Raw genomic sequence first — 57,893 nt, 5'->3', positions numbered from 1 at the left:
AAAAAAAATATGCCTGAAGGTATAGGCAACTACTGAGTTCTTTTGTTTGCTGGTTTTTAAGCTAGTTTTTTAATATGGCAGTAACACTAGTCTCAGCAAGATGTGTTATAAAAAACCCCAGCCTGTATGAAATGCAACCACACTAAATCAGTGTAGTTATAAAACAGCAGTACAGCTCTTTACATTCTGCAGTATAATGTTTGATGTTATAAAAAGACCATGCTCTTATGAAGCCCAGGCAGCCAGTTTCTTCATTTCATCTTCATCCTCTGCTCTTTTCCTGGTCGATGCTGCAGATAAAGAGACAATAGCCATCAACTAATGCAAGAGTCAGAAGCACTCTATCTGTTAGCATGAGGACTTGCATAATGCTTTACTGTTTGAGGATCTCACACAAATTTACTGAGTAGCAAGCTGAACATGAGTAATGCAGGACAGATGCTCATGAGAGATGTGATTATTTTGCCCTATCCTTATTTCCCACAGAACTCTAAAGTTCACAACATAGGTCTGATGTCATTCCTACTGAAAGACTCACACAGAAAAAATATTTAATTTCTAAAGGTTGTCACAGCCAGAAAAGGCCCACAAGAATGCTGTCAGCTCTCTCACCACCATATAAATGACCAGAAGTGACCTATTCTGGGCAGCTGCACATCCTACTACCTTTCCAAATAGTGCTGAGAGGTTATGCACATGCAAGTCTCTGAATAAACTCTCCCCATTGTAATGGGTGGTGCCATTTATTAAATGGAGAAGGATATTCCTGAACTTGCTTTGCTCAGGTGACATCAGTTAACTGCTGTGTTCACAGCAACAACAATTCCCAGCTCTGTATCAGATCCCATACACACTTTGTACCAAATCTCCTATCACACATCATCTGCATTCACTCAACTAAAACCTCACCCAAACTGTCTTCATTTGCTAACCTGCAAACTAGATGCCCAAGAGCCCAGGTTCAAGTTCAGGATGCCTCCTCCATCTGTGGGCTGTGCACCTTAGGACTGGCATTTCTCCAGCCACCAGTGCAACACTGTTACTGGGTCCAACACCTGCGTGTTCCCCTCTACAGCAGCCTGCTGCCTCCTGCCTGAGGCAGCCACAGGGCCAGGAGCCACCAACCATCCTGAAAGGAACTACAACCATCACCTTCAGGGATTAAGGGTGGTAGAAGCACATGGGGGACCACAGGTTCAGTCCCTGTTCTGCAAGTGTCACAGCTCACTGTGTCACTGGGGAAGGTCACTATGCCTTGCTCCATTGCAGTTTTGTCATCTTCAAAATCAGCAGGACAACAGGCACCTCCAATTAGAAGCATTATAGATCCATCAGCTGGTCTGACTTTGCTGTTGCTGTGTAACAGCAAGCAGAGAGTTTCAGAAAACATAAGCCAGTTTTCACAGCCTTGAACTATATAATTGCAACCAGCTCATCTTGCCTGAAGCAACCATACAGATGGATGAAGTAGAAAACTAAAATAGTGAGAAGCACATGGAGATGGTCTGGGTTTAATAAAAATATCAAGTGGCACAGCCAGATATGGATTTGGAAGACAATATATGAACAAATCATAAATGGCCAGACTGAAATTTTCACTGTTTTTCTGAATATTTTTTTTTCCTAGCTGTTCTGCAATTGAGTTCAGTAGATGAGGCCACAGCCTCAGCTTGAACATTTTAAACTGCTTCTCAGGATGAAAGTGTCATCTGCCAAAACACATATAGTATCTGAGCTGAGCTGATCTAGGAAACCTGTTCTGCAGCAGAAACCATAAACAACCTGTGTCACATGTGTGCTGTCCTTACCATCCAGTATTTATATTCTTTTACTAATGGCAATACACAGCAAGTCTTTCAGTGAAAAGTGTAGTAAAAGTTGACTGCCTCTGGCTGAATTCAAAGCGAACAGGGCTGAACTACAGAAAAATGAAACTACAGCTTAATATCAGGAACAAGCCTATTCAGTAGAAAGAAAGCAAAGGAATGAAAAACACGTCTTTAAATATGTACTTCCCAACACCTCCTTCATTTATAATTAAAATACCAGTGGAAAATATCAAACCACTATCCTGCAAAGCTGGATCTTTATGACATAAACATTTGGAATCTAGGTCAGTCTCTAACTGAAAGAAACTAAGGACTTAATTGCCAAAAAGAAGGGGGAAAAGACAGAAAAAGATAATTCCTCCCCAAGGATCTTACTACATTTCAGTAGGAGATTCATCAGGATATGTGCAAGGTCCAGTTCCCCAAGTTTGTCACCCCAAATCTACAGAGAATTTGGTCCTAAATGCTTTCACAGAGCAAAACAGAATCCCACTCTGCTTTTTCTGTTAAGCAGATACAAAAATAAGAAAAGGAATTTTTAACATTTTAAAAGTTATAGCAGAGTTAAATGCACCTCTGAAACACTCTCCTCCTCTCCCCTTTCTCACAGCATGGCTTAATCATGAGAAATGTAAAATGGCAAGGTAGCATTTTACCAGGGCGAGAAGGCAGCGATGTGGACGGAACACTTGGCAACCTGACATCTCTCATTCCCTTGTTCAGTTCTTCTTGCTCCAGTTCTTCTAATTCTGCCATCAACTCATCCTAAATTGAAGGAAAACATTATTTACAAACACTGAGAGTGACCACACGCAAGGGCACATTTAACCACTGTGAAGCAAAGTAGTACTGAAAAAAGTTTACACCTGAAGGGACATATCAAGAAACAGCATATTAAAAGTGTAATTTTTAGTAAGTATGGGGAGTTAGGTAAACCTTAATTGAACATTGAAAATAGGACAATGAAAGTTAGAAACAGGACAAGGAATAAAATTAGAAACAAAACTAACAGCAGTATACAATACATGCCAAAAAGGCAAATATGGGAGTGAAAGGCCTCTGCTGTCCTCAGATTTGTTCCAAATGTAAATCCTGTACTCCTCAATGGATTCTAACTTTAATGTGCCACTTTCTCCCATTTCAAAAGGCAAACACCTTCCAATGGTTATAAGGCAGACTGTCATTAAACATTGTGCTTCAGCCCTATCATTTAAGTCCAGGATTATATGTGATTCAAAGCAGCAGTGGAATCAGAACTGTCCTCCTGGGTCCTGTTATTCACTCTTGAAGCATACAGCACTCGTGGGCTTTTAGGTGCAGAGGCTGAATTGGACAGATGATCTAATCCACTCGTACAGTGCTAAAAATAAAAAGACTGTATCCTTCATAAAAAAACAAGGAACTTATTCCTCAGCTGAAGCTTCCCAAAGGAAGCTAAATGTTACATATCCGTAGAGAAATGGACCTTTGCCACATTGATAAAATGCTTTAAAAGAAACAATGGGCAAAAATTGGAGAGGGGCAGAGGAAATGTCAAAAAAATAGTAAAGTAGGAGCTATTAGGTACTGAAATGGGCTCTGCCTATACATTTATATTTGTTTTTCACAAATGTAGAAGTTAAAATGATAGTTGCATAGCCACCACAGGAATTTATACCTGGATTTACTTTCTCATGGTTTTACAGCTTAAGGCAAACATATACTGTGCCAACCCAGGGAGAAGGAACTCTGTGTTTCTGTGCCTGCCTGGAGCAGGAGAAATCACATGCTTCCATGGTCTCCTTACAGCCACAGCACACGTGCTAAGAGAAAATGCATCCAAGTGCATGGAAAAAACATCCTTCAAAAAAAAAATTAAATATTATCCTCCAACACAAGCCACCTTATATCCCAGCAATTCAGTAATTGATTCTAGCACTCTTAAGGTGCAGTAGCCTGCTCTGGGTTACTGCAGTAACCAGGCTTCCCAGTTACTGCCAAGTGCTGTAAGTACTGGGCTCCTATGCAAAAGCTGGTACAATTATGCTCCAAGTGACAGGGGCTTATTTCCCAAACAGGAACAGTGCACAATCAGCTTCAACTGCTATCCCTTAGGAACTTTCAGTTAAATCTGCAACATGCTTACTAAGCCCAGACTCCAAAAAGTTAAGCACTATCGAAAAGTAAGACACTGGACAGCTGTGGGGTAACAAGATGCTTTTCAGTTGTTTGAAGCTCAGGCCAAATCCCCTTCCTTGAGCCAGTAATGACTAAATGCATCTTGGAAAGTCTATTTACATTCAAAAAGGAAATACAGGAAAGCAAGTAATGAGAACAAAGTACAAAAAAATCATTCTTATTTTCAAATTAGAACAGTTGAATGAAACTTCCTCTTCCTCCCAATCAAGCAAATATGTGTGATATAGCATTTATATTTGTCTTTGTTGTCTATTTGAGAACATAGGAACAAATTAGTTGGGAATAGAGTGAATGGTTTGAGTATTCAGGACATTCTTCAAATGATTCTTAGTGCTCAGCCATTTTGAAACAAAATTGAAAAACAAAACAAAACTGATTGTGATACTGAGCTTGATATTCATCTCTGCATTCCACAGATTACAAGAATTTTGAGTAACCTTGACCCTTGAGTCCTCAGCCATGGTTGGACCAGAAATAAGTTATATCCTGTTTAGATGTAAAAAATCAAATCTGGGGGCACTAGATGAAAGCTACTGCAACAAATTTTGAGAAGATCCTAAATGCCTTGTGGGGGTTTCAAAAGAAAAGAGCTCTACTATGAAACCTTATTGCCTCCAACAGGTATTACTTCTACCCATGAGATCCACTTCTGTGGGCTAAGCAACAGAGAAAGGATCTGCATCTCCAAGTACCAAAAATTACCTTAAAAATGGTCCAAATACTCAGAACTATGAACAGCAGCCTGTCCATAACACAGGGGCATGCACTTAAGTCAAGTGGATGTCTACTTGGAGCAACAAAAAATTATGCTTCAGTGCCCACTTGGAGTAGCACAAATTACATGTTTTACTGACCTTCTTCCAAGGGTCAAATGAGAACAATAACTACAGGAGTGCAGTTAAAAATGCTTTTCTTAAAATTTATCCAAAAAAAAATTATTTTTCTATTTTTACATTTCCAGCTTTTTACTTAGCACATTATATATTTTGTATATAACAGTTTCATTCAATTTTTATATTTATATTAAAATTATGCAATAGTACTAGATAGGGTAAGCTAGAACTAAGGAATTTCACATCCACACTTCTTAAGAAACAAACCACTGCACAGCAAAATAACTATGGAGTTAAAACTCACAGGCCTGAAGTACTAACCTCATCAAACTCATCACCAAAGGTGGCTCGGTTTGAGATAGCATCTGAAATTTCCTGGGCAACATCTTGCTGTTCAGTGATATCTTGCATCAAATCATCAATTTTGTTCAAATCCCTGGCAAGGTAACATGGAAACATTTTTTTAAAGATCTATCATTCAAATCCTACAGAACACACTCACTTGAACAGACCCTTTTTTGTTTTTATACCCACGACTCTATAAACAGTAGAATTAACAGAGAATAATTTTCCTCACCTACACCCAGTCCAGCTACTTCCATATGGGGATTGTAACAAAAGTCAAACTGCAGCAGAGTGTGTCTCTCCCTCTCTGTGCTCCTCATACCTCTGCCAACCAGTCACAGCCATGGGCAGATCCCCAAGGTCTGCACCTTTACAGTCCTTTTGATACTTAAAGGGGGCTTAGAAGAAAGATGGGGATAAACATTTACATGGCTTGTTGTGAAGGGCAGAGGGTAACAGTTTTAATCCAAAAGAGGGTCAATGTAGATTTGATTCAAGAAAGAAGTTTTGTTTTTTTTTTACAGTAAGGGTGGTGAAGCACCAGCACAGGTTGCTCAGAAATGGTGGATGCCCCATCACTAGAAACATCCAAGGTCAAGGTTGGATGGACTCTGAGCCACCTGATCTAGTTGAAGATGTTCCTATTCACCATAGGGTGTTTGGACAGGATTATGTTTAGAAGTCCCTTTGAACCCAAAATATTCTATGATTTTTTGGATCTTTTTTGATGTTAAGCTTTCACCAGAACTTAGGGGAACTTAACAGAATTGCACCCCATTTAAAGCTTTCCCCTTATTGTTAACTTTGCTATTGTTTCAATTCCTGTTTATTTCTCCCAGAAGAACTCTTCTGATTTAACTCTGTTTATTCAGGCAGAAAAACACCCTTTGAAACAATATAGGACATATAAAAAAAAATAATTATTTTTTATGGAGGGGACATGGAGGGGGGGAAAGGAGGTGGATCTAATTAGTACTTTGAATCCCACACTTACAGATTTCAAGGAAAAGAGTCCACCTAGTTTCTATGACTAGATTTTCTTCTAGACAAACCAAGGGCAGAGGCCACTCTCCACTGCCAAGACAGACTTAAGAAAACAGATTTCACTAGTTAAGTGAACTTCCTTCTAGATTTATGATTAGGAAAAGAATTATTATTTTTCTGCCAAAAATAAAACTGTAGCACTAATAGTATTCCTGACATTCAATGCCCAAAACAAAAATGGAGTCAAAACTATCTAACTTGTTACAACAGTCTGTAGTAATGGAATAATTTGAAAGTTGTTAGTAAATTCAACTTGAAAGCTACTAGAAAACACTTACATATTTTCATGTACTTTTTTCATAGCCTGTGCAGCATAACCCATATTCTTGAGCACTTCTGTGTTGGTATGGGAATTTTCCAATGCCTCTCTCTGGAACTCAATGGTTGAAAGTGTCCCATCAATTTGATTCAACTGTTTCTCATATCTCTTTTTTCTCTTCAGTGCTTGTAAGGCAGCTGGAATGGGAAGAGGCAAAGTGCAATGTGTGTTTTCATAGCAAATGCAAGGACAAGTAGTTCAGCACCAAGCTGACCTGCAGAATTTATAATTCTCACCCTCCTACCTTACTATGAGGAAGACAAACTTTGACCACACCAGATTGGCAGCCTGGTAATCACCAACAGGCTGTTGCATGAACATGCTGGGAAGCCTCTTTTAGATTAACTCCTTATAGCGCCCCAAGGAAAAACAGCTTCTTCCTCCACTGTGGGAGATCTTGAACTCCATCCTGTACAGAGGCAAACCAGGGAAGATGGGAAGGAAAAACATCAGAGAGAAAGCAGAAGGGAGGAAACAGAAGAGAGAAGAAAAGAAGCTGCAAAATATAAGTAAAACCTAAGGAAGACAGTGTAAGAAGATCGGCCGTGACAACCACAACTCCGCCAATGGCACTTTCTAAATTTTGTCTCAGCAGCAGTAACTGTGCAGTGCAACAGAGGGCCCAAATGGCCCAGCCAGGCAGATGGGTTAGAGCAGAGGATTTGCATTTCTCCAGCTTTTAGCTCATCTATTTCTTACCATCACTTAGGAACGTGATCTTTAAACCTTAGAATTTGAATACTTAAAGAACTTTGTAGACACAGGCACAGTCAAATCCAGCTTTTTATCTTTTATCACAGACTATTATCTTTGAAAATTGTAAAGATTAGTCTTTTATATTCACTGAGTTATGAGCAGCATACTCTGCCCAGAGTAAATCATTACCAGAATAAATGCACGTGACAAGCAGGAGGAAAACTTTCTCCTAGCCTAAGGGTGTGGAGTACACACAGTTTTGCCACAAGTATTTCCTGATGACAGTTCCTTTCTAAACTACACATGTACCAGGCAAAAAAATCTCACCAAATGAAACCAAGAGACTGAGTTAACCCATTGTTTGGTTTCTTCCAATGCTATTAGCACCCACATTCCTTCCCTTGTCTCCTACATTTAATTTTTTACCTGCAAGCCCCATCAGCCCTGCGGCCCCCAAACTCAACCAACAGCAGCAACCACTGTTGCAATCCTGTTAAAACTGCCCATGTGCAATAACACTGAGCCTTGACACTGTGGTACACAACTTTTTAAATTAAACTAGGATTCCCCCAAGGAGGGCACGAAGATTTATGGGGTGTGTAACAGCACACTAAAAAAATAATGCTTTGTTGACAAGTGCCTGAATCAACATGGTTCAAATTGCTCATTGTGAGCTGCACAAGGACAGGCGTTCACATAGGCTAAGATGCCTACCTGCAGTGAGGTATTTCAGGACAGCAAATCACCATACCAACAGATTAATCATGGTATTCAAATCCAAGATTTTCCCAGGTTTTGGGGGATAATTCAAAGATCATGCATATGCTGAAGAAGTTGCACAAACACTGGATGATGTCATACACACGGTAAATATAAGAATTATAAAATTCTCATTGACAATTCTAAAATACTTATTTTTTATTTAATCCCAAACAATGCTTACCTACTTATTATTTCCCTACTTCTTTATGTTTAGTACTGGTAGAGTTAAGACACCAGCCATTTCCTTTCTTAGCTTCCATTGGATTAAATTTGATCCGGATTCATAGGTTAGGAAGCTAGAGGTTCCAGACAAATGTAACATGTAAATGAAATTGTGTGTAACACCAGCTGGGCCAGAGAGGACTCTGAGGCCCTGTGGACAGAGAAGCAATAAGGAGGTGCTGCAGAAACACTTCAGATGGAGTAAACCATGTCTACCATGGGGCAGTCTTTCAAGTCAATGTTCTTCAGAAATGGGACTCTGCAATGGTGCTGTTATTACTGGCTGCTCACAGAGAAAATGTATTTCCTCAGTTACACACAAAACAGTTTTCAAAATCCTTAAGATAATTTAATTAAACCACACCCGAATAAGAAAAAAACACAAGAGAAGCTAAACTCTGAGACTTTTGCTATTCATAAACAGCTTTTCCTAATTATTGTGGCACAACATATTATCTTCCTTCTCTCTAGTTTTACCAGTGACTTACAGAATAAAGCACTTCATAGGAAATAAATTCATACTCCTTCCTTATCAACTGAAGCATTATAAATTCTCACACCATGCTATATGATTTTCCTGATTTGTGTCAAATGAACACCCTTTATTGCAGGATATTTTGCTACAGTAGCTCCTATCACTAATTTATGAGAATTTCCTTGTTATTTGAAATCTATTTTTCTGTGTTTTACAAAGTACCTAGAACTTTTATACTTTTCTACTGCATATTACAAGCATCTTCAAATTTGTGTGCAAGTCTTACAGGACTGAAATGCTTCTGCTTTATAAGGACACCACAGTTACCAAACTGGAGAATAATGTATGTATTAAAATATAATGGAATTGAGCAGAGAACACAAACTCACTTCACTGAAAGTCTAAGAATGGCACTGAAAAATGTTGTTCCTCATTCCAAAGATCTCAAAGAAGGACAACAGCCCAGGGAGGATGAGTTTGAGCAGAGGTAGAGTCTGAGGAAGCAAGTGTAATTAACACCAATTCACTCAGGAAGAGGTGGAGGGCTTCTCCAAGGAAAAAAAAAAATAAAAAAGAAGAAAATAAAAGCAGTCTCATATACTTTTTCTTTTGTGCTCCTAAGAAGCCAATTCAATTCCTGAATTTTATAATCGTCAGCAGTTGGCTGGGCTTCAGTACATTTCCTATACTCTTGAATCCAGTAAGCAGGATACAGCTCATAGACTAGGAACCACTGCTTTTAATATGAGTTTTTATTTTGTAGTCAAGGTGTCTGGAACAGAAGAAGATTTTGATGTCAGCTTGAGTTTGCATATTAATGAACTCTTGTTATAAATATACAGAGGGGGGCTTTTCCAATATTGCTATAATGCTGGCACTTTATTAAGGAAGCAGAAATGACCAGCTGGGCAGTAAGAATCCTGGCCATACTGAATATCCAGATTTCAAAAGGAAAAACAGAAGTAATGACACAGGAAGAGTTGTGGCACCCTTCTCATGGTTTCATGACAGATCAGACTGAAAAGCAACAGTGCAGTAATACCACCTTTACCTGTCAAGCCCACTGCCAACACCCATCAGTAGAGAAAGCACCAACAATCTCATCATCTTCTGAAGCAGAAAAAAAAATTGTCTAATAGTCCTCATAATTCCCATGAGGAAACTACTGAAGTAGGAAAAGAGTGGTTCTTCTGAAGATGTAATACCACTGTGAAAATATCAGGACTCATTCTTGAATACAGTTCACAAACCTCCACCTCAGGCCTGCAAGGGATTCATGGGGTGCAGCTTCAGATCTCCCTCACTCCTGGGAAAACTGAAGACAATGATGCTGAGGCCATAAAAATCATAGGGCCCTAATTTGGCTCATTATCAGCACTCATAGTCCTTAAAGCCTTGTGGAGGAAGCCACATGCAATTACAACTGAGGAGCTAAATCAAGAACAGCAATAAACTGGTCCAGTTATAAGTATTCCAGTTCATGGCAAGACATTTGAAATGTGATCATAAAAGTCAGAACAATCACTGTAACTCACAGAGCAAAGACACACTAAGGGCTTTCCTTTATGTCCTTGCCAGAAACCCTCACTCCCAATCTGTCCCACAGCCTGTCATAGGCATGACTGTGCTGTCCATCACAACACACAACTACCACTTCGCTGTTTGGCTTCTCACAGCCTCCTGGTCACACCTAACTCATTGAACAGGAATGCTGCACGCCTACGTAAGCCCAGCCCAAACATAACACACAACATATTTAGCAGCATCTACTTGTGAAACCCTCCCTGTTACTCCCACTTTTTTCATAGTTTTTGCCCTCAGCAGTACTATGTGGTCCTTTACATTACAGTTTAATCCTATTCTGGATGGCTTATCTTAATTTTATTCTTTTTATTACTTTTTTTTAAATATTTTTAGAATCTGTGAAAGATGCCAGGCTGAAACAACTAATTTGTGCATATGTTGTTTTCACAATTACAGACATGCCTTAGAAAACATGTTTCCTTTCAATCAATGCTCAAATATTCAGTATCACTTCCTGTTCTTTAAATTTTCTTCTACGTCCTTCAAATAACGGAGAAGAAAAGCCAGTCTGTAGACAGAGGTAGCAGCTATGCACTGGCTGAAACTGAGAAACTCCCAAAGAGTACAGCAAGAGATATTAAAAAAAAAGTTTCTTCCTGGAATGGAGAGACAACAGAAGTCAGTGGTAACTGAAAAAAAATACTGCTTCTCATGAAACAACCACTTCAGGAGGAATTTCAGGAAACAAAAAACCCTGAAGTGGTCTAGCTGCAACCAGATATTGTGTAATGCTGGAAATGTATCACCTCAAAAGTATAGCTAATTTCAGATCAGGTACAAGAACTGCAGAGGTACTTAATAAAGGAAAAGCCAGGAGTATTTCAGTAATGTTTCACATCTCTTGCATAGCTACAGCATTACAGCTGTTAGATGAAGTTAATCCTACTGATGTCACATGAAACCCATTCAAGAGTCATATGAAGTCATGAGAAATTGCTGATGCTTGAATCTGCTCTCTCTTGTGTTGGTGCAACTGACTCAGATTCATGCACCTAAAAATCAAGCGAGATCATGCTAATCTGGTGCATTTTCTATCCCTGGATACATCTTACTCCAGTTGCAGACAGCCCCATTTTAGTTTCTATAGGCTTCTATACAGATGCAATTGAGAAAAAAAAAATCCACATTAAAAATCACCAGTGATGTCCCTCTGAAACATTCACTTCAATAAGGCAACGTAGATTAAAAGCTTTATTCTCTCATTTGTGTGTATGTTTACATAATGGTGCAATAGATGTTGGTTAGCACAGATTTTCTTTGAGCTATACAGTACTGTACACTAACTAAAATGCTGTCATATCTAAATCAACAGTAATTAAACTGCAAAGCAACTGACATATCAAATGAAGACAAACTCCTGGGGATTTATATTCTCTGACAATCCTGCTGAACTGAAGAACTTTGGCACAGCAAGGTTATATTTTAAACAATATATGGCTCATACTGTTTCTTCTCTGACTGTACTTACGTTATCCCATTTTGGTTTTAGAACTATTTTTGACATGAATAAAAACTGCCGCACTGCACTTTTAGCCCTACTCTTTCCTCTTTACTGTTCTTAACTGTTGGTCCCTGAGCAAATGACAAAATAAAAGGCAGTTATTTTAACCATGATCAGTTGAACAGTACAGTTTGCAATACAACTCCATGAACAATTTCATAGATAAAAAAACTAGGGTAACTGCATATTGAGCACTGCAGTGGAAACAACAATTCTAGAGAAAAGCTTCAGATATCAAATGCTGCACACCTGAAGCAAAAGGCCAACAGACACCTGAAACCACCATCAACCAGCTGAGTTAAAGAAGAAGCCACCTTTTCCCAAAAAATTCTCATTCCTGCCTGTGCCCCGCTCTCTCCTTCATAGGTGTACAAGCATTCATGTAGCTATCGCGTCAACTGGATCAGCAGAACTTAAAAAATAACCCAGACGAAGAAAAACACAGTATTTTACAATATTCAGCTTTCTGAAACACACCCCTCAGGGAGCTCTGCTAAGAGAAAGGAATGGAGCAGCACAAGGGAAAGAGTAAAGCAGGAAATGCTTCTCCTTACTGCAAATGTGCCATCTTATAGTTCAGGTTTGGGATGAAGTTCCAGAGGAGCATGTCTGGATTTAACCAAATTGCTACAGTCATAGGAATCAATCTATCTTCTTGCACCAGCCCCACAGCTCAGGCTTTTGCACAATGAATTCAGCCCCAGGAGCCACCTGGTCACTTTGTCCCATAGCAAATTAGGTTCCAGCTGGATCCCCTTCCTGAACTAGCTGACTGTGACAGTACAAAGGTGCCAGTACTTGGACAAGGGATCGAGAGACACTCTAGCTGAATCCAGGGCAGTAGAAAGTGTGAGACTGGGACAACTCTGACAGCTCCCATCCTCTTGAGCAGCTGGCTCAGTTGAGCACTCAACTGACTTTACTCCCCCAACTGTGCCTTCAAATCTGTCCCATTTTGACTAAGAGTTAGTTTAGTTAAAACTGCCTTTTGCTAATAATTACTAAATGCTAAAGTACTACAAATACATTAGAGGGCTAGCCAGGATACCTCTAACACACAGCTCTTCACAAGTTCAAAGTTACAGAGCATTATTTCTTAAATTACTGAGTAACAGAACGAGCAGGCAAAAGACCTACTTTCTTGTTACATCACAGATCTTTAATTCAAAATGTTCTTCTGTTTTTAAGCATTTAAATTAAAATACAGCTCAGAGAAGACAAACAGGCCTCCATGTGACTACAGGAAGTAATTAACTTGTTTCTCTGAGGCCTCTATATCCCCAAGACGCTGACTACCATCTTTTGCTTCCCAGGGATGACAACATCAGTATACACAGGAGACAGACCTTCTGATCCCTCAGCATCCTCTCTTTAGTAGCTAACAGCGTCCCAGAGCAGTAGTCATTAATGCTCTAAGCTATCATTCTTTTTGTTGCATATATACTTTTACATTATTTGGACAGAGCATTGCATTGCTTCGTTCCTCAGTTGTCAGCAATGGGGATAGTGTGCATTGATTCGTGAATATACAGGAGATCCGCACATCCTTCATCTCGTTCGCCCCCAAACAGCGATTCCCTCCCCTCGCTGAGCAGCAGTACTTTGCCCTCCATGTGTCCAGCCCGTACCTGCATCGCCTTGCGGTGCATAGCACGAACAGAAGAATCGCACAGAAAACCACAGGCAGTAAATTTGTGAGAAGTAACAAATTCCCATCCCGCTATATGACTCCACAGTCCATTAATCACTAATACATGCCAAAGACCAAAACGACCATCCCACCGCCGCGTGTGGCGATACTTGCTGGGAGCCCACAGCCGAAGCACACTGCGGAGCCAGCTGCCCCGGCCCAGCCCCGGCGAGACCCGAGTGCCCCCCGTACCCAGGGCACTCCAGCCCCGGGATTTAATCGCTCGGGGCACTCACCTCGCTTGTTCTTGGTGCCGTGCTGCCGGGCTACCGCCAGCTCCCGCTCGATCCGCGTCTCCAGGTACTCCTGCTTCTTGCTGAGCATCTCCTCTGTCTCTCGCAGCCGGGCCAGTGCCTCCTGCGGCGAGGGACCCCCGCGGCCCTTGGAGGAGGCCGAGCCGCTCCCCTTGAAGAACCTGGAGATCTTACTCATGGCGGCGATCCCGGCTCGGCACCCGCCGACGGAAAGCTCTGGCCAGCCCGGTCCTCAGGAGCCTCCCCGCCCGGCACACGCCGTGACAGCACTTCCTGAGCCCACGGGCGGCGGCACCGCACCTGGCGGCGGGGCGGGCCCGGGGGCGGCTCCGCGGAGCCCGAGCTGCCGCTGCCCTCAGCCAGCGCCGGGCAGAGCGGCGGGAGGGGCCGGCGAGCTCCGCGGGGCCACCCCAGGGTCCCGCGCTGGGCCAGCGCTGCGGAAGCGGCTGCCGAGTTTGTGCTTCCCTCCAACTTTTATCCCGTGTCGTGGAATCGCAGAATGTTCAGTGGGTCATCTGCTCCAACCTCCCTGCTCACGCAGCGTCGTCTTAGAGCACACGGCACAGGACTGCATCCAGGCGGCTCTGTATCTCCAAGGAGGGCCATTGCACAACCTTTCTGGGCAAGCTGTTCGATTGCGTGGTCACCCACACAATAAAAAAACTTCCTCATATTCAGGTGGAAATTCCTGTGCATCAGTTTCTGCCTGTTGCCTCGTCCTATTGCTTGGCACCACGCAGAAGAGCCTGCCCACAGGCTCTTGGCACCCTCCCGGTAAGATGCTTGTAGACATTGCTGAGGACCCCTCTCAGTCGCTTCTTAGGGCTGAAGAGGTTCAACTCTGTCTTTCCTCCGAAGGGAGATGTTCCAGTCCCTTGATCAATTTTGTAGCTGTTGGTCCTCTCCATGGGCTCCATGTGTCTCTCTCGGAGCAATTGGAGACATGGCGCAGGAAGGTGTTTCAGGAGGGCATCACCCTCGGGCACAGGCCTGCACGCGGGTCAGGGCTGGGAAAACACTGAATTCTGAAGGAATGTGCTTTTTTACAAAGTGGTGGGTGCGCCGCTAAGGAAACTTGAGAGGCACCAACAGGTTACGGGGTGCATGAAGTGTTTCGGGATGCCGGGTACCTCCGCTCTGCCTCCGAACAGCCTCTTCGCCAAGGGACGGCACAAATAGGAATACAGATAAGACACAAAATATGTTTGGGTTTGGTTTTTTGTTTGTTTGGTTGGTTTTTGGTTTTGTTTTGTTTTTTTTTTTTCTCTGGAACTGCCCAAGGATCACCGGCCCCGGCTCCGGGCCCATTGAAGTCTGACACAGGAGCTGTTCAGAGCAGAGTGCCCTGAACCCAGGGACGCACCGCTCCCGCCCGCAGCGCCGAGCCGGTGGCGGTGGTGGCGGTGGTGGCGGTGGTGGCGGTGGTGGCGGTGGTGGCGGTGGTGGCGGTGGTGGCGGTGGTGGCGGTGGTGGCGGTGGTGGCGGTGGTGGCGGGGGCTCGGGCTCGGGCTCGGGCTCGGGCTCGGGCTCGGGCTCGGGCTCGGGCTCGGGCTCGGGCTCGGGCTCGGGCTCGGGCTCGGGCTCGGGCTCGGGCTCGGGCTCGGGCTCGGGCTCGGGCTCGGGCTCGGGCTCGGGCTCGGGCTCGGGGGGGTCCCCAGCGCCCCCGGCCCCGCCTCTGCCCCGCCCGGCCCGGGGCGGGTCCCGCCGCTTCTCCACCTCCTGCGTGCCGCGGACATGGCGGAGCTGGAGGTGGGGCAGCACTGCGGGGTGCCGGATTGCCGCCAGCTCGGTAAGGGAGAGCGCGGCGGGTCCCGGCGGAGACGGGGATGGTGGGCCGGGTCCGGTGCGGGGGTGCCCCCCGCTCGGGGACTCCTCGGTGCTGCTGCAGCCCTGCACGCTCCAGTGCCGGCGCCTGTCATCTCGGTTGTGTCGCTGGGTGGTTAATAACCTGCTTGCCCCTTCCGCACACTTGCTTGCCTTCAGTGATTTGGAGAGTGTGACTGGAAATGTAGCTTTTCAGAAAGAAGCAGCAGAACCGCCTATACCGAAAGCTTCCTGGAGGAGCACTCAGAAATGATCGTGACCTGAGCAGTTGGGTGGTAGTCTGTCAGCATAAAATCCGAAGGATGGAGAAGCAGAGTAGTGGGCTGGACCTGGTATTTGCTGCCATTAATGATGTGTTCGGCAGACAGTGAAGTGATTTTTAACTATAAGAATTCATGGGGTAGGCAGCGGATGTGTAGAGAGGCTTAGGAAGTGTGTGCAATTTTGATCACCCAAGGACAGTATGTATGATATTATGTAAAGAAGGGGCAGGATCATTTTGACTGTCCAGTGCAGGAGATGCTCTCCCTTCCAACGAGAAAAAAAATGTAAACTGTCCGCTGCCAGTGAATAGTGTTCTGAGTGGTCTCGCAATAAATTCAGTTTTTAACATAACTAGTAATTTTTATGGCTAACCATCTGTTCCAGTGTCATAGCTTGATATTGAAAAAAAAATTAATTAAGAGCCTAATTCCAACTTCTGGAATGTATATATGTATTATTTACCTGCCCATATGTTTTTCTGTAATACTAATTAGGGGAGTTAACAAAAACCACTTTTACTAAAGTGTAGATACAGTTGCTAAGTATTCTTATAAATATACATACCCTGTGATGTTGGTAAGCAAAAGTTAATCATGTGAAATTTAAGCTAGAAACTACTAGCAAAACAACAACCATGTTGTCTTTGTTTCAGATCTTTGTTTCAGAAAATCTCTTTGTTTCAGATTTTCTTCCCTTTGTTTGTGATGGCTGTTCAGGTATCTTTTGGTAAGTTCATAGAATCACAGAGTATCTCAAATTGAAAGGGTCCCACAAGGATCAACAAGTCCAACTCCCTACTCCTCACAGGACTAAGTGTTACTCGGACAATCCTTGAGCTCCAACAAGCTTGGTGCCATGACCACTTCCTTGGGGAGCCCATTCCAGTACCCAACCGCCCTAAGAACTTTTCCTAGTGTTCAGCCTGAACTTCCTGTGACACAGCTGCTTTCCATTTCCTCATGTTTTATGCCAGTCACCAGGATTTCCTCATCCCAGGTGAAGAATCCTGAACTTGCTTTCATTATATTTCATACACTTGGTGCCTGCCCAGCTCTCTAGTCTGTCCAAAATCTCTGTGTGACTTCTCCACCCTCAAGGGAGTTCACAGCTTCTCAGGGTTTAGTATGGTTGGCAACTGTAACATGTATCCAGATCATTTATAAAAATATTGAAGAGCACTGGCACTAAAACTGAGTTCTGGGAAACTGCACTGGCCACCAGATTGAAGCAGTTGCATTAACTGTGACTCTCTGAGCCCAACCATCAGCCAGTTGCTCACCCATCATACTATAGACTTGTCTAGCTGTGTGCTGGACCTTTTGTCCAGGATACTGTGAGAGACTGGGTCAAAAGCTTTGCTAAAATGTAAAACACCACATCTGCTGGCTTCCCAATGTCAGTTAAGTGGGTGACCTTGTCACAAAAGGAGATGGCAGATTATGTTTTCTTCTTGAAAAAAAATTTGAGGTTTCTTGCAAGGTTGAAATGAGGGCCTGCACTTTGATTTACACTTCAGATCAGCAGAGGGCAGCTGAGAGAAACTCCAAGATTGGGGGCAGATTTCACTTCTAATATATCGGAAGCCTTCAAAGGATTTCTGCTGTATGGAAGGTGATTGAAAATCCATTAAAACAAACTCTGGTTACTTTGAACTGAGCTCTTAAGCACACTAATGGCTTCATTCTCTTGAGATGATTTATCTTGAGGCAGTCGTTCAAAAAGCTAAATGTTTTACAGTCTAAGAAAGAACATGATCAATCCATTCAGTAAGTGAAAAGCATAGGATAGAACAAACTATGGAGAAGATTCTAATTATCTAATTGAAGTTTTCCCATGATAAAACTTGTCAGATTACTCTTTAAACGCTTAAATGTTTTCACGTGCAGGCTTTTTTTTCTGGGATGTTGATAACAGTGTGATATTTTCTTTTTCCACAAAGCCTTCAGCACAGGAGCCGGGATGCTCATGGGTGTTCTGAGGTAATCTAATAATATATGACAGCCTTAAATGAAAATTCCATGCAAGTTAGCTGTGTGTTTTCAGATTAGATGAATGCACATGGTATATGAATGGTGTATGAATTATTTAACTGAGAATGTGAAAAGCTTTTAGAAATTAATCTACTCTTTTTCTTCCTCTCAGAAGTAAATTGACTTTGAGTAGGATGATAGTTCTTTTTCTACCTCTGAGCTAAACATAACCAGGGCAGAAGTAGGAGAGAATAGCTGGACCAGGTTTGCCCATAGAATGGAGAGCTAGCACATATCTTTGGGATAGCTGGGATGGTAACTTATATCTGTAGTATCTGTTTATTTACACAGAATATTTTGTACTTACTCCTAGGTGAATATAAGAAACAGTTCTGTGAAACATGATCAGCACAAATCTTACCCATGCTCATACAAGGACTGCAATGGAAAGGAGCTTTTGCCAGTGTTATGTCCCTACTGTGAAAAACATTTTTGTCTCAAGTGAGTGGAACAGAATGTTTAAACATCGACATTCATTCATTAATGTATGGAAAATAGAAGCTTTACTTTGTTGTTTACAGACATCGTCATCAATCAGACCATGAATGTGAGAAGCTGGACACACCGAAACCTCGAATGGCTGCCACCCAGCAGCTTGTTCAACAAATTATAGGCAAGTACAGAGGGATATATATTCTTCTTCCTGTTTTTTTTTCCCAAAAACATTATTTGAGCTTCTTATCTCCTTTGAAGGGCCAGGTTTGACCAAAAAGAAGAAAGGATGGGACTTCCTTGGTTAAACAGCTGTAAACTTACATGTCAGCATTTAATACTGTTAATCTAAACTGAACCAAAACAACAGTACAAGGAGAATCTCTAAGGAATAAATAAGGCACAGGTTTCTTTCAGAATTTTTGTCTTGTTGTCATTTGACAAGTACTATAATGTAATGAATTGTACCTAGCCATTATTATTTACATATTAATTCACGCATAAATAATGCACTTGTGTTGGATGTGCATGTCAATCTGCTGGGATCACACCTACAGACTCAGGATGGCAAGAAGAGTCTGATTCTACTATGTAAAGTTTTGCAGATTTTAAACAAGCTTTAGGATGGAAAAGAGAATAAACAGCACTGCCCAGCTGGACAGTGGTTATGTGTAGAAAGGAGGACCTGAAATGTTGCCATATGAATGCTGTGATGGACACAGGTGTAGAAACTTAAAAATTTATATCTATTTGGCTTTTGCAGCCTGTGTTTACATGGTGATAATGTTCATCTACCTTTCAGTGTAAAGGAATTCTGCTAGAACTAAAAATTCCAGTACATGACTTTGGGAGAATATGAGGAGACACAAAAAGGGAAGGGATCCTTAGCAATACAATGAGACCCAACAGACTAAGTGGGTCGATGTCGTATAATATGCTCAGGAAACTGTCAGAATGATCACACTAACAGGAATAATGCTGTTCCCAGATTCTAAAAAAAGTGATGAAGTGAAAAGCAAAAAACGTAAAGGAGCAAAAAGCAGTGAGACAGCAGCAAAAGTGGCTTTAATGAAACTGAAAATGCATGCGTGTGGGGACAAGTCCTTGCCTCAGGTCAGTGATGTTTGTTTTCAATAACTGAATTCGCAAAGGAACTGGAAAGTTTTCTAAATTGCTAGATCTTCATTAAGTTCCTTCAGCTTAGTTTTGGATTTAATTTTTCAAGATCACAATCTCCTAAATGCATATTTCAGCCTGGTACCCAAAAGCAACCTCACAAATCTTACAGTCTGTTATGTCTGTGTGGGGTTTGGTGCAGTGGAGTCATTCTATTATTTTATAGCAGAAATGTATTTGCCTGCCACATGGCTGTCATGTAGCAGTGCAGGGATAAATGGGTTCTTTTGAGGATTCTTGGCAGAAAGATAACATCACTAAGTTGTACTAAAGGTTATTATTTTAGCAGAATTTGATGATCAGCAGAGCACAGAATTTTACTATTACAGTAGAACAGGATTTCTAGAATTGCTGTAGCACAGTTTTGTAAGTAGTGCAGCACAGAATTTTACAGCATATCTTAACTTCTGGTTCCTTATCACCTGGACCCTTTGCAGATAGTGTCAAATCTCAGTACTTGGCTATTAATTTCAATATTTCAGATCATCTTGCCCTGAAACATGTAATTGCTTGCCTGAATTAATATGTTGGGGCACAGCAGTGGACAGTGTAGTCTTATCATAAGAATGTGCCTTAAAAGGTCGAGTTTGCTAATTTTGAGTGTAGAGGGATGAGTAGATTGGTACCAAGATGTTTCAGGTGCAGATTCAGCTACTCACCCAGAGTTAGCATCTGAAGATTGAGGGTGTTGTATATACAATACCATTTGTATGTGTAAAAAATGATTTTCATAAACTGAATGACACAGTTATTATCCCATTTGTGAAAGAGGGAGGAAGGAGGTACAGATAACTGTCAGTACAATACAGTGGGTGTTGTGATCATCTTTTTACACTGAGGTGTCTACAAAGGTAAACTGATGATTCCTTGGGCATACTCCAGATTTGTCCAAGCCAAAAAATCTGTCCGAGTTTCACTCATTTCCTGAAATGATAAGAAATTATTCATTCTTGGGAATTACCCAAACCTTAGTGAAAGTAGAGAGTCCCCATTTAGCAACAGTTTTTCATGTGCCTTTACTCTGGGAGTTAGTTAAGGGACAGACAGGTATTTTAAACTTCATAAGGGTAGTTAATATGAACATCATCACCCTGATAAAAGAGAAGGGCTGACAGTAGGCTGACAGTTTATTAGACATTTTACTGGTCAGAGAGCATGAAAATGAGCTCTTTCACTGGGCATCTGGTGGGTTGGTTATTTTAAACATCAAACAGCTTTAAGGTGGGCTTTATTTCATTTTCTCACAAGGAAACTTTGCCCTAGAGCTCATTTTAGTGGACCATTCCACTTCTTGACTGCATCATTACTTTGAGGACAGGCAGAACACCCAGGCAACTCCATGATTGTCCTACCATTCCTGCATTTTTTTTTCTTTTTAATGAATGTCATTGTCAGACTGCACAGCAGAGGGCATGGGAGTGTCAGCAAACTGTTGATTAAATCCTGCCAGTAGTAAGACTATCAGCTTTACCACAAGCAAAAGCTTTCCCTAAGCCTTCCTTATTTTATCTCCAGTAAGGGTGTAGCACCACCCCTCGGGTGTTCAAAGAAGTCCAACATAATTAATTTGCCAAGTGGACCAGGGGGCTTATTTCCTGCTCACAATCTGTTTGGTCCCCAGAAAAAGTGACCTCCTGTGTGAGGCCCTGCCATTGTTTCTTCATCAGTTGTTTTAATACTTGAGTTTGTGCTCCCCTGAATGCAGCTCACAGAATATCCATACTGAATGTATTTAGGCTTCCTGGTTGCATTTGCTGGTTTTGGGGGATGCAGGGAGACAAAAATGAGTTCCAATTTTACCTTACAATTTGAATAGCAAACCACTGCTCCATTTACTCCAGTTACCAATATTTTCTGATGTTTCAGAGGGATATGGAGCTCCAGGACATGATTCTCTTTTCTTCTGTGTGGAGAACACTCAGATTTCAAGAAAAATGCACAGGTTGAAATTCAGAGTCAGTTTTATGAACATAGTTGAGGTAGTTCCATATGTTCCTTGGGAATGCATAAATAAATCCTTTAGAAAGAAAACTTCTGTCTTGTTTGATAGTTTCTGGCTTTGACTCAGCAAGGATGATCCTAAATGATGAATATATAGCAGTAATGCTTGCTGTATTTTACCCCAATCGCATTCAGAATGTCTCCCTCATAGACTGCTGTTGACATTTCTTAAACAAAACTTTCAGTCTAGTAGAAAGAGTGTTTGGTACATAAAAGGAGGATACAGTACAGGACAAAGGATTAGCTGGTCATTATCTCAATGGTTTGTGAAGCAGGTATTTCTAGTACAGTGAACTGCTCTGCTTTTGCATTCCAATTTGAGACACTATACTGCTGCCAAAAGCAAATACTGCTTATTCAAACTGTCCTTTTTCTCACGAGGGCAGGTACCTTTTCCTGTCTGTCTGTATAGAACAGTGCACTGTGGGCATGGTGGCAAAAGGTGTTCTCTCCATCTTTAAGAACTTACAGCCTATGCCTCCATGCCTGCAGCTGGAGAGGACTCAATTTGATGATCTTGGTCATTTAGATTTTGCAGTAAAATTGTCCTGGTGGAATACACCAAATTTCAGTTGGTAATTTTGGGGCTGAAATTTGAAGTTTCTTACTGAAAACCTTTAAAAAGTTTTAAGGTTTACTTTAAAAAACTTACTAGATGTATATGACTGGAATTACATGTTTCTTCTGTGGCTAATTTTTGTTCTATTTTTCATGTTTTTCTAGACAGAAAGAATTTACTTTCAAGTACTTTTACCAAAAGGGAGCAAAGAGAAAAGCAAACCTATGTTCTTTTGCAGTAAATGGAGTATTGGCAAAGTAGTGGATTTTGCAGCTTCCTTAGCAAGCCTCAAAAATGACAACAACAAATCAACATCCCAAGTAAGTCAGCAATACCAAACATTTGCCATGTTGTTTCATTTTGGTTTTAGTTTTTCTTTAGCCTTTTGTGCCTCTCTCACCCCACTTCTTTCATCTTGGATAGGCAAATCTTGGTATTAATTTCTGTGCTGTTTGTTTTACAGAAACTGAGATTATGCCATACTGCCTCTGGAGAAGCCTTGCCATTTGAGCACACACTGGAAACATGGCTATCTGATAAAGACTATCCACTGTACAATGGAGGGAATATAATTCTGGAGTATCTTGATAATGATGTTCTGTTTATAGAAGATACAGAATCCTACTTTAGTTAGTGAATACATTTTCACAAACAACAACAAAAAAAAATCCAATATTTTTTAGAAGCATGGTATTAAAGCAAGTCCAGTTTTCTTTTAAAATCACTGTTATGCCAGAATCTGTCTTCCATTGTAAAGACACAATTCCCATCAATTTCTCAGTTACTTGACTTCAGAAGAACTGTGTCCTGAAAGGAAAATTACAATAACTAATATTACAGATAATCACATTGCTCTGTTGAGCTGTATAAGAATGTATAAGCTGTTAAGAATGTTTTCTTAAATTTCGTATTCATTTTTGTGTAAGTGGTGGGGACAGTGTGTTTTTATAAATAATGAAAATGTAAACTTGCAGTATGACAGTTTTCTGAAGGAAAGAAGCACATTACACTACTGTAGCATCTTCTCTGCATCTACACAAACAGATATGATTGCATTTGGAAACCAGCACTGTCCATATACCAGGTCCACATTTTCTTCTTGTAATAGTTTAATGACATTTAGAAGGAAAGCTTTATGGAGCAGAAGAAAATTCACTCGGGTGTCATTCGCATTGTAAATCTCATTGTGTGATTAGGTGGGGGATAAAAGATCTCAGTAAACCTGTCACTTATTTTGCTCTACAGTGCTCTTTACTGTAGTTTTAACATGACTTAGGTATGAATAAATTACTTTACTGGACGTGGTGTGGATGTCACACAATGGAAGGTGGTTTTGGTTTCTATGAAGGAAAGGGTTTTTAGTGGCTGGATATTTTGGAAATCCTTGTCTCCTGGCCGCTGAAACTACAGAAGCATTTTTCTGCTTTCCCCTGCCTGTCTCTCCAGTTATCTTGTTTTCCAGCACAAGAGGAACAGTTCCTTTTCCCCTTGTTATTTATTTTCCTGTCTTTCATCTGCAATTGTCTATTCATCTTTCTTTTTATCTTAGGCTGCTGTGGTACAGAATATGCTAGTAAGAGGCCAACCAGCATTGTGGAACGAGTGAGTTGGGAGGAGCCCTAAACAGAACTTGTGCCCTGCACTGTTGCTACAAAAGCAAGTGAAAAATGCTGCTGTGAAACAGGGTAATTTCTCTTATTTTTAGCACAAAATCTTAATTTTTCTACTTACACTCTTCCTCCTGTCCCTGATTTTTCTGCCTTAGCAGTTGCAGGCAAAATAATTGAACTAATACTTTTATGTGATTAAAGAGAAGATAGACTTGGGATGCAGGAAGTAAATCTTTGGGGCAACCTCAAATCTTTTACCAGGGTGGTTTCTTTCATCAATTGCCAGTAATGGCTAAGGGCTATCAGCCTGTAAATGACAGTACAAACATGGAAAGTCACAGTTGGTAAGACTCCAAAAAGCTTTCACTATCATCTTAATCCAGGAATGTGTCTAGGATTGTACACAGAAGCTCATTCCAGGTAGTTTTCAGAAACTGAGAAGCAAAACCAAATTTGTCTGACAGATAAATAATTGAGAAGAGGTGAAAACTCCACCCTGATGAATAGTACTAGGAACAAAAGCAGAAACTTCAGACCTTTAGGATCTTGTCTAGGCTAGAATTGCTCTCCTTTTACCATTTTAGATTCCAACATATCTTTACTTAGCTTTTGTTTTGTTTTGTTTTTTTTGTTTTAAAACTTACTATCTTAGCATATTTTCATAGAGAAATTTCAACAACTGCATTTAAAAAACAACAAAATACTTTGGAGGAGTCCATTTGCATTTGAAACCACTGTTAATTTTGCAGCCCTGTGCTTAGGAGGTGCTGAACAGTTTCACTTCAAAGTTAATAAATAAAACTTTTAACTTCTAGACTTCTAGTAGATCCAAAAATGTATGTAAATTATGCATGCAAGAAGAGGAATTTATCAAAGGAAATATTTCCTGATTTTAAAAGGAAATTTTCAACCAAACTACAAAAATAAGTGAATATCAAACGTTTTAGTTGTTCTGGCTGTAATTTTAGAGAACGTACAAGGTCAAGGATTTACAAACATTTTATGAGATGCTGTGGTAGCAGCTCCTGGCCTTGTTCTGGTTGAGACATTGCTACAAGGTTGCCTGGCATGTGTTTGTAATATATACAACAGGAAAGGGTTCTATTAACACCAAGAGTTCAATTCTGTGTGGATACCTGACCTGTTAGATCAGCTGAGCAATGCTGTAGTAAACAAGAAATAACGTATCACACTAAAACAGCAGGCTGTAATCTCTCATACTTTTATTTTCACAATTTTCTGTTTCTGTGTCTGTTTTGGAAAAGCACCATGGGGTGTGATCAGTCTGGTTTGCAGACATTTTATCAACAGGTCACCTCTGTTCATCCAGTTTTATCAGGTGACACATAAAAATACACCTTGCATCTTAGTTTTCCTCATAGTAGCTTCATACATAAAATACAGTATTTCATTTCATCTGATATAGAAATTGGGGTTTGGATTAGGAAAATTCTTATATTTGTTAGGAGAAAACTTCAGTCAGTCATGTTTTACGTCTGCTGATTTTAAGGCAGATGCAGAAATCTGTAAAACCCTTGCTGTAATGTTAAGTCTACATTAATGACATAAAAAAAACCCATTTTTTGTAACACTCGTGCAGTCCTGTATAGATTGTACTGAGCCATGTTCAGCTGCTTGCCTCAACAAAAACCGCATCTGAGCCAAAGTGCCTCTTTCAGTGGTCTTTGTGCATTTGGTATAACCTTGTAAATAACAATTTGCAAAATAAACAATAAAAACACAACATACCATCTCTGTAGTTCTTTAATGTCTGTGAATACTTTAAAAAGCAGGCTTATTCCTGTTAATGAAATGGGGAGGAAGAAATGTGGAATTGAACAGTGACCTGCTGCACACAAAAGACTCGGTGAGAGTAGAAACTATTTTTCGGTGATGTGGCAAGGACAAAACTTTGTCCCTTTGGCCTAGCTGTGCCTTGGGTTGGCATTGGGGCAATGGGTTACAACTGCTTCATTTGGTGTGGTAGACATGATTATTTTAGGCATAAGGCAAATTGCAACCCTTCCTTGTTTAGCCAGATCACCATTTTACATAGGACAGTCAGTTACATCACTTGAAATTTGCGACGACAAAACCAGCCCTGTTTTGCCTTTACTTGATGACAGAAAATAGGCTCAAAAGACTACAGGGGAAAAAAAAAAAAGGGAAATGGTATCCGTCAGGCCTGGAATGTTTATTTTCCTCCGTCTGATTTTAATTAATATTGAAGTTGCACTGTAAAAAAAAATCATTTGAGCTCTCTAAACTCGCCCTCCGTGAGGCTTCTGAGGCACGGCAAAGGTTTCCCAGAGACGATGTGGATGCCCCGCCTCTGGAAGGGAACAGGGCCCGGCTGGAGGGGGCTCAGAACAACCTGGTCTAGCGGAAGGCGTCCCTGGCCACGGCAGAGGAGCTGCTCATGACCTTTGAAGCTCCTTCCAACCAAAACCATCCTTTCAATTCTATGATAAACTTCAATCGCGTGCTCCACGGGAGAGCATTTACGGTAACCGCGGCCCTGCCACGTCCAATTATTAACAAGAAGTCGACATCAAAGCCTTCATCCTAACGCTTCCCTTGTAGATTTTGACAGCGCCGGCGCCGAGGCGGCCGGGCCCGGCCCCGGGCTCCCTCACGCGCAGGCGCGGCCGCCACCGAGCGGAGGAGGAGGAGTCGGGGCCGGGGCCTCGCGCGCGGCGCCTGCGCCTGGGCGGGAGCGGGGGCGGTGAGCGCGGCGCGCGCCGCAGCCGCCATTTCGGGCACCGGGAGGGGCCCGCGCGTCCTGAGGCGCTCGGGACGCGTCTGAGGCCCCGGGGCCGGGCCGGGCGGGGCGGGGTGAGGTGAGGCGGAGCGTGGGCTCGGCCTGTTTCCTCGTTCGAACGGTACTTAAACCAGGCGAAGTAAAACAAGCCTCGGATTTGTTAAAAAAAAAAATTAGGAAGAAAACGAGCCGTAGTAATTTTTGCTCTTTATCTCGAGAAAAATGGCAGATCCCTGGCAAGAATGTATGGATTATGCAGTTGGTTTAGCAAGGAGAGCTGGGGAGGTATGTATAAGCTCTTTATAAATAATAATATGATTTATTCAGTCTAATATGTATATAGCTTTTGAAGGTGGTTGATGTTGGAATTTCTTTTGAGGAGAGTTTTCTCAAAAATCTAAATGAGCAGAACAGCTTGTGATGTTCAAGTGCAAGATTAGAGTGTCTTTTATGTTTATAGCCTGGTTAACTTCAGAAAACAACTTTATGCTTTCCCTTGGCCTGGAGTCCGGTTAAAGACAAAGGAGTAACTTTTGTTCCTTGAGTTTGATTTAAAAAATAAAATTCAGAATTGTGATCAACAAAGAGCATCTCGATTTTTCACCCTTAAACTACTTCTTTCTGCCTTATTATTTTCCCAGCTGAAAGCTGGTGACAGTCTTTCTTGTGAGCACCTGAATCAGCTTTCTACAGTGGCTCCTTGACGGCACACGGTTCCTTCTTGTGTTCTCTCTCCATCCTTGGAAGCGTCCGAGGTCAGCTTGGACGGAGCTCTAAGCCTGGCCTAGTGAAAGGTGTCCCTGCCCATGGCAGAAGGGTTGGAAGTAGATGGTCTTTTAAGCTCCTTCCTACCCAAACCGTTCTATGATTCTTTCTCTTCCTGAAAGCTGCTTTCTTTCTGTAAATAAGAACCGTCCCTTACAGTGGTGGCGTTTTGCCGTTTGAGAACAAGAAGAGGTTTGTGCGTGTTGGCAGAGCCTCAGCACAAGTGGTTATCAAATGTTTAGTTCTTAGTAATTTTTCTTAGCACACTTGAAGGCTGTGGCAGCCAGACAAGATGGCACATGTACTAATTCTGTCCCCTGGAGGTACAAAATCTCTGGAACATTGTCTCTGCAAGGACCTCATTAAAGTGTTCCCTCAGAAAATCTTTTTGAGTTACAGTGTAATAATTTTGTGGGCTGTGAGGTATGGGTTCTTGCTTAAGCTGATACTGATAGTTTTAAGATCATAAATGCAAGGTCTGGCTAAAAACAGCTGACTTGAGCTCAGTGGTAGGTGTTTCATTTGACCCTGGTATTTAAGTTGGTAAATTTAAAACTTGTCCTAACAAAATGGACCCTAGGTAGTTTCATCTATGTTGGTGATCTTCCTAGTACTTAGATATAAGGCCATGTAAAATTTTGTACTGAGCAGGGGCTAGAGATGCAAGTCCCAGCTCTTACAGTTAAATCCAGGTTATGTCACTGCTTGTGTTTGTGTTTTGTGTGTACAGTGGGAAAAATGACCATAAAAATGATGCTCAGTTTTTTTTGAAAGCTAATATTTTTCATATTGTTAACACTGAAGGATTTTGTTTTCTTTTTGTTTTAACAGATAATCCGTGGAGCACTCAAAGAAGAAATATCTGTTATGACTAAAAGTTCGCCTGTAGATCTAGTGACAGAAACTGATCAAAAAGTAGAAAACTTCATTATTTCTTTGATAAAAGAAAAGTATCCTTCTCACAGGTATGGCTTGTTGTATGCTTTTGACAGAAAAAAAATGGAAAGTTTATGATTTTGCTTGGTAGAGCTTTATTACAACTGGCACACTGACAGTTGCAGCATTAACTTCTATAAATTAAGTATTTTAAAGTAGTACTGGGTTGAAGTTTTGCCCAGTGTTCTAGCAACATCACAAGGTGTCCCCAGGTCTGCTGATGTGAGACAAAACTTAGGATGAAAGTCACTTCCAGTTGAGCCAGCTGTAATAAACTTCTTGGTTATTGTGTTGGAAAGTCAAACGTAGCCCCAGGAGACCTGGAGCCCAAATTTCTTGTCTGCTTTTGAAACTCGTGTTTCTTTGCTGTCTGTGTGGGATGGGTCCTGTGCAACCGAGTGTGCCTTTGGCAAATATCATATCATTTTACAACATAAAACATTCTTTTAAGAAGACAGGATCTTCTTGTTCTGCATAACAGAAAGACTGTCATACAAAATGCTGATTGTCTTAATTGCTCTTCCTCTTTTTATCCCTTCTCCTGCCCCTCTCTATACCCTGTTCCCCACCCCCTATAAAATGTATTCTTGAAGGGTAATCTATATGTATTTGCTTCCATGGGTCTGTCTTTAGCACTTCGACATAATGGTTCAAGTTTAATACAGTTTCCTTAAAGTCAGTTTGCTATTTTTTTTCTTTCATTTTCTAGGAGATTTTGTTACTGTAGCTGTATATGTGAAATGTAAGAGATCTGTAGAACTGGAACAATCAAGGAGGTGCAAAAGTTCAGTAACCAAATTAGTATGGGCATACAGACTTGAGAATGACCTTGAAACACCAGTTTCTGTGACATTGATATGCTTTTAAGGGTATTTTAGCTTCTTTTTATTTTAGGTAATGAATGTCACATTAGACATAATGGTGCTGAACTTCTCTTCCTAGTGAATTACTCATCCACCTATATTCAGTCTCGTTTTTCTGAAGGTCTGCTGCTTTTTGGAAACGTGCTGTTTCCTTCTGATTAGTCATCTTTACTTCTGTAGTTAATCATAAAACTCCCAATCAATATTAAAGGGACCTCATTTATTTCCTCTCAGCAGGTTTTTGGAGGAAAGCATGTGTTTTCTGCAAACCTTCCATAGGTTGAGTAATGTGTGATAAATTGTGACAACCTGCAAAAGGCCTCAAAGAGAACTTCACCCACTTAGACTCATCCTAATAATTTTGCAGTCTAAAACACTTTCATGAGCAGCAAAGCTTGTGAAATTTGGGATGCTGTGGCACTGTGACTCTTGTGTCCCTGTGGTTTAGTACTGTGGCTGAGCATGCAGTTACCCATCTTCTTCAAGAACTCTGGCTTGAATTTCCCTTTACTGTATTACCCTTTTGTCATGCTTGTAAAACTGAAGTTTTGAGATTAACAACTTCTGGTCATATTTGAGTTTAAATCAGTCTTCAAATTCAACAGTTGCTGCAGTGTGCTAACCAGGTACATGAGACCACAAAGGCTTTCTTCACTGAAAACACAAGTTACAAAATAATGTTGTATAGCACAAATAAGCTGAAAGGTGTAAATCTCTATAGGTATTTTGAGCAAAATTTGATTATGCTGTTACTGGAAAAAAATTATGAAAGCATCGATGTTCTGAATGCTAAATTCTGTCATTTTTTCTGTGTTGAAACATAAAATCATTTTCCCTGCATATTGTGTTTATCCTTGACATCATAAATATTCATGGAAGCTTGGTCAGATATGGCTGGTGCTTTCCAGATAATGTATTTCTCAGCTTTTTTGCTTGTGATCACTGGTGGTACTCAAAGCTTCATCTCACTTTTAAGAATTTCAGTGTCAAGGGCAATGTTGTAATTCAGACATTTTGAACAACTTCTGTCTTTTAAATGTGTTTGTACTGTAGCTTTATCGGAGAAGAATCTGTTGCAGCTGGAGAGGGCAGCATTCTGACAGATAACCCCACATGGATTATAGACCCTATTGATGGAACTACCAACTTTGTACACAGGTCCATCCTTCATTTCTTTTATGTTAGCAACCTCAACTGATTACCTTTTTTCTTTCTCCAGTTCTGTGAAAGTAAGGTTGTTTTTAATTTTTAAACTGCTTTGGAAGAGGTACTATAAACTTGTTAATAGTTACAAATTGCTACTTACTGAGAGCCTTTGGGCAGTTGTTGCAAGCATTTTAGTATTCCCCTGAGTATTGCAATAGGCTTGCTCTGTTACCTACATCAGTTGTTCCATACCAGGCCTGTATTATACAGCAGGGGTCAGCAGCCTTTGGCATGGATTCCAGAGATAGATAGGCAGACTTTTGCAGTAACAGGATTCAGAATAAAAAGTTGCAGCATCTTCAGAAAGTGAATAACTGCTTCAGGTGCTGATTTCGAAGAAATTTCAAATCCATTGAGATCTAGGAGCCCCAACTGTGAAAGAAAGCATGATATCACCAGTAGTTATCAGTGGTATTTCACTCCAAGATGAGGAGGGGACTTAGAGAGTAATGCTGACAGTCTATTCCTTACATCTTTTAAATGTGATAGATTTTGGCCCCAGTAAGCGTTTCTGAGTCTGCTTGATTTCAGTTCTGAAATGACTGCTGCTATGTGCGGAATGGCTTTCAGATACCTTTTGAATCCTGCTAAATAATGTGTTTAGAAAGTTATAAGAAAAGAACCCATTCTGCTGAGTCTACAGGCTTAAAAGTTGCTATTTTTTGCAGAAAGAATAAGAGGAAATGTTTGGGAATTAAAAAAAAAAAAGGTAAAAAAATTGGTTGATTGTTTTAAACTTAGACTGAGATGCAATCCACCATGTCTTACATAGTCCCACTGTCTTAACCCTTCCTGCATTCTACAGTATCTGTCTTTGTCATGGCTTTGGTGGAGAAAGGGGAGGTGGGGGGAGAGGTAACTTGTTTTTTATTTAGGTGAACATTTTGTTCCTTCTGAGAAAGGTTAGTAGCATGGAGGCTTGTTGGCATTCTTTGGCTGTAAAAAACAGTCCCTAGGCTAGGAACAGCTGTAACATGAATGGCAGCCCCCAGTGGGTAGAAAAGTTTGTGTTTCAAGTGGTAATCAGTGTGGTTGGCTCTGTTTTCAGCTAAACTGTGCAAATTCCAGAAAACTGTTCTGTATAGTCCCAGTTTGTTTTTGAAATATACATTACATTTAACTGAACACTGTCTTTATTAAGAGTAAGCATGGTAATAAAAAAAATTTAGTATCTCACTATAAATTAGTGAAATGTTTTGTTTTGTAGGTTTCCATTTGTGGCAGTTTCAATTGGCTTTGTTGTAAACAAAAAGGTATACTTTTTATTACTTAATATCTAATAAAATTAAATTAATTGCTTGCTGCTATTTACAGCTAAGTTCTGTAATTTCCTGCCTCACAGTAAATAGAAAGAAAGGGAAAAACCATTTCCTCGGGGTATGTTTTCTTGTTTTTGCAGATAGAGTTTGGAATTGTGTATAGTTGTATAGAAGACAAGATGTATACTGCCAGAAAAGGAAAAGGTGCATTTTGTAATGGTCAGAAACTTCAAGTATCGGGCCAAGAAGGTGAGCTGAACTGAGTAGCTTTTTTCTGGTTATTACCAGATTGCAAGTGAGACAGGAGCAATTTGGGACCTGGATACATTGATACTTCTTAGCTCATAGTTTTGTTTTGCAAGACTTTCTTTGGCCATGGGCTGTTTAGTTTGGAGAAACATCTTTTATGTTCTCTTTGATGCATGTGATGTCTGTCATCTGTGCAAAATTAGGACTCTGCAATTGAAGCTTTTATTTTCCATCTATTGTGGTTTTGTTATTTTGCTTGTTTAATTCTCTGTCTGTCTGCAATCTGAGATTGTTTCACTCTAAAGAACAATCTACCAAACAATTCAGCTTCTCCCAGGTGGGACCTATTGGTTTAAGTCAGTACCACTCTTGTGTTTACAGCCCAAAATCCATGCTTCAAAGAAGATCTTCAAGTATCTCAGGACTGTTTTAGTTTTTATAGCAATAGAATTTTATTTACTATATCAATTAATGTATATGCACAGTTGGAGCAGATCATGCTTCTTTCATTGTATTTTATTTTTTCCTGCCATTTTCCAAATGATAACAGATTTTTATATGTTTGGTATATGTAACATTTTATTAAGATACCTCACTTTTATTCAGTCTTGTAAGAAAGCAGTGAAGTAAACTCTGCCAGTTACTGTGATTATTTAAGTTGTGCAATTGGAAGAGTGAGCGTTTTTTTTCTTTTCCAGACATTACAAAATCCCTTTTAGTAACAGAATTGGGGTCAAATCGTGATCCAGAGGCTATAAAAATAATTCTTTCTAATATGGAAAGACTCCTCAGTATTCCTATTCATGGGTAAGATACTTCCTAATTTTATATATATATTTATATACTGAGTGGTTAATATTGTAAATATGATTTTTTAGAAAGAATTTTTAGAAAGCTTTGGTTGCATTATATTTGCCTAAAATATGAAATATTACTTAAATTCTTCTGTCTAGTAGCTTCCACAGAGAAACTGTTTTTAACTTTTTCAAGCTGAGACATGCAGAAGAGAGCCTTAACAATCAGTGTTGCGGAGCAAAGCATGTTTGGGCTTTTTAGTTTAAAAAGTTAAATACAATCCTGGTTTTTTTTCCTAGATAAAGCTGGATGAGCAGAAGCCATATTACATTTCTTAGTTTCGTTTCCTTGTAGTAATGAAAATTGTTTTTATATATATAAGCCAGATTAGATCTCCCTTTCCTCTTTCAAAATCATGCAATTTTTGTTTGTCTGAGTAGTTCAAATTGTCCATAAACTCTTACTTTGCATTTCCTGCTTCTTCTCTTCCAGATAAGCCAAAGTCTACATTTCTACAAACCATTTTGTATAAAGTTGATTTCAGTAGACACTCTTCTGTTACTCAGCCATATTAATGATCTAACAAGTTTTATGCTGAGATTCTCAGGATTCTTGTTTTGATGCTTAATGTATAGATTTTTTTTCTACTTCCAGAAAGTCTTCTGATGTTATTAAAGGATATATGCTAAGATGCAAGTAGGAAATACATTTTAGATGCGGTGTGAATTCATCTTAGGAATTTTATTTGTAAACAATAGTTTGAGACTGGAGCTATATTTAAGTTGCTTCTTGCAATAGTTTAGCTGCTATCAGTTACAATTTAATGTACAGTTTACTATTAATTGAAATAACTGCACGTTTTTTGTACAAGTCACACTTACTTGCTAAGTACACTGACATTTCCAAAAGAGACTGGAATTTGTTACACGAGGGTTTGGTGGAGTTATCCAGACCAAATTTATGCTGTGTAATTTATTTTTAATAATAATAATAAAAAAATTGTGATTATTTTTTGTTAGAGGGTTTGGCAAGTCAGTGATGATTACTGAGCATCACCAGAGAATCTGAAAAAAAAACCCAAAAAACCAACAAAACCAAAAGGGGTTTTCAGCGCTGAAAAGTGTACACTCTTCTTGAATTCTTTTGTTCAAAGAGCAGAACAGACTGTTACTGTTTCATGGGAAATTATCTTCTAGAATATGTCAGAATATGTTACAGTTTAAGAAATCACTTAAGATGTGTTTAAACAAAAAAACTATTAACAGAATCTGTAAATGTAATTTCTAGAAATTTGCTGCATTTTGAAAACTCTTCAGACTACATAAGCAACACTTCATTCCCATTTTTTTATGTTTAACTGCAGCATTTCATCATGCTTGCTCTAGTTCAGTTCACTTCCATCATGACATTTCTGTGCAGTGTACCCAGACACTAACTTTTTTGCAAACTCTTCTCAGTTAAAACAACGTCTTGTATCTCCTTTAGGATTAGAGCTGTTGGTACAGCAGCTGTGAACATGTGCCTCGTGGCAACAGGTGGAGCTGATGCCTATTATGAAATGGGGATTCACTGCTGGGATATGGCAGGAGCTGGAATCATTATTACTGAAGCTGGTGGAGTACTGCTGGATGTAACAGGTAGATACACGAGCCTGCATAGCATTTTTTGTCCTTTTAAATGCCTAATAGGGAGCAAAATGTAGCTGAAATTAGAAGGCAAGAGGTTCTTCTCAGTCCTCTTTCCAAGCTACCACCACTGAACAGTTCCAAACCCATTAACAGATGAAGAATGGGCTAATTGTATGTTCTTAAGCAACAAGGCAGCCTTTACTCCCTTGGCTGGACTCCTGGAAAAGTGAAAAAAAGACAGTGAACATACACTGAAGAGAATTTAAATGCAGCTCATACAAGATACCTGTTGAGTTAAATGCATTTTTGTCCTGAGAAAAAACTTGGTCCTAAATAAGAATAATACACAATTTACACTCAATTTTTTCAGTGCTTATTTGCATACCAACATGTCTGTTTTCTTCCTATATAAATTGGTTACTTTGTTTGCTTTGCTTTCTAGGTGGACCATTTGATTTGATGTCTCGAAGAATAATTGCAGCAAGTAGTCGAGCTATTGGAGAGAGAATAGCCAAAGCACTTCAAGTAATTCCTCTGAGAAGAGATGATGCAACCAACTGAACACCAAAGCTGCACCATAAATGTCCTTCCTTATCTAATGTTGTCTCATTCCCACATGGTGGTCATGGTACACCTTGAATAGATAGTAGTCTTCAGTACTGGTGTGGCTGCTAAGTAGAGCTTTGAGATTGAACAACATTCTAAGTAAGCTTTAACTGTTGAGTTTTTATTTAACATCACAATTAGATAAAAATCTAGAAAAATCAGCAAATATATGCAACTAGTATTTTCAAGTTTTATACTACACTGGAAAACATGGCAAGAGACTCTTTCATGTATGGATAAATAAAGCTCTCTAGTTCTGTAAGTGACAAAAACAAAACCCACTGTCCTGACACCACATCATCACATCTGATCCTGAACCCAAAAAGATGAAGGCATTATTGTTTATCAGTCTTTCTCTATCTGGTCTCCAGTGTATCCATTTCCTTACCTCATTGCAGTTTTTGTACAGATAGTTTACACATTTCCAAACCTGCTGGTTGCTTGTAGCTTTGGTTACAATTTAAAGCCTTTATTACTTACCTGTCATTGATTTTGTAGTCATCGTTCTACCTTTCCAGTGGTAGATGGACTTAATCCCTTCTTTAGCCTTGTATGTGGCAGCACACCTTCAAGTCCATTACAATTTCAAAAGTAATATTTACTGTGCTGGAAAATATATGCATCTTCCAGAATTAATTCTGAGTACACCTATCACCAAATGCACTTACTTGAAACTAATGTGCAGTATGATTTGCATTTTGTTAATTTTGATTTGGTTTCTTCACGGGTGAATGTGTTTCAAAATCTAAGGAATCATTAAATCCAAGAGAGTTTTCAGTACCTCAGTTGGGAAAAAAATAAGACCAATATTTTTTGTGTAATCTAATTTTTCATAAGCTACAAAATCAATGACCAGCCAGGACCAGGTTTTAATTTTGTTTTACAGAATGTACACAGAGGAAGGTATATACCAGAACCTAAAGGATTTCTAATTTAAGAAATATTAGTGATTTAATTCTAGGTGTCGCTTGTTGTAAATTTTGAAAATTATACTGATTCTCTGCAGCTTTGTATTTAGGATTGTTATAAAAGCATCCATGCACTGTTCAGATAATTAATGCACTTTAAAAAAAGATGTCAGATCGGTTTTTAGACTTTTTTTTGTTGTTGTTCTTTTTTGGTTTTGGGGGGAATTTTTTGTGTTGAAAAGAAAGTAGTCTCATTGGTTGTTTAATTAAGACACAGTAGTGCTTCAGAAAACCTGACTTATTGTACTGCTGTCCCACTATTTCTGATTTGAAAAATAGTATATTGAAGTTTCAACAGATGGCATATTATAAATGTCAGGTTTCTATATCAGCTGATTTCTGCAGATTTTTCAGAAACATTAAATTTTAAGATGTATCTAATGCCAGATGATGATTAAGAAGGATGTAAGCCCTAATTAAAGGTCTTCCCAAAAAGCCAGACTTAGAATTACTTTACTTTTTAAATTCCTGTTAACAAGGATGTAAGCCTTTTGAGCATTTCACTGTAACTTTATTGTTGTAAATAATGTGTGTGGGATCATGGTTGTTTTGGAGATGTCCTCTGTACCATTTCTGTGGCTTTTGTATAACAAAGTCTACATAACTTTATTTGTGAAATGGAGATATGTGTAAAAAGTACTTGGGATGGAAGAACATGTTGGAAATAAATACACTTCAGCAGCAGTGGCTTTAGCTGTGCTTCCTTTCTCAGCATTCATCAGGTCCAGTGCTGTGACCCGTCAAGCTGGATCTGCCTGCCTCAAACTGTCTGAGTTGAACACTTTTTTCTTCTTGGCCTCTGATGTGCACACATCATAAACTGTTGTGCCTTTAGATGTAGGATAATGTGTGCACCTGCAGTTGGGTTTTGGAGCAAATATTTCAACTTGTTCCAATGAGATCATAGTTCATAAATCAACTCCAGTCTCAGACTCAAACTTTTTGGATTATCTTGCCAGTCATTTGTGTTAGAGGTCTATCAGCTGGTTGAAGCATGTAGCTTTTTGTTAGCTTTCCTAATAATGTTATCTGAGGAAAATTTTTTTAATGATTTTCTTATCTTGGCCATCTTCACTCTTTGTGTTGGAAACTAATGTAATCTATTTTTTTTTTTTTGCTCTGTAAGTGGCAGTTTTTATCAACTCTCTGCTTGCTTTTTAATTTCAGCCACCTTTTCAGAGGATCAGAAATCCTGGTTTGCTACTTTGCTAAGCATTGTGTTCTCAGATACCTCTAATATGTGCCTGCTGCTTTTGTCATGTGAAAAGACGCTGAAATGTAATTATTAAGTTTAAAGACATTTTCTTTCTGTTCTAGCCAGCAATTTTGACAAGTTCTTGTAATACAAAAGTTAAGATTGCTGTGTATTCAAAATGCTTTTGGGAGTTTATACATATATATATATATAGAGAGAGAGAGAGAGAGAGAGAGAGGTAGTCCCTGAATGTTCAAAACTAAGAAGTGTGGTTTTGTTGCTTTGACAGATGGAGTGGCAGAATTCATCCTCTTAGATTCTTTTTTAATAATTTAAGATAAAAGTATATATTTACAAGATAGCTTTTGCTGGGTAATGAGACAATTGGAAAGGAAGGGCAGTTGCCACAGGTTGAACAAACTGTCAAATTAAGGTAATGAATATTCCTCATGAAGATGTCAACAATCAAGTACACCGGAAACTTTCTTGCATAGCTTTTCAATGACTAACACAGGACTTCATCTGGCAAATTCCACTGTAGTATGAACCTCAGCTGTGAGTGAAGAACACTTAAAATTTACAGGTGTAAGAAGATCAAGTGGACAGAGCAACTGGAGCAAGTGAAAAAATAAAACTACTGGAGATTAAAGGACCACATAAGCAAATTTAACCAGTCCCTTTGCTTTTACTTTGAGAATTTAAATGGTAAACATTGTCACTACAGTTACTATAGAGCCTGGTGCTCCCCTTAACAAAAGGTCTTCAGAGTAGGGGACTGATTTTTAGCCCAACACTAAAATAAGTAGTGCTACAAAATAGGTAATAGTGACTTCTAGCCCTGCTGTGTATGCAGCAGGGGAGGTGGCCTTTGTTTACTGTCCTGGCAATCATCCATCACTGGCCCTCTCCATTTATTGATTTGCTGATAATTTGTGATTGTTCCCTATGACGGCCTGCAGAGCTTTGCTCTAGCTGCAAAGCAGAGTATTCCAGTAGATGCAATCCTGTGGAGCTTTTCTCAGCATGAAATACTGCCAAAGTCACAAAAGGCTTCAGGCTCTTGCCCAGCCCTCTTAAATAGCCCTGCAGAAAATCCCTCCTCTGGCACCCCTCCCCTTATGGAATATGGACTGTCCCACATAATATCTGTGACCTAAAGCTGTGTTTTAATTTTGCTTAATCTAATGTCTGTGGGAACTGGGCATTCTGACCAGATAACAAAATGTCATGCTGTGGCCTTGGTAATGAAGCATTTTAAATAAGGAACATCTTTCTTTTTCTGAGGTTCTTCCCATCCTCTCAAAGCCAGCTGTTGATTGAATTCTATTCATTACCTGTGAGGGAGGTAATTACTTCCTCCGCAAGTCTGATCCTGTTGCCAAAGTGCTGGCAGGCTACTTTCCAACAGCACGTTGGTTTTGGATCTACAGCAGCTGGCATGGCTGCCTTTATTTGCACAAACGCCAAGCATCACAAGGATGTCAATGATGTGACACCTCAAGAGTGCCAGCCAGATCTCCTGAATGGCAAAATCCATTCCACCTCTGGATTGCTGTTTTTCCAGCACCAAGAGCAACAGTGAATGTAGTCTGTCACATCACTCCAGTCTGCACAATCTGCACACAAATACCTGCAGCTTGTTAAAGATCCGCAGGAGCTTTTGAAATGTCCTCTGTGCCCACTATCTGCTGTCTGCCTGCTAAACCAACAGGGCAAAGAAAATCTGACTAGCTTCAAAGCTGTGTGCAGCATTTTGAACAAACAAATTGGAGTGCTGCGCTCAGCCGAGAGCACATCATGGCACTGTATGAAAGGGCTACAAACTCCCGCCTGTTAGAGGAGAATGGGTTAAGGAGTGGAATGCTCTTTCCCAGCACAAAGCAGAACTAAATTTCTAGCAAAATTCAAGCTATTAAGATGCTAAAAATGATGGCGAGTGCACATCCTGTTCCAGAAGCTTATAGCCTCTCTTGATGACTGGTACGTTGTCTACACATACTGTGTCATACTTACTCTTGGTTTGCACAATCCCAATTGTGATGACTTTTACACTGAGGTGATTCTCTCTAAACAACAGTTGCTTATGTTGGGAATTTGGCCTTCTGTACTCCCATTAAAGTGGAAGGAAAAGAGGAAGGAAACACAATAGCAGTGTCTGTGCCGCAGCAATCGGTAAGCCACCCTCCCCTTTTCATGCAGTGGAAGATAAAGGTTTATGCTTTATTCTCTCCTTAGCTCAGCAAAGACTACGTTTACAACCATGTGAATCACTTTCTTTAGAAGTGACTGTACTGCAAATACTCGAGAAATCATTTCACAGGAGCTCTTCCTCGGCTTTCTGGGTTGCATCTTGCCCTGGCGCTGTCCGAGCGGAGGCGGTTCCGTGCTGTCCCATCGGGAAGGGGCGCAAACCCGCAGAGCCGCGCCCCTCGCCGCTCCCCGCACAACACTAGATGGCAGCCGGAGCCAGGGAAACACCGGGAGGGAAACACGGGGTTCCTGTGCTTCGGAGAGCATTCCCTTTCCCACGCCTCCCTTCCACCCTCCTTCTGCTCCCTGTAGTTACTGTTGGATACAATAACTGAGAGCTATTCAGAAAATCATGCCAAAATTTTTTGAGGATTTTGTCTCTGTTTTTCTGTGACTTGAGGAGGAGTGTGAAACGGTACTTGTGAATGTTCCCTCCTTTTGACTGTATGTTGAAGATTGTGGTATCAATCACAAAAGTTTGCAGTTTTGAGCTCTAAAATAACATTAGAAACATACTCAAAAAGTACTGTATTTAAGGCTGTAGTATTTTCCTCTGTATTTTTGCTGTCATAAATTAGGACGTGGCTTTTTAAAAGCCTTTTTTTAAACCTACCAGATAATCTTCTGGGCATACATGTATTAATCTGTGTGCAGATACAGCCCTGGGACAACAAACTCAGACACAAATAAGCAGGTCTTCATGAGTTTTGCGATACAACAGTTTTATTTTCCAAACACAAACTCATTATTTTACCTCCAAATGCGTTTTGATGATGTAAAGGAGCTACAGTAGCTATGTCTGCATTGTCCCTCTACAACAGTATGTTCAGACTATATTTTTCAAGATATGCTCAAGCGTGGACAGGTAATACATCTTCTTATTTCAAGGTTTCATGGGTCTCTGTGCTGCATCCTGTAAAAAGTTTATTTGTATTTACAACTTTGCATATGAAAGCAACAGCCTAGAGGTCAAGTGCAAATGCATTACTGACAAAAGTTTCACTCTTTATCTCTCTGTTGAGAGAGCCTGCCTCCCAGGAAAAGACTTTTCTCAGGAAAAGGCTTTCCTGCCCTCCCTGTTACATGTCTGGAGATGCCCTGCCAGGGCACACCATGCAGAACTTGCCCAGCATAAGGGTGTGCAACCAGGCACATCTCCACAGGCTGTTGGGGAGGCCCCAAGGTACTCTGCTGCCTAAAAGCAAGTAGTGAAAGGAGAAATATGTCCTGCAATGTCTGCAATTCCCCTACAGGTCAGGGGGGATTAAAATAGTCTTGTGGAGATCAGCATGGTATATCTTTTTTTCTACTGTGACTTCCCTATGGTGTTGCAAGACTGCTACACTGTCCTTCCTTCCTCAGTTGCAAATTTCCCTTTGGACAAGAGAAAGGCTCCTAATGCTCTTTTTGGCACTGGGGCTCTTGGCCAAGGACAAATAGCTGCAGAAATAGGGTCCCAGCTGAGATGTGCTGACCTGGGGATTGCTGCAGTATAGGATCTTGGGGAAGGTAGGAGAGCGACTTGGCCAGAATAGGCCAACAGCAGCAGGCACAGGAGGTCCTAGTTTGGCACCACCTTATATTAGTACCTGCAGGGAATGTTTCAAGCTTTAGAAATGTCATTCTTTTTCAGCTTTCATGACAAACAGGTATGGTGACATCTACAGAGGTATACAGAAAACCTCTGAAGGGATTTTCAATTTTCTATAGTTTCTCCAGAATTAAAACAAGTAATTTCGGGTGTAAAAGTTCATCAGGATAACTTTATTTATTATTAATGGCATAAACCTCCACTTTACTGGATGTTTGCATCAGCCTATTGTACGCAAACAATCACCTCACTACTGAAAGCCAAAACCCATAAAAACACCCTTTATTTCTGCTTCATTATACTTGAAATTGTGGTTACAGTTCTCGACAGTCCTCCAGCAAAACACATTAAAAAGAGAGTAATAGTTAATGTTATTAGAAATTCCTGTTTCAATATTTATTTAGTTGTAATTAACACTGTATTAGCTGTGTAAAAGTAAATTGTACCCCACTTCATCTGTGCACCTTGTTCAGTTCACTGTGTTGAAATGGAATTCATAATGACAGACTGCTGTAGTAGAAGGAGGTAAAAAGCTTTGCTTCTGTAGGCACTTAGATGTTAATTGCAGTTTCCACTGAAAGGAAGTGCAAACCTGGACATAATGATTCCCATCAACAGTCATTTGTGTGGCTGACACTGAAATACACTGCTATTCAGTCAGATTAATCAATTAGTAGAGAAAATATGTTTTCCACAGTACACATTCCAGTTCAGTTAACTTCTCTAATCTTTTATTAAAATATCATGGCAAAATAATAACTAGTAGTTGTTAGCCAGAAGTTATTAGTCAGAAGTATTTCTTTCTGCCAATTCTACCTGCCAGCTGTTGAGCCTAATTCTTGAAATTTTAGGAAATGCCACTCCAGCTCTATATTCAGTTAATTCCTCCAGTTCAGCAGACTCTGTTATTAGTGTTTATTTCTTCTTCCCCAAATTTTCATTGTAATCTTCCATGCATCTCAACTGAAGTCAAGTAGATTATGTCTCCTGGTTAATCCAGAACAGAGAGTTGATTGTCTAGGGTTTTCATTTATTTATTTAAATGAAAGAATTATGGACAAAATAGTCAAAGGATGGGAAGCAGAGGAAGAAATCACACCCCCATTTCCTCTCTCAGGTAAATATGTTCTTCCCTGGAGTTCTTTAGAATAGGATACCCTCCTGTCCTCTCTTTTAGAATGACACAACTTCAAGAAGTGAAGAAAAAAAAAATCAAAGTCCACAAAAGTACATCTCTTGATTTATTTCAAATGACCTAAAGGCAGTTACTTCCAACTCCACACATGGCTCTGGTCCAGAAGAGTCTGTACCTACACAGAGTCCTGTGGATCTGATGTAAAGCTTTTAGACTGAGCTTTCTGGAAAACAGATATTTTCATCTCTTTAAAAAATAATTTTATTTTAGCAGAACATCTAGAAAAATAAGAAATTAGTCAGTTTTTCACAAATATTTAAAGCTATTTAATTGGCTTAACTTTCACAAGAAAAGGCACCATCTGCACAGAAGATGGAACAGAAGAAAGTGGGAAAAACTCAGTTACAGTTTAACCTATAAAGAGACTAATGATATTCTAAAAGTGGCATCAGTTACAATAAAACCCCCAAATCAAATTACGCCTATTGAGATAACGTAGACAGCAAATCAAATAAAAGAAGACAGATTTTTTTGCTCTGTTCATCTTTACCTGAGCATGCTCATTAAAATTTTTTTCATTTGAAGCCTTTTTTTCTCCCCACTTGCTTCATATCTTTCAACATATGCATGATGACACATGGAGGCAGTGTCTCAGATGTGTGACTCTTCCATTACAGTCTGTGAAAATTTATCTCTAGCATTTCCAAACACAGTACAGGAAATGTAAATCCACTCCCACCCTGCTTGTTGCAATGATTTCAGAGACACCGTGAACTTAATGAACTCAAATGGCAACACCATTGACAGGATGCTTTTAGTTTTGAAAAGAGCATGAGAGGGGGGGCTGGGGGACTGTCTTATGGTGGCAGAGATCTTGCAAGCTAGCGATAGAAAGGACAATTTGCAATAGCTTTCTACTAGAAGGCAGATATTTGGGTAAACAGACAATCCATGTAACAGAATTTTCTTGGTTTCGTTCAATTTTGGCTCCTAGTTCACTGGCTCTTTAAAGCAAACACATCCACAGCAGGTAGGTGGGCCTGAAGAGACACACAGCAGGTACTTTGTATCAGTAAACCAGCTTGTAGTCGATGCAATTTGAGCTAATCAGGTGAGTGAAGGCAGGGGAGGAAGCCAAGATGGCAAGGTAGTTCTAAGGTAGCTCTGCTGATTTCATACTGCCCCATTCAGGAGCAATGGTATTTACTCCCAGTAGCACAAGGAGAAAATGTTATGTTAATCTACCAAATTCAATACATCTGTATTATACATATTAATATCATAGCCATTATCTGCATACATAAAGAATAAAAAATTGTTTGAAAAAGCTAAATTTTCTATACAAAATAATATATTATGACATTTAAATTTTTAAACTTTTACTTGATAAATACTAATTTAACTTGTACTAATCAATTTGCTTTTTTCATGGCTAGGCTAGGAGACCTTGTGTCAAATTCTTTCTTCTCATCCCCACCAAAATGCTTTACATCCCTGAGCCTCCACTTTCAGCAGTAACAAACCAGCACCGTGCCAGAGAGGAGGAGGTGGCTCTGGCAAACTCCCTTTTCCCCCAGCTTCTGGGGGGGACAAGTGTTGAGATCACCCACTGTGTCTGGCCTTGTGAGTAGCTCATTGCTCAGCAGCTGAACCCTGCAATACTACAGACCTGCTAATAATACAAGACATTTGACTAATGCAGCTGGTTTTTCCCTTTGTTGAACCTCCTATGTGAGCCTGTCTGTAGTGGGTTTTTCTGATTTTTACAGCTTCACGTACATCCAGCAGAACATTTTGTCACGTTCTAACCTGTAGGTTCACTTGTATTCCCGTTGGCACCATGGAGCATGCTTAGGGAAACTAAGCACATGTCTGGGAACATGTCACAACCTAATGGGCTGCCTGGCTTGTGGGTGGGTAGGGATCATGACTGTGGTTTCTGGGACTCCGTAATACACAAGGAAATGGAGACTTTTATACTCTAATTTTTCTCTACGTTACTACAGGTTAGCACTAACAGCACAAAAATCAAGAGTAGAAAGTGGATATTGATAAAATGAAGATACACATACATCAAGCAATAAAAATTATGGAAGCAGTCAATAATATAGTATCAGCGATTAGTATGGCAGATAATAGCAGCAGCCAGTTGTGTAGTAGCAACAAAAGGGGTATATGATATTACAGGTTATTACAAATGTAATTAGTGAATAGCTGACAATAGGTTATTTCTATGGGTATATAATACTGGCCAGTATCAAGTGAATTAGGCAGATTTCGGAAGGGGCCAAACCATCCCAAAGGAGAGGACAAACTGAAACCAGAGGGCTACACAACCATCCCAGAGGTGGTAGGACAATCCCACAAAACTGTGCCCAAAGGGAATACAGTAAAATAATTATGCAAAGTTCTCACTTTGGAGATGATCTGTGTCACTGAACCTGGCGTCAGCCAGACATCCCTGGTGAGCGTTCAAGTGCTCGCTGGAAGTTTCTGTGGGATTTGATTTAACCTCTTTAGGAAAGAAAAATAAGTGAAGCATAAGAAGTACTCAGAGAGAATGGCTTCACTTTGGATGGAAATGCCTTTTAGATCATAGAGGCATAAGGGGTTGTGGGATGTCACCACTTCAAGCAGCCAATAGGTGCTGTGAATTTCCATTTTTGCACATTTTTGCACAACCGTTTACTGTTGGATGTTGTTTGCTGTTCCTTTAGAACCATTTCATTTTCCCCAACTGTTTCAGTTTTTCAGACAGTAAGTGGTTGTTACAGCTTCTTATTTTGAGGCCTACAATTAGTGTGTCAGGATGTCTCTGGTTTGCAGGTACACAGCTGAACTTCAAAAATGTCAGCTGCATTTCTCAAGCATGTTTCTCTTTCCCAAGCCTAGTACCCTGTATCACAGTTCCAGGCTGGCAGGTTTGTCTCTCTCAGTATTTTTCAGCAGAACATTTTGTTTTACTCAGCAATTTTCATCTTGCCACTTTTATGGCTGTTCATATCAGGACATGCAAAGATTTGAGGAGTTGCTGGAGCAGAGCCCTCCATCCCAGCAGGCAGCAATGCACATGCTGGGAGTAAGGAGGCAACACTGACATTCCTATTTATTAACTGTATCTGCTGAAGCTCTCTTTTGTTATGTTCACTCATTGGAGTTATTTTCTCCAAGTTCTCTACTACTTCTCTTGATAAATGCCTGCATTTCTATATAGCTCTTTTCCTCCCACAACAAACTCTTTTTAATATTCTCTGCCATCAACGTTCATTCTTTAATTAACATTACCAGGGACTAATAGGTGTCTCAGATATGCCACAGCAAAGCAAGAAGCTTTAACATGAACCACAACAACAATGTTGGAATTAAATTATGATTGCAGATGCTGGAAACAAAGATAAAAGATACAGATGAATAGTGACCTTCATATACATCACAGATATGTGATGTGATAGAGCATTTGATTCTCAAAGCTGTACAAGTGCATAACTCCATTAATTAATGGGAGAGTCCTTCTCCTTCTAGAGTTAGGAAAAAAATATTTTGATTGCATTTGCAGTCAATTTTTTTTCTTTGAATGCTTCTAATCACAGCAAAAAGGAAAGGAGAGAAGAGTCAGAGTTAACTACACTTGTTCATCCCTGACAAATGTAGTGTAGTCTGAAAGAGGGTAGGTTTAGATTAGCTATAAGGAAGACATTCTTGACTGTGATGGTGGTGAGCTACCAGGACAGATTGTCCAGAGCTGTGCACGCACCACCTCTGGAATTCTTCAAGGCCAGGTTGGATGGACAAAGCTTTGAGCATCCTAGGTCTAGAGGAAGGTGTCCCTGCCCATGACACGGGTGCTGGAACCAGATGGTCTTCAAGGTCTCTTGAAATCTAACCCATTCCATAATTTTATGTTTGTTTAAAGTGCTATTACAGGCCTCTAGTGACACAGACTCTGACGGTGTTTCCTTCTCTTTGTGGCACAATTAGAAACGTTTCATTAAAGTCTAAAATGAATCTTTCTAAAACTTAAGTTCATTATTTCTTGTTCCAATCCATGTGAGCATGTAAAACAAAAATTATTCTTACCTCAAGTAGCAAGCTGAATTTAACCTTAGTGACAAACTTGTGAAGAAACTAGTGCTTCTATTTTGAAAATTAATCATGTAGGATTACACTTTTTCTTGCCCTTTTTTTCTGGTTCCATGCTCCTTAATACCCCTGCAGGAACATTGAAAGGGAATGTCAAAAGTCTCTATTAAAGTCAGGACAGAGGACATATTACTCCTTCCTGAACAGTAAGCACAATTGTCCTTTTGAAGAAGAAAATGTTGAAATTAAATAATTTGCTCTTGACGTATGGTTTGGCAAGTAACAGATTTTTTTTTTCAGCACCCAAATACTTAGAACTAGTTTTTCAGTTGTTGTTAGTAAGGCCCATTATTCCCTATCTCCTTTCCAGTTAGTTTGTTCTTTTCCTGTAGGTTCTCCTGAGGTTGCTTCAGCCTGTCTTTAAATATCATTCTGAACAATTTATCAGCCATGCTGAAACATCAAACATATAAGAATTTTACCTTCCAAGACCTCCCTATCCCATCCTTCCCATCCTGGGCTGAAATCTTACACTTTTTAGGACTTACATTTACTATTACAGACATGCTCATCGTTGAACATTTTGAGCAAAAGCAAAAGAAAGAACTGAATATTTTGGCTTTCTCTGCTTCAAGCTGTTTTGCGAGTGAAGCAGAGGCCTTCCTCTTGCCTGGTTCTTCCCTTAGTAAGGCTGCTTAAAGCCAAATTTCTTGTTATTTGACATCTTCTTTTATGCCTTGGTCTTTTGGATCTTGTCTGTAATTGCTCAAGCTCATTCTTTTCCTGTAGCTATAAACATGACCTCTTTTTAATTTCTTTTTCCTCTTGAATTTGAGGACAATGATGAAATGACATGGAGGCAAGCTGCATCTGTGTTCTCTCTGATTGCTTCTGTATCTGTCTTTCCTATTAATGCTTTCTGAGTGACAGCCATTTGTCTTTCCTATTAATGCTTTCTGAGTGACAGCCATTCTTAGCTTAACCTTCCCTCTCATCGAATTTCCATGAAATTTTTGGGATGCACTACCTGAATTTAGTCAAATATACCTTTTTGAAGTCTGTTGTTTTGCTTTCCTAGTCTGCCTTTTTCTTCACCTCTTAACTGTGAATTCTCTTTCTTTTGTCCACATTTATGCAAGCCAATTTAAATATCAGATTCTCTCTACTGGTTATTAAGTAATTTCCAGAATTAACTTCATGACAACAGAAATTTAAATGACAGTGATAAGAAACTCTCTGAGAATTAGGTGCTAAAATACTCCTGAATGGCTGAATGAGAAACATGCACCCTTAATTAATTCAGCACACCTAGCAATACCACAGTCTGAAACTCCCTGGGGAAAAGTTTGTAGTAAACTACTATAATTAGATAAAATTTCTTTGATGAAGAGTAGTAACAAGGTTACATTCACTAATTGGTGTCCTGATCTCTAGAATGCAGGATAACATTTTTAAAAGCAGGCAACATACCCTAACACATTAGTGGTATTATAAAGGCTATCTTTCATTCACCAAGACATGAAAAGTTTTCAGATTTATGCTTCTTATGCTTCTTTTGTTCTCAGGAAGACAATATAAATTTAACTCTAGTCATTTGCAGTAAATTTAAGTCCAGTTGTTTAAACGTCAAGACCTGTGTCTGTTAGAACTTCACCATGAAGGCAAGTGGGTTTCTGCAATGGTCTCCACTCTGCAACTCCATTTCTGGGCCCATTGGGATGTCCACGTGCATCTCAGCCCTTGTCCTTCCTTGTCTGTGTCCCCCCAGCCTGCCTTGTGGGCAGGCAAGGTCATGCTGAGCTCTCAACCTTGGATCCACATGAAGCCCAGTGGAAGCTACTGTTTTCCTTCAAAATGTAGCGAGATAGAAAATATTTTAAGCACTCTGCAACAATCACCAAGAACTGGGATGCAGGTTTTGTTTTTTTCTCTTTGTGGGAAAGGATTAAAGCCACCATTGCTCACCTTCCAGAGGGTGTGTAACCAAGGGCAGGGGAGACTCTGCTTCACCTGCTGAACTTGTTCCACTGTGTGGAAAAGTTAAATGCTGAGTGAGTCACAGAAAGTAAGCATAATTCCTGGGAGAAGCAGTTGGGCTGGAGGGTGATGCTCTTTCAGCCAAAGTTTGTTTGCATTTTGCATGAAACAAATATTGCATAAAATATTGCTGCAATCCCTGTGGCCAGACCCAAACCGACTGTTCCAAGCTCCACTGTAAGAATCTAATTGCCATACTATAAGTCACACTCTTGCTTTCCAGTGCAATTAAACTTTTTTTTCCATGTCAGTCAGGGCATTGCAAAAGCGGAAAACTGTGAGCAATCTGAAGATAAGGCATCTGAGTGCAAATTATGAGTCAGGACTCACTAGGCAAAAGAGGGCATTGAACCCAATTTTCCTCAGCTCACAAGAAAGCTCCGCAACAGAGTGATTTATAGAAAGAGTGTATTCCTCCTGTCCATCTGTGCTGATGAAGAGCAGTGAGCTCTGCGCTTGCCGCTAAAAGAGGTGCCCCAGGTGAAGGCTCAGAGCTGTGAAATCTGCATGGAGGGAAGCATCACTTCACAGCACTGGCTCAGCCATCCATGACCCAGAGAGGGAGGAACTTTAGTAAAATGTCAGAGCTCAGCACTTCCAGACACTTTTTTTGCATAACTCCCTGTCAGTTTTGCTTCTGCCATGCTCAGATCCACGTATGTTTATGCACAGGTCTCTCTGGGTTAGTGCTTTCAAGATACATGTGTGTCACTCTCATACTGCAGTTGTACTAGTGATCAATAGAAATATTACTTTTCTCTGATCATACTGCTTTCTTCTCTAAAGATAATTCTGTCTAAATTACACCTTAGGAAAATGTCTGACTGTAGTTAAGAACTGGAATAAATTGCCTGAGGAAATCTGTGAAAAGCTTTATCATAGGAGACCTTAACCAAGGCACAAGACAAATATCTGCCAGGAAAGTTGTAGGTAGAGTTTATCCAGTGTCTGGGTGGGAGGTAGAATGGCTGATCTGTGGAAGCTCTTTCCAGCCATAATTTTCTATGATTCAAACACCTCTGACTGCAAAGATTGCTTCACACCATATGTGTATAAAAGCCTCTTGATCTTGATAACAGCACTATATTCAAACTGACTATGTCATTTGCAGCTTCACACTTTACAAAACTTTTTTAGTGAAAACAGCATCTAAAACCTTTCCAGCACAAGGAAGTTAGGCCTGTGTCCAGGCAGCAGATAAGTTGCACTGGGAAAAATTAATATATCTGCTAACTTCTCAACAGTCTGCTGAATTGTCAGTGTAGGTAGAGGAATGCAGGCAATAAATGTTTAGAGGGAAGAGACAACATGATGCAAATCCTGGGGGTGCTCTTAGCATTTCTCCCAGGTGGTTGATGTAGTCAGGGCTAGATCTGCCTCAACCATCACCAAGTGATCACATATGTCAGGAGCACAGGCATGGAACCAGCAGAAGATCCTGCTTTGCTTTCTGATGACAAAAGGAAAATATTCTGGTCATGAAGAAAATGTTCCAGGTAGTGTTTGAACACTTTTAACCAGCCGAGTATAGAATGATTCAGTATACCGTTCATAGAGTTTCAAAGCATCACCTTGTGTGTTTGCATGCTGCAACCCTCAAATCTCTCTGGTTAGGACGAATCTCTCTGGTTAGGACCCTTAATTCCTCATTTGGAAACTCATTTCTTCAAATTCTGCTAATTTTGCTCACAAAGAACCTGCCTCTCTTTCTACACATAAATGGGTCACTAATTGCCTTTCCTCCTACTTGCAAGTCTGTACATGGAAGATTTTTGGAGCTCTTTCTGCATAAATGTTGTATTTCTGCCAGAAGGATGACTAAGAAAACAAAGCCAAAGACTGTAAGTATCCTCATAATCTGGTTTTGTGTATCTCAAAATAAAAGAATATTTTGAACTGGTTTCTGCAGAAATACCAGCCATAGAGTCATATTGATGGTTTTTTTGCTAGTCATTACTGAAAAGTGTGCTAGCATTGACAGCAATAAAGAAGCAGCAAGTTAAAAGAGACCATCTTCCTGTGTTTGTCAGGGGAGGTCAGAAAAAGGCAACAAGAAAGATGATTCAGGCACCTGAAAGACTTGGACTATGAAGGAGGAAAGTTGTTAAACAGAAATGAGAAAACTGAGGGCATATTTAGTAATACCTGAAATGTTCAGGGAGCTTCTGCAAAAAGTCAAAGAATGAACATTCAGTGAAGACAGAACAAAAAATCATAGATTTAAACTGCAGCAAGAAAGACTAATTCTAATAAGAAAAAAACTCTGCGAGAGAGTGGGAAATATCTACTTGCAAGTTGTCAAGAATAAGTTATGCAGATATTTACCAGAAACGCAATATTAGTGCTGATCCTGTGACCTTCTATGATGAGATATAATCAGATGCAGGTTTGACAGAAGAAGTTAGCAACTGGAGGAAAACCCAGCTAAAAGCTTGAGAAGATTGCTCTCCTTTGCCTCAGGAGATTGGAAGCCCCTGGGACAATGTCTAACTATAAAAAGCAAACAAACATGGAAGCAGAAGTCAGAATTTCTGCTTACATGATAAGTGTTAGAACACTTAGAAATTAGAAACAGAATCTACATTCATTCCTCTAGGGCTTGCTGCAGAGTTGGAAGATGTGTAAATATTTATAGCAACAAGTAATAGTAGGCTTCTCATCTGCAGTGGCACCAGGAGGGAATGGAGAGGTTCTCTAATCATTTGTGTGCACCACTACTACATCAGTCAAGAGTCCAACATCTATTATGGCAACACCATCAGGTCCCTAGCTATAAATTATAGAGTTAGTTAAACCTCTAACAAAATGGTAGAATTGAGATCACATACAGAAAATCCTGATCTTGAACAGGTGTGTTGCAGCAAATGCAGTGACTTGGGTTTTGTCCAGATGAAAGTGAAAAAAATGTTAAGACATTCATAAAGGCAGCGAAAGGTGTCCCATTTGTTTGTGCAGCTTAGCTCATCCAGCTGTCAGATGTGAGCCACTGGAAAGAGAGTGGAGCAGTTACACCACCTGGCCACTGAAGTTTATCCTTTTTTACTGTTTGCACACTCAGCAGAAAGCCTGCAGTGGATTCAACTGGCTTGTTAAAACAAGACCTGCTGATTTCTGATCTCAGTTTTTTGGATATTCTCTCTCTACTCTCAGCTACATTTGCAGCAAAATGCAAGCAGCCCAGCCCAGGCATTTTGTAATACTACCAAACTCTCTACCTATTATGCAATGCTGGGAAAATACAAAGAGATGCTCCTGTAAAAAAAAAATATATATAAATTTTCCAGAATCAGGCTGACCTGAAAAAACTTTGAAACTAATTTTACAAGTATTCTGAAGCAGCTGGACTGAGCTAAAAGGGCTCACATGTGCTCACTGGGCAACTGGACAAATAGGATGCAAGTTGCAAAGCAGGAGCTGGCACACACAGAAATAGAGGTGCACACCTTGGTGGGATGCTGGTTAACCCCAGCTAGCAGCCAAGCCCCACACAGCCACTCACTCACACCATGGATTGGGGACAGAATCAGAAGGGTAAAAGGTAGAAAATTCCTGGGTTGACATAAAGAAAAAAAAAAAAAAAGCCATTCATATAAGCAAGGTAAAACAAGGACTTAATTCACTGCCACCCATGGGCAGGCAGGTGTCCAGCCCTCTCCAGGAGAGCAGGGCACCACCACACATAACAGTGACTTAGGAAGACAAATTACCTCACTCCAAACGTACCCCCCACCTTTCTTTCTTCCCTCTATTTTATATACTGACCATCATGTAATATAATCTGGAATATCCCTTTGGTCATCTGTCCTGGTCGTATCTCCTCCCAGACTCCCAAGTACCTCCAACTTCCTCACCTTAGTGGCAGTATGAAAAGCAGAAAAAAATCTTTGCTCCGTGCAAGCCTCACTCAGCCATAACAAAACCATGTCTATATTATCAACACTGTGTCCAGCATAAATTCAAAATACAGCCCCATATCAGCCACTGTGAAGAAAATTAGCATTATGCCAGCCAAAATCAGTACACAGGATGGCCAAAGTGTGTCCCAGCAGGCCCAGGGACCCTGACTCCAGCTGCCTGGAGCACATAGTGTCTTGTCTCAGGTCTCCTTCCTTTAGAAGTCACCAGAGATGGCAGGAACAAAGAACAGGGGGGAAAGGAAGTGTCATAGAGGTGGCACCCATAAAAGCCAGAACACAGAGTTAGAGTAACTGAGCATGTTTGGAGGCAACTCAAAGTAGGCAAGGAATACAAGAATCCCCACACAGCTCAGATTTACCTGATTTTTACCCAGGTCACAGTCTAAAAGCACATGCATCAAATTAAAGAAAAATTCTTTTCTTGGAATCAGATAATTTCTTGCTCATCCAGAAAACAGCTAACGAGGAATCTTGAATGTCCATATCTGTCATTATTTGAAATGGGAAACACAGGCTAAATTATTTTCTACCCCTAATTTGGCATATCAAAGCCTTCTTTTAAGACTGATGGCCTAGTTGAAAAGCTGTAGGACACTGTGGAAGCCAGATATCTCAGCCTACCTCTGTGATGATGTTCTGCTGTGTATGAACCATATTTTGAGGTGAAAAAGGAGAGCTAAAAATTGCTGGTTAAGTACTTTGGATCACTGCTTCTTTTAGGAGAATGTTTCTTCCTGAAATAGTTGTTAGAATCTATTGCTCCTAGCTACAAACTGTTTAATTACAAATGGGTGATACTGAGTATGATGGATGCTCAGTAGTAGTATGTAAGGTAATGGGAGAGATGCAGGTTTATAGGAGTCCCCTGAGTTTAGATGCTTCAATTTCCAGTGCTCTTAAAATGAACTAACATCAGTAATTTCCAAAGGAAATCACACCCAATTTCATTTTTATATGGATCTGCTCTGCTTGGATCAGGCAGCCCTCACTCAGTATGATGGGTGTTATTCAGACTGTTCTTAGAGGCCTTTCCCTGTCCAGGTATTTTATAGTTCATCCACAGTGAGCCAGACCCTTTATTTTGTTTTTCTCCTCATTTCTGATTACCAGGCAATAATATACCTGATAATAATAAATGTCTTGTTTTTCAAGATAAAGTAAAACCCTCTTTTCCTGCCTAAACCATCAGTCTGACAGTATAATTTGGCTTCATAAAAATCTGCTGCCTTGTTTTTGTGGCTGCAGTGCAGCTATGCTAACTGAATTGCTAAGTGTACTAAGCTTATCCCAAACTGAAAAATGTTTCATAAATTCTGCACGTTCTTTCTTGGTTTTGAGGACTTTTGTCTTCTCAAAACCCAGTCAGAAGCCAAAAAATTGCACTTACAACTTCTGTCTGAAGAATGTGTTTCTCACTCTGGTAGATGCAGAGAAATTCAGAATCCTCTGAAGGCACAGAAGTAGATGGAATGAAACCAAACTATATGATGGAAATTGAGTTTATTTTAAGATAATTTCATTTTAGGGGGTGATGGAAGAAGCAGAAATGCAAGGGACTGGTTTGGGGTTTATTTTTTCTGTTTGCTGAGTGCTCTGTCACAGTTTGTCTCCAAAATGCAAAAATGCCTCCCCTTACTGGACAAAATTAGAGAGCAGTAGGTTGGGCCCTGTAGTTTTATTTCTCATGTAGCAACAAACAAAAGACAAAGTCTAAAGAACCTGGCAATTTTTTTTCAAATAACCCACCCAGTTATCTGTGTATACATACACAATGTATGAAGGTGAGAAACCCTTTTGAATCTGTCATTATGATGATATCAGAAAAGTATTGCTTTATCACTAGTAGCTCTAAGGTTTCTTGCATAATGGGTCCATAACATTACAGGTCCTGTGGGTACAGCTTATCTACTCTGCTCACCATCTTCCCCCCTTACCAGTCACTTCATCTGCCTCTGATCTGGGACCTGTCCTTGGGACACCCTGCACAGCTCACACTGCGAGTGCCACCTGGGAGAGCCAGGAGGGGACAAAGGCCAGGGTCATGGCTACCATGGTAATAATACAGCTGGCCAGTTTGCTTCTGTTGGTAGTGGTACTGTTGGGCACTATACTTGTTCAGGATTACCACACTGCCCATGGCTGGGAACCTGTCCAGGTCTGGGAGCTGACCCCTAATTTCCCTTGAATGAGCCATGTCCAGCCCTAATGGCTGGTGGAAAGCCCTTCAAACAGAAATGATCAAACCAGCTCACCAGGATATTGCTACAGCTTGCAGAACTCATGGACACACTGGGAAAATCTGCAAGTTCTGGAGCTGCTGTTAGACTTCATGTGATTTTGAGCAGAGGACCTTTTGCCTCATGGGAAGTAACACACAGGGCTGATGTACCTGCAGTTCTGTGTACACAAAAGACTGAAAATCAAAGACAACTTTGAGAGAGCTGGTGGGCTCAAAAGGTAGTCCACTTTTTTCTTTCTACAAATCAAGTTTTCTGTAAATACTGTTATTATCCTTGCAAACCCCACCACTCCCTTACATGTGTTGGTGGCTTTGGGTCAGCAGAAATTTGGAGTCCTCTGATGGTACAAGCCAGAGGAGACTAGGTCACAGGTGATAATAGCAAAGACACAGTCAGTCAGCCCTTCAACACCAACCTCTGACTAGCTACACTATAGAGAAATAAACATATATGTAAAGAAACTCAGTGCAGTCAGACCCCAGTATTAAAAACCCCAACAAACAACAGTGATGTCATATGGCTAATTTTAAATACATGTATTTTAGATTATAAATTAGATGCTATTTCTTTTCAGGTACACATCTTTAGTGGGATTTTGGTTTGGGCTTTTTTTGTAGTTAACAAAGCTATGAACTAAGACTTCAAATGAAAGCCTGTCTCCCATGGGACTTGAAGGAAGCTACAAATGAGAAATGCAGGTAAAGCCATCAGCTGGAAACATTGATAGCACAGTAGAGATATTCTGTGGAGACAGTGTGGAGAATAACTCCAAAAACTGAAGGAATAGAAAATGGTCACATTTCTTAGGAAAAAAATAGTTTAAAGAAAGCTACAAGAAAGGTCAGATCTATTATAGTGCTTTGACTGGTTTTAGATGCTTTTCAAAACCACTTAATAATAGCAGAGAACAACTCATATTGAGAAAAATAAGGTGAATAGCAGAAAGCATCAATATCTGTGTCATAACAGAATTTTACATCTTCTGTGAAGGCAAGAAATGCTCTGTTGTTGTACACAGCATAATATATCCTATTTTGCTAGGGGTATAAATGCTAAGGTACTTTTTTTTTCTTTTTTTACTTTTAATTCACAGCTTATCAGTCTTAGATGTGACAAGGCTTCCAGAGCACAGTCCTGCTCACCAAAGGTGAAGCCACACAGCTACAGGCTCTTTTCATCATCAGTTCCTGTCAAGGTTTTGGCACAGTTTGGACTACTTTTCTTAACAAGGCACCTGCTACATTTAAAAAAGAAACAAATAAAGCTTAATTTCTCTGGAAAGAAAATACTGTGGTAGCAATCTACCAGCCTTGCTGGTACATCTGAGACTTTTATCAGCCAGCCCTGCCTGCACATATAAGGCTCCCATCAGGTACTGGAGGGTGGGTGTATTTTTCCAGATACATTTCCAAGGGCAAACTGCACATGTCTTGTGAAGATGTGGGAGGAGGATTTGGACTCTTATGCCCTAATGGTGATAAAACCGCTGCTTAAAGAGTCACTTCTTTAATAACAAGTTTTTACCACATCACAAAGATTTATCCATCACCGTGTTTTGAGCATCATTCAGTGCTTTTTATACACAAAGTCTATGACTCAGTTAAGGCTTTATTTTAAAACTTCAAGCTCAGAGTACTCTTCAATTTCCTAAGTAGGTTTCTACATGATTGTCTGGGGTAGTGTGATGGGGAGGAGAGCCTTAAGGGAAACATCAGCAGGTTGTCAAAATCCTTTTAATCCTATCAAGCAGAAGTAAACTAAATCTTAGTGGCTTTCATATTTGTGAGATACCTTCATTTTTCTGAGTCTCAGTTCATTGAGAAGATCAGTATTTTAATCCTGCTTTACCTGGTACTGCTTTCCTCTCTTAAGTAATTGTTTAGAAAAGGATTTAGTGAAAAGAAGATTAGGGAAATGGTAAGGGCATGGAGAGCTGGTCACCAGAAATAACACACTGGTAGCTTGAATAATTGGTCAGCATTAGCTGCAGTGGGATGTGTCTCATTGGGATTAAGCTTTAATGCACCCGAGTTTCCCAGGTCCTTTCACAGAAAGTCATGAAGCAACAGACTTTCAGCAGGAAATATAAATCTTATGAGCTACAATTACTTACATCACTCTCTTGATTTGAGCACAAGCCCTCTGTGGGTGTCCTCTTATTGTGCAGTGCACTGAAGAGAGAGCCACCCACCCTCACTCTCCTCAGGCACGGGTCTAACAAATCTTCCTGCTCCAGAGTGGTGGGTGCTCTATCTTCACCCACCATATAATGCCAAATTTTACACAATGACAGGTTTGGACTGTTTGAAAACTCTTCAAGGTGACTCCCAAGCAAATAGTAGTCCTCAGCTGTGCTGTGTGATTATAAATTACTCCGGAACCTGAATGTAACACATGGAGGTAAAAAGGTAATGTGATAAATACAGCCATTCAGGGGTAAGAAATTGCTTTGAGAAAACCTTTGTTTCCAAACTAACCTTAGTTTTTCCAGTGGTTACATCTTTTCAGATCTGAAGAAAAGTCTTATGAGAGTTGAACTAGACTTGTCTTTGTCCTCAACAATTTCAGTTGGCTTATATTACCAGATAAAAAAGATATTAAAGATAGTACATCCATATGGAAATAAGCCACTCCAAAAACATGAAGGTTTTTGCTGAATTCTAAAATAATTATTTGATAATTTTCTTTATTTTCCTTCAGCAGGCATTAGGTATGAATTCATTTTAAAATGCTATGTGCCAGATGACGTACACTAAATGAAATAATTAAAATCCCAGTCGTGATGATAGTAAAAGGTCACAGAATGAGCTGCTGCTTCTAACACCAAGAAAGGACCTAAGCAATTGGAAGCACAAGTGAGAATTTCAGCACATCTCTCTACCCAGCAAACTTATTTTTCCTTCTGTTCCTCTATTGAGATCTTACTCAGAGGTTAAATTATTCACCTTCTCAACGGCTATTGCAAAAAAGGCAACACTAACAAGCACCATGGTACAAAATGTGTGGCATGGCCAGACAGCCTGATGGGACCTGCTGGTTTCCTAGTTCCAGCCCTTGTATGCCATAATGGAGAAGCAGGATCAAAAACTCATAGCACCAGCAGAAGGCTAGGGCTGTTGTTTAGTTAATATTTAAACAAACATACAGCTTTCAGCCCTTGACAACAGCATCTCCATCAATTACACAGAGAAGTCCTTGAATACTGCCTGGATAACTCCCAACTCATGTTGGGCAGGTTTTCCCCCAACCACTATTTAAGTAAAGTTCTTAATAATTGTCTTGTTTGCTTTTGTGTTTGATGCCAACATACAGAAGTGATTTCACTGTTTCTCTACTCATAGCAGATCCCTGAATCTCCTCACCTCCTTTTCAACGGCAATTGCTCCTTCCCAGTGCCCCCAGATATTTCACCCCTGCTGTCTTTCAGAGGTTATAGAAAAAAATCTTTTGTCAATAAAGTTCTCAAACCCACAAATTCTTGTCCTTTGAACTCTCATTTCTTCCTCTGCTCTTTTCTTCAGCGTCACTGTACAATAACCTTAAGCCATCACCTGCCACATCTTAAACCCAGATTTACTAAGTATCCCCATATATCCCTCCGATATTTCCCCACTCCCTCCCTCTGATATTTCCTGCCTATTGCTGATGCTCAGCCAAGGACTAGGGCACTGAACATCCTTTGCTTCTGGGAAACCATACCAGCATCATCAGCCTCCCTGTAAAACTGCCAAATCCCCTATCTAGACTTGCCCATTTATGTCTCTGAGAATGGAGCTGAGGACTG

General features: G+C 40.2%; 3 protein-coding genes across 5 annotated transcripts; 2 read left to right on the top strand and 1 right to left on the bottom strand.

Moving 5' to 3' along the window:
- Positions 1-225: 225 nt before the first annotated feature.
- CHMP4C (charged multivesicular body protein 4C) lies at positions 226-13,910 on the bottom strand. 2 transcript variants are annotated; one of them, XM_062502716.1, is made up of 5 exons: positions 13,715-13,910; positions 6,508-6,685; positions 5,162-5,276; positions 2,479-2,594; positions 226-280 (listed from the first exon to the last, which is right to left on the bottom strand). In XM_062502716.1, the coding sequence occupies exons 1-5, from the start codon at positions 13,908-13,910 to the stop codon at positions 226-228; spliced, it is 660 nt and encodes a 219-aa protein (XP_062358700.1). The 2 variants fall into 2 exon arrangements, with proteins under 2 accessions (XP_062358700.1, XP_062358693.1); XM_062502709.1 differs by having other exon boundaries at positions 226-290; positions 2,486-2,594.
- A 1,363-nt stretch (positions 13,911-15,273) lies between these two features.
- On the top strand, positions 15,274-22,652 carry ZFAND1 (zinc finger AN1-type containing 1). Its single transcript, XM_062502697.1, has 8 exons — positions 15,274-15,521; positions 16,504-16,546; positions 17,760-17,799; positions 18,164-18,291; positions 18,372-18,463; positions 19,271-19,395; positions 22,183-22,338; positions 22,482-22,652. Exons 1-8 carry the CDS (start codon positions 15,467-15,469, stop codon positions 22,650-22,652), a joined length of 810 nt encoding a protein of 269 aa, XP_062358681.1. The 5' UTR covers positions 15,274-15,466.
- A 3,841-nt stretch (positions 22,653-26,493) lies between these two features.
- On the top strand, positions 26,494-36,703 carry IMPA1 (inositol monophosphatase 1). 2 transcript variants are annotated; one of them, XM_062489845.1, is made up of 8 exons: positions 26,494-26,674; positions 27,986-28,119; positions 30,007-30,111; positions 31,367-31,412; positions 31,559-31,667; positions 32,366-32,474; positions 33,948-34,099; positions 34,533-36,703. In XM_062489845.1, the coding sequence occupies exons 1-8, from the start codon at positions 26,612-26,614 to the stop codon at positions 34,649-34,651; spliced, it is 837 nt and encodes a 278-aa protein (XP_062345829.1). In that variant the 5' UTR covers positions 26,494-26,611; the 3' UTR covers positions 34,652-36,703. The 2 variants fall into 2 exon arrangements, with proteins under 2 accessions (XP_062345829.1, XP_062345840.1); XM_062489856.1 differs by lacking the exon at positions 30,007-30,111.
- Positions 36,704-57,893: the final 21,190 nt, after the last annotated feature.

This window comes from Cinclus cinclus, chromosome 1, assembly GCF_963662255.1.
Source record: "Cinclus cinclus chromosome 1, bCinCin1.1, whole genome shotgun sequence".
NCBI lineage: Eukaryota > Metazoa > Chordata > Aves > Passeriformes > Cinclidae > Cinclus > Cinclus cinclus.
Note: the sequence above shows the minus strand (reverse complement) of the source record. Positions and strands in the feature narration are given on the sequence as shown.

Excerpts from the sequence above, each read along its gene's own strand:
- CHMP4C (XM_062502709.1), bottom strand. The coding sequence starts at position 13,910 with ATGAGTAAGATCTCCAGGTTCTTCAAGGGGAGCGGCTCGGCCTCCTCC. Across the intron at positions 5,277-6,507 it reads AAAAAAGTACATGAAAATAT|GGATTTGAACAAAATTGATG; the intron begins GTAAGTGTTTTC and ends TTACCTTGCCAG. Across the intron at positions 291-2,485 it reads ATCGCTGCCTTCTCGCCCTG|CATCGACCAGGAAAAGAGCA; the intron begins GTAAAATGCTAC and ends CTTTATCTGCAG.
- ZFAND1 (XM_062502697.1), top strand. The coding sequence starts at position 15,467 with ATGGCGGAGCTGGAGGTGGGGCAGCACTGCGGGGTGCCGGATTGCCGC. Across the intron at positions 17,800-18,163 it reads ATGCTCATGGGTGTTCTGAG|GTGAATATAAGAAACAGTTC; the intron begins GTAATCTAATAA and ends ACTTACTCCTAG. Across the intron at positions 22,339-22,481 it reads ACAACAAATCAACATCCCAA|AAACTGAGATTATGCCATAC; the intron begins GTAAGTCAGCAA and ends TTTGTTTTACAG.
- IMPA1 (XM_062489845.1), top strand. The coding sequence starts at position 26,612 with ATGGCAGATCCCTGGCAAGAATGTATGGATTATGCAGTTGGTTTAGCA. Across the intron at positions 28,120-30,006 it reads GAAAAGTATCCTTCTCACAG|CTTTATCGGAGAAGAATCTG; the intron begins GTATGGCTTGTT and ends TTTGTACTGTAG. Across the intron at positions 32,475-33,947 it reads CTCAGTATTCCTATTCATGG|GATTAGAGCTGTTGGTACAG; the intron begins GTAAGATACTTC and ends TATCTCCTTTAG.